The sequence below is a fragment of the Pseudophryne corroboree genome, chromosome 2 (assembly GCF_028390025.1).
Source record: "Pseudophryne corroboree isolate aPseCor3 chromosome 2, aPseCor3.hap2, whole genome shotgun sequence".
NCBI classification, from domain to species: domain Eukaryota; kingdom Metazoa; phylum Chordata; class Amphibia; order Anura; family Myobatrachidae; genus Pseudophryne; species Pseudophryne corroboree.
Window position 1 is genome coordinate 746,466,566 of NC_086445.1, and position 72,089 is coordinate 746,538,654.

General features: G+C 48.3%; 4 pseudogenes; 2 read left to right on the top strand and 2 right to left on the bottom strand.

Annotated features, from left to right (window-relative positions):
• Positions 1 to 25,229: 25,229 nt before the first annotated feature.
• LOC135051963 (5S ribosomal RNA) lies at positions 25,230 to 25,347 on the bottom strand (annotated as a pseudogene).
• Positions 25,348 to 25,490: 143 nt separating this feature from the next.
• On the bottom strand, positions 25,491 to 25,608 carry LOC135054305 (5S ribosomal RNA; annotated as a pseudogene).
• Positions 25,609 to 27,507: 1,899 nt separating this feature from the next.
• On the top strand, positions 27,508 to 27,625 carry LOC135054306 (5S ribosomal RNA; annotated as a pseudogene).
• Positions 27,626 to 33,845: 6,220 nt separating this feature from the next.
• Positions 33,846 to 33,963, top strand: LOC135051444 (5S ribosomal RNA; annotated as a pseudogene).
• The last annotated feature ends 38,126 nt before the right edge of the window (positions 33,964 to 72,089 follow it).

Here is a 72,089-nt window from a genome sequence, read left to right on the forward strand (position 1 = left end):
AGGCAGGATACAGGAGTGTTTCCTGCTTTTCTAGAAGTCAGGGAGAGGTCTTCAAAATTGGGGAGTCTTCTGGACATTCCCAAAGAATAGGCAAGCATGGTACATTGGACAAAAGTAGGCATAACAGAACAGAATTTGCATTGTTATAAATGAACCTTTCTGAACAGTTCAACTAGTTGAAATTGTAGCTATAAAATGTTAAAACTTTGCTCTAGCTTGCTTGGTCGGTGGGCAGATATAACATATGGTATTGTGACTACGTGCGCATAAGTAAATGCAGTTCAGGTGTGATTGGGAACTGTAGCTCAACTGGCCATAAATTTAAAACATAGATAATGTTATTGATCCTGGTTCAAAAACATTTAGCATATGGTTTAAAGGTAAAATATTATGGAATTTGGCAGATAACACCTGGCGGCTTTTGTAAAAAAAAATTATGAAAATAGAAAGTACTTTACAAAACCTGAAACAGTACAGTGATGTTTTCCAGGAACAAAACTGAAACTGTAGTTATGTATTATAGTGAAACCACATAGAAAGAATACAGATAGTAGATGCTTTATGTTCCTCTGTCCAGCTGTTTCATGGTGAAAAAAGCATCCAATAATATGAAGATCTTAAAAGGTAAGAAAGTAATCACTTTTAATTTAAAAAAAAGTATTATTATAAGGAAAACTTTAGTGTATGCATTCCCATTGTAGAAATAGGAATGTGACATTATTCAAATTAAAATGAACTACAGTTGTGAAGTAAAGTTATTTAAGAAAGGACTGGTTTGACATTGTTGGTTCATCTTTACAAAGCAATGCAAGAGCCACATCAGGTGAGGAGTGAGGAGCAGAGGTGTAGCATAGAGCAATGTCCACGCTGCGGGCTCGGTGGCACACTGCATTCACTACAGGCTCTATTCCCACTAATTAACTGCATCCCCAAAGCAGGGCAGGCTGAAGAGCAGGAGACAGCACAGGGAGGAAGAGGTAACACGCAGTAGGAGAGATCTGTCCCCATCGGCTCCTGGAGCTCACGCTCTACTCGCTCTACCCTTGGATCCATCTATTGGTGTAGAATCTACTCCATCCTCTCTTGTCACTGCTAGGGATACATCTACTCCTGTCAGCCTTGCTTCTGCTCCTACTACCTGTCTTCAGCCCTCTATCTCCAATTATATATGATCGGACATAAACATAAGAGACATATATGCAAGACAAGAAGTAGTATCAATTAGAAGAGATCGTTCTGAGCTCAAGGACACAAAGGGGGAGATGTATCATGCCTTGGAGAGATATAAAGTACCAACCAATCAGCTTCTAAATGTCATTTAACAGGCTGTGCCAGAAAAATGACAGATGTTGATTGGTTGGTACTTTGGGCGTGATTCATGGTTGTATGCAAATGCAATTGCGATTTTCTAGACTACGGAACTGCTAATATTAGCAAGTGAAACTGCCACCCAGAAATTGAGAGACGCTACTTGGAGACACTGAAAACTCATTCGCAACTGTGTATACATTCACAGCCTATATGCAAACATTAAGAACATCCATATAAAGTGTATGCCTGTGGTTATGTAAGGGTGCCGAGGTGGTGTGAAACCTGCGCCCGTGTAAGTGAACCACTGCTTACCTCCGTCTGCGCCGCACACTCCGTCCCACTCAGCCTCGACTAGGAAGGACTCCTCTTCGGACCTCCGCCCGGGACACAGTCTAGAAATCGGCGGCTAGAGGAGACAAGAAATATTCTCACTGCGTGCCCACTCCTTCCTCCGAAGGGAATAAGTGGCACACCAGGGTGGCCGCGACGTTCACCGGTTAGGCGAATGTCATCATCGGCCCGTGGGCCTCAGCCACCCAAATCGTCACCTATTTGGCACTTGCGCACCGAGGTGGGAGCGAGCCCGCTAGGCCTAGCGGGGTCTCGCGACCGGCGCTCAACACAGACAAGGACACACACTCACAGAGAATACTCACACTGGTACTCTTGTCAGCTTGCTTGACGCGAACTTCCGCTCCTGGGGAGAGAATGACAGCAGCCTCCCTACAACTAAACAACGGCTAACAACAAAACTGAGCCTAACTACTATGAACTACAACGATTTACTTGGTCGGCTACTTCACCTAATCTCCGTCAACAGGTCAAGCAAATACAGGTTCAGTGTGAGTACAATATAAATGAGGAGTACCTTTACCATCCGGTCCGACGCAGGTTCTGCTACCTCGCCCCAGTGGAGTCCAACTCCCCACGACCCTTCCCCACCTCAAGGGCGTATACGAGATGCGAGGGTCAGCCGACCCTCCGTGCCCAGCCTGCAATGGACCCCGCACGAGCGGCCGCACAGCTCACTCGCCAGAGTATCCAAGGGACGGGGCTCCGCCTGAATTAAGAACGCCTCCCTCCTAAGGGCCTCGATTCCTTCCCCCTTTTCCTAGCCGTGACACAGGCCTAATGCCTGAATGCAGCTTCGGGCCTAATGCCCGCCTAGCCGGTGCTGCTGGATGACCTGGGCCTGATGCCCAGGGTCACCTTATGGGTACCTACCCCAACTGGCTGGATACCCTAGGGCCTACTGCCCCCTTCTGTCCGCAGGCCTATTGCCCGTTATGCCCCCGGGCCTAATGCCCGCCTGACTGTGTGGCTGGGGGTGGCTTGGGCCAAACGCCCAAACCCCCCAAGTGAAGGAGTGGTCGGGTCTGGGCCTACAGGCCACGGGCCGGGTGGAGCCCCGACTGCGCGTGGCCCCCGGGCCCAGACGCGCCGACCACTGGTGCCCACGGGCCGGAAGGGCCCGACTACCTGCCCACAGGCCGGGAGGGCCTGACTATGCCCACGGGCCTAGTGCCCGAACACCCGGTGGTCCAGTGAGGATAAGAGGCTCGGCTCGAGGCCGCTTACCGGGCCGTAGGGAGAGGCCGCGGTGGGGAGCTTCGTTAGCTCTTTTGCCTCCCACACACCGCGGCACTCTCCTCCGGAACTCCCGGTGGGCTCCTCTTCCGCGGCTGTCCCGATGTCTTCTTCCCGGGCGTCGACTGGCTCTCTCCGCGGGGGCCTCTTCCGGCTTCTCCTTCCCGGCCGCTGCCGTCGCCGTCGCCGCTTCTTCTGCTCCGCCGCCGCGCCTTCTCTTCTTCCTCTTCTGGAGCTCTTCACCGCTCCGTCCACGGCGCCGACTGACTGCTCCCGCTCCGCCGCGTCTGTTATAAGACGCTGGGAGGGGGCGGCTCTATGACGCGACGAGCCCTGATTGGCTCGTCGCGGCATGTTCCTATTGGCTGACCGGGCGCGAGCCCTGATTGGCTCCCGCCCGGCGCCATCCCCGCCTCTCCGCGCCGTGATTGGAGGGGCTTGAATCCCACCGGATGCAAGCCCCTCCACGCTGGGGACCCGCCGCAACGCCGCCGCTGTCCGGGGGGAACGGAGGCGAGTGACCTCCCCCGTCCCCCCAACCCGCTGCCCTCTCACATTTTCCCCCCCTGTTTCCTTTGTAGTCCCTACAAAGATGTGAGCTGCGGCCCACTCAAAGTTTGGGTCCGCGAAGCGGGGGGACGGCACCCCCAATGTCGTTCGAGTTGAACGCCTGGGCAGGGTTGCTGAGGTGGGAACGGAAGCCTCCGGCACAGAAGCCACCGGTTCACCACCCTCGGCTGACCCTCCCGATGGCGGGGGGTCCGGTGCCTCTTCAGGCGGCGGAATCCACCAATCATCCTCCTCCGATCCAGGAGTAGCCCCTGGGACTGTCTCAATGGGGAGCAGATCCTCAAATAGACAAGGACGCAGCATGTTCCTATGCAAAGTGCGGGCACGCCCACTCCCGTCTTCCGCCTTCACTTCATAAACGGGATTGTCAGGAGACACTCGCCGCTGCACGATGTATGGCATCACCTCCCATCGTTCGCTCAATTTGTTCCCAGGACGTTTCTCTCGGACCAACACTCTTTGCCCCTCAGCGAATGGTCCTCCTAGCGACCTCCCGGGACTAGGGTGTAGGTTGGACCCGATGTTCCCCGCTGCCACTTCCTGGGCGAACGTCAGGCAGCGTTTCTGCTCCTCAATCCACCCACTGTGCGTCCACTGATCCTCCTCCACCGGTAGGGATAGATCGAGGTCCTGCAGGTCCTTCTCCGGTCGGCCAAACAACAGAAAATACGGCGAGAACCCCGTGGTCCGGTGCACTCTGTTGTTATATACCCACACCAACTCCGGAACAAAGTCGGGCCAGCGCTGCTTCTTGTCAGCCTCCAGGACCCTCAGCATTTGTAGCAACGTCCGGTTGAATCGCTCGCAGGCTCCATTCCCCTGTGGATGGTACGGGGTGGTCCTTGATTTGTTCATGCCATAGGTGCGACACAGCCGCTCCATCACCCGGCCTTGGAAACACGCACCTTGATCGGAATGGACGCGCTCCGGGCAGCCGTACCTTCGGATAAAATGCTCAACAATGGCCTTAGCCGCCGTGTCGGCAGTCTGATCCATGGTAGGGACAACCACTGTAAATTTGGTAAAGTGGTCGGTCATCACGATAGCGTACTGGTACCCACGCACCGACTCTCCTATCAAGACATAGTCCACCATGAGGAGCTCAAGGGGTCTGGTGGTCCTGATGGTCTGCACTGGTGCCCGTTGTTCGCCACTTTTGGTAACAGCACACCTCCTACAGGTCTGACATACGCCTTCCACCAGGGCCTGCAAACCCGGGAAGAAATACTGTCGGCGGACCCATTGCAGGGTCTTCTCTGTACCAAAATGGGCGCCTTCTTCGTGGGCCTCAGTCACCAGACCACGGGCCAGATCTCTGGGTAGAACAACCTGCCACACCTTCTGGAGCTCGTGCTCGAGATAAGCCTGGCGGCACAATACCCCTCCTCGTACGGCCAATCGTTCCCACTAACGTACCAGCCTCTTGCCCCACGGGCTAAGCTGCAGCCTCTCCGCCGAGGACGGCCAGTGGTCCCACTCCTTCCACCCACGCACACACTGCACCTCCTGGTCTTGCCCTTGGGCTATGGCCCAGTCCGGCAAGGCCTTCTGCAGTAGAATCCCACACGTCGCCTTGGGCCCGGTTGGGCTAAGGATCATCCTGGTAAGGTCAGGGATCTCCTGACCCTCTCTCTCTTCATCCGTGGGCCCCGTAGGTAGCCCTACCGGATAGCGGGACAGGGCATCTGTATTTGTATTCGCCTTACCCGGGCGGTATCGGATTTTAAAGGAGAACTTGGCCAAGCGTGCCACCCAACGCTGCTCCAGGGCGCCCAACTTAGCTGTATGCAGGTGCGACAGGGGGTTGTTATCCGTGACCACTTCGAAGTCGGCGGCGGTCAGGTACTCCGCAAACTTCTCGGTGACCACCCAGACGACTGCCAGTAATTCTAGCTTGAACGAGCTGTAGTTGTCAGGGTTCCGCTCCGACTCCCGGAGACTCCGACTCCCATATGCAATAACTCGTTCCTGGCCCTCTTGCAGCTGGGAGAGTACAGCCCCCAGGCCTTGGTGGCTCCCGTCGGTATACAATATGAATGGCTTGTCAAGGTCAGCATAAGCCAGTACGGGGGCCTGGGTGAGGGCTTGTTTCAGACTCGCGAAGGCAACCTCCTGCGCTTGGTCCCACGCCACTGCCCGATTCCGCACATCCGTGGCAACACCACGCAACAGTCCATGTAGGGGGCCTGCGATCTTGGCAAAGTCTCGAATGAACCGCCGATAGTAGCCCACCAATCCAAGAAATGCCCTCAACTCCGTCACGTTGCCCGGGGTCCTCCATTCTTGGACTGCGGCAATTTTGTCGGGGGTGGGCCGTACCCCTTCCTCTGAGACCACATGGCCCAGGTATTCCAAGCTGGACTTCAAGAGGTGGCACTTCCGGGGTTTCAATTTGAGGCCGTATTGTTCCAATCGTTGAAGCACTTGTTCCAACCTATGCAAGTGTTCCTCCAGGGTGGGGGCAAACACTATAATGTCGTCCAAATAGATGAGGATTGCTTCGAAGTTCAAGTCCCCGAGACAGCGCTCCATAAGGCGCTGGAACGTGGCCGGTGCATTGGAGAGCCCGAAGGGCATTCGACAGAAATCAAAAAGCCCCATGGGCGTAATGAATGCCGTCTTCGCCTGGTCCTTCTCCGCCACGGGCACCTGCCAGTACCCACTGGCCAGATCCAGCGTGGAAAAGAAGCAAGATTTTCCTAGAGCCGCCAGTGACTCTTCAATGCGGGCCAGTGGATAAGCGTCCCGGACGGTGCAGCTGTTCAACCTCCGGTAGTCCGCGCAGAATCGGATTGTCCCGTCTTTCTTCTTTACCAGCACAATGGGGGCAGCCCATGGGCTCTTACTTTCCCTGATGACGCCGTTGGCCAACATTTGTTGGATCATGGTCTTGACCTCCTGGTACAGCTTCGGGGGAATCTGCCGATAGCGCTCCCGAGCAGGCAGACTGTCACCGGTGTTGATCTCATGCTCTATCTCGGTCGTGTGGCCAAAATCTTCCTCGCTGCGGGAGAACGACTTCTGTCGTGCCCACAGCATTTGTTTTACCCGGTCTACCTCTGCTGTACTAAGGTCCTCCAGTGATACATCCATCTGGTTTAGAATCACGTCCCCGTTCCACTCCGCGGTGGGTTCTTGTTTTTCCTCGAGGGTGACGGCCAACGTCCAGGGCTCGCATGCGTCCGGCTTTAAGGTAACCCTAGGGCCTGGTTCAATACCACCCTCGGGGAAAGCCTCTAGATGGGCCAGCATCGACCTGGCCGGGATCTTAATTGGTGAGTTCCCCAGGTTGCACACCCGTAGGGGTACGGTACCATTCCGTACGACCGCTACGGTTCTGGCCAGCAGCAAACCGGCCTCCACTTGCCTGAACCAACAAGGTTCTATCACAACCTCCCTTCCTTCTAGCCGCTGCTGCGCACGGACGGGTACTTCTAGGACCACCTCCTGTCTTGCTGGGATCCTCACCTTTTGGTTATGCCGCGTCTTGATCAGGCCTAGGGGGCGCAAGGCTTCCACGGAGGCGGTCTCCTCGTTCCGCTGGACGACTCTCTGGAAAGCTTGTTGCACCGGCTTCTGCACACCCAGATACTTCCAGTACTGGGGGCCCTTATCGTGTACGAGTACTTGATCCAGACTCTGTAGGATGTTCATCCCCAGAATCACCGGCCCATGGTGAAACTCCTCGCCACTCACCACTACAAACCCTTTTTTCCCAAGGGATTGCCCATACACCTCCACTTCAATCCACACGACCCCTTTTACGGGAATGGGAAGGTTGTTTGCGGCCACTAGGGACACCCAATTTCCGACACTGGTGGTCGTAAGATGGGCATAGTCTTCCCTAAACCGTTTCTCGGACATTGTGGACACTTGCGATCCGGTATCCAAAAGGCAACGTTGATCTCTCCCTCCTAACTCTGCCACTACCGTGGGACACTCACCGAACAAGTCAGATGAGTTGACGACGTCTACTTGTGCGCCGTCTTCCCCCGCGGATTGTCCCGTTACCGCGAGGGACCTTAGTTTAAAGGTCTCCTACGCCCCTCCCGTCCGGAGCGGCGCCCCGGGCAATCCCGAGCGAAATGTCCAGGCTCCTCACATTCCCAACACACCAACTCGCGGGGTCCCCTCGGGCGCACCTCCCCTCCCCGACGTCCAGCAGTCTCCGTCTCCCTTTTCCTCCGAGGGTTTTTTTCCTCGTCGTCCCAACCCCTCCTTTCAGGGTCGGCGTCCCGGCCTTCTGCCCGTTCCACCCTCTGTCTTAACTGGGACACTTCGTCCTGGACGAGAAGGAGCGTGGTGGTTAACTCCTTGATGCATCCCTCCAAGGGACTAATCTCCGGCGTCCGGACCCTATCTATCGGTTGGGTGGGTGGTGTGGACACGGCGCTGGAACTAAGCTCCGCATTTTCTTCTTTCTTCAGTGCCATCCCCAACACCTCGAAGAAGGTGAGCTTGCCATCCCCATCGACCTTATCCTGGAGATAGTTCCGCAGGGACCTGCTCCTCAGCCCACCTATTAAAATACCTCTCAAGGTGGAATCCGGGTCCCCATTCATCAGCTCCTCATCCTCCCTCGTCTGGATCTCACTCATGTATTCCTGGATCGCGTTAGCGAACTGAGAAATCGTCTCGTCTTCCCTTTGAATCCGTGCGAACACACGCTTCTTCAGCGTGGTGGTGGTGGCCTTTTCCCCATACACGCCCTTCAGGATGGTGAAGACGCCGGCCAGGCTTCTACGAAGCCGCTCAGGGCGTACTCTCACTGTCTTCCGGGCATCGCCAGTCAGGACCTTCAATGCCAAATTCACCTGTACCCGTTTCGGAATCTGGTAGAGGTCGATCGTGGTTTCCAACTGCTCGATCCACTCCGTCAAGGGCATATTCTGCCCGTCGAACTTGTCAAGGTGGTTGAGGGCTGCTCCGATGGGTAACCTGGCCCGAGGCTGATCACTGGGCGCAGCATTCGTCTCATCGGGAGACTCGCTACTGTCGCTCTCCGGCTTGTCTACTTCCCGATCCATCTTCCCCAGGTATCCTGCCGACTACGCCAAATGTAAGGGTGCCGAGGTGGTGTGAAACCTGCGCCCGTGTAAGTGAACCACTGCTTACCTCCGTCTGCGCCGCACACTTCGTCCCACTCAGCCTCGACTAGGAAGGACTCCTCTTCGGACCTCCGCCCGGGACACAGTCTAGAAATCGGCGGCTAGAGGAGACAAGAAATATTCTCACTGCGTGCCCACTCCTTCCTCCGAAGGGAATAAGTGGCACACCAGGGTGGCCACGACGTTCACCGGTTAGGCGAATGTCATCATCGGCCCGTGGGCCTCAGCCACCCAAATCGTCACCTATTTGGCACTTGCGCACCGAGGTGGGAGCGAGCCCGCTAGGCCTAGCGGGGTCTCGCGACCGGCGCTCAACACAGACAAGGACACACACTCACAGAGAATACTCACACTGGTACTCTTGTCAGCTTGCTTGACGCGAACTTCCGCTCCTGGGGAGAGAATGACAGCAGCCTCCCTACAACTAAACAACGGCTAACAACAAAACTGAGCCTAACTACTATGAACTACAACGATTTACTTGGTCGGCTACTTCACCTAATCTCCATCAACAGGTCAAGCAAATACAGGTTCAGTGTGAGTACAATATAAATGAGGAGTACCTTTACCATCCGGTCCGACGCAGGTTCTGCTACCTCGCCCCAGTGGAGACCAACTCCCCACGACCCTTCCCCACCTCAAGGGCGTATACGAGACGCGAGGGTCAGCCGACCCTCCGTGCCCAGCCTGCAATGGACCCCGCACGAGCGGCCGCACAGCTCACTCGCCGGAGTATCCAAGGGACGGGGCTCCGCCTGAATTAAGAACGCCTCCCTCCTAAGGGCCTCGATTCTTTCCCCCTTTTCCTAGCCGTGACACAGGCCTAATGCCTGAATGCAGCTTCGGGCCTAATGCCCGCCTAGCCGGTGCTGCTGGATGACCTGGGCCTGATGCCCAGGGTCACCTTATGGGTACCTACCCCAACTGGCTGGATACCCTAGGGCCTACTGCCCCCTTCTGTCCGCAGGCCTATTGCCCGTTATGCCCCCGGGCCTAATGCCCGCCTGAATGTGTGGCTGGGGGTGGCTTGGGCCAAACGCCCAAACCCCCCAAGTGAAGGAGTGGTCGGGTCTGGGCCTACAGGCCACGGGCCGGGTGGAGCCCCGACTGCGCGTGGCCCCCGGGCCCAGACGCGCCGACCACTGGTGCCCACGGGCCGGAAGGGCCCGACTACCTGCCCACAGGCCGGGAGGGCCTGACTATGCCCACAGGCCTAGTGCCCGAACACCCGGTGGTCCAGTGAGGATAAGAGGCTCGGCTCGAGGCCGCTTACCGGGCCGTAGGGAGAGGCCGCGGTGGGGAGCTTCGTTAGCTCTTTTGCCTCCCACACACCGCGGCACTCTCCTCCGGAACTCCCGGTGGGCTCCTCTTCCGCGGCTGTCCCGATGTCTTCTTCCCGGGCGTCGACTGGCTCTCTCCGCGGGGGCCTCTTCCGGCTTCTCCTTCCCGGCCGCTGCCGTCGCCGCTTCTTCTGCTCCGCCGCCGCGCCTTCTCTTCTTCCTCTTCTGGAGCTCTTCACCGCTCCGTCCCTGGCGCCGACTGACTGCTCCCGCTCCGCCGCGTCTGTTATAAGACGCTGGGAGGGGGCGGCGCTATGATGCGACGAGCCCTGATTGGCTCGTCGCGGCATGTTCCTATTGGCTGACCGGGCGCGAGCCCTGATTGGCTCACGCCCGGCGCCATCGCCGCCTCTCCGCGCCGTGATTGGAGGGGCTTGAATCCCACCGGATGCAAGCCCCTCCACGCTGGGGACCCGCCGCAACGCCGCCGCTGTCCCGGGGGGGACATCTCCAAAGTCTCAGTATGGGAAGCACATAAATGTGTTATCAGGGGGGTCTGTGTTCAAATAGGATCCTTTCGCAAAAAGCAGAGGGAGAAACTCAGAGAGGATTTACTGTCTAAAATACAATCTCTAGAACTTCTACATAAAAAATCCCAAACCCCACAACACTACGCCGATCTCGAAACTGCTAGGGCGGCTCTGAATAAGTTACTCTCAGATAGAGTCAAGTTATCTTATCGGAAGTGCCATAGCAGATACTATCAATGGGGCAACAAGCCTGGAAAATTATTGGCCAAAGCACTTAGAGAACAACGTGCTCTTACTTTCATTCATACAATTAAAGACAATCATGGCCAACCCCAACACCAGACATCTCACATAGCCAGGGCCTTCAAGACATATTACTCTACCCTGTATAACCTCTCCGGCCCAACCGGCAGATTTGACAGGTCGTCCCATCAAAAAGCCATAGCTGACTATTTAAAGACCTTACATTTCCCCACACTGACCGCAACAGAAATAGAAGAGCTGGACGCCCCTTTTTCTACTGAGGAGGTCCAGAGAGTTATTGAATCCTCTCCTAATGGCAAGAGTCCCGGCCCTGACGGATATACTATTGCATATTACAAAGCTTTTAAAGAGAAATTAATCCCCATACTTACAAGAGCCTTTAATACTATATCTGACCAATCGCCCTTCTCCCCACAATCTCTCGAAGCCCATATTGCAGTTCTACCCAAAGAGGGTAAAGACCCCAGTCTTTGCTCCAGCTACCGCCCAATCTCCCTATTAAATATTGATATAAAGCTTTTCGCTAAATTGATTGCAAACCGCCTTAAACTACTATTGCCTGGCTTGATACACGGAGATCAAGCTGGGTTTGTTTTAGGCCGAGAAGCCAGGGACAATACCACCAAAGTGCTCAGCATGATTCACTATGCAGGTCAGCTCTCATCCCCATCTATCCTACTGTCAACCGATGCAGAAAAAGCTTTTGACAGAGTGGACTGGGATTTTATGACCGGAATATTGAGACATCTGGAACTTGGTAACATCTGTCTCCACAGAATCCTATCCCTCTATACCTCCCCATCCGCCAAAATTAAGATTAATGGCACCCTTTCTGACCCCTTTCCAATTTTCAACGGTACGCGACAGGGATGCCCGCTATCCCCATTGCTCTTTGTCCTCTGCATGGAAGCACTAGCCCGAAGCATTAGGGCTAACCCAAATATTTTGGGCTTGTTAGTGAGGGGAACCGAATACAAACTGGCATTATATGCCGATGATCTACTCGCAATAATCACGAATCCGGTCACCTCTCTGCCAAACTTAATGGTGGAGTTTGAGAGGTTTGGAGTCCTCTCTAACTTCAAAATAAATTATTCCAAATCTATTGCCATGACCTTAACTGCACCTCCTGCTACAGTAGAAAGCCTGAAACAAGCCTTCCCCTTCACCTGGCATGATCATAAATTAAAATATTTGGGGGTGTTACTGACCAATGACTTATCCAAAGTGTTCTCCCTAAATTTTAAAACCTTACTGTCTAGGCTTCGTTTAGACTTCCTGTTGTGGAAAAAGCTGAGACTGTCCTGGTTCGGAAGGATCAACGTAGTTAAAATGAATGCCCTCCCCAGGATTTTATTCTTTCTCCAGACCCTTCCGATACACATCCCTCTACTATGGCTTCGAGATGTCCAGAGGCTTATCCGTACATTCGTATGGGGTGGTAATACACCTAGATTTAAACATGATATTTTGTTCAGGAGAAAACATCAAGGGGGGCAACAACTCCCACATATCCCTAACTATTACCACGCAGTACACCTGAATAGGATACTGGAATGGACACGTGCCAAGGATCGCAAACAATGGGTCCTCCTAGAGGAGGGCTGTCTCCCATATTATATAGAGATTGCACCTTGGCTCCCTACCCTCCCGAAGGTGTCACATCCCACGGTCTCTCCCACGCTCAGATTATGGGCCAAGTTGAGATCCCAGAGTTATATATCCTCCAAACGGTCCCCCTTAACCTCTTTTCTCTATAACTCCGAATTTGCCCCTGGCCTTCAAGGGACTGCTTTCGCCCCATGGGCGGAAGCTGGGATCTTTAGAGTCGGTCAGCTGGTGAGCTCGGGTAGGGCACGCTCTTTTTCAGATGTTCAGTCCTCTTGGAACCTACACAGTGCTGAGTTTTGGAGGTTCCTGCAGGTCCACCATTTTATATCATCTCCCAAGAACTTCTCTGACGTAACTAGGGACCTCACTGGATTTGAGAGACTATGTATCTCCCCCAGTTCACCCACACATACTATTTCTCAAATTTATACGTTGATTATGGAAAATTTCTTCCCACAACCTCCTACCTTCTTGGCTTCCTGGGAAAGGGAATTGTCGGGGCTACCTACTCAAATAAACTGGGAATCCGTGTTTAAGAACGCTCAGGCGAGTTCTTTATGCATTTCGACACTAGATACCCTTTATAAACTTATATATAGGTGGTATAGGACCCCTCGTGCTCTCAATAGAATGTTTCCTTCTCTTTCAAATATGTGTTGGAGATGCAAAAATGCCCCAGGGAGTTTTATACACATTTGGTGGGATTGCCCTCTTATAACTCCATTCTGGGCAGAAGTATTTAAATGCACCGAACAGATAGTAGGTGACGAAATCCAGAGAGACCCAGATTTCTGGCTCCTTAATCACACCCCCGCAGGATCACACTCCTACAAACATTCCCTGTTAAGACACCTTTGCAACGCTGCTAAAGCGGTTATCCCAATTCTTTGGAGATCTACCTCTCCACCCTCAATTAAAATGTGGTTCACAAAGATTGATCACTTTTTGGACATGGAAGACTTGGTTTCCTTCTCATCTGGGAAAACAGTTAACTTCATAGCTATTTGGTTTCCCTGGTACGACTTTAAAGACACATCGCAGTATAGGTCCTATATTGCGACATAACCCCCCTCATATTGGTATACGGGCCCATATTCATATCTGCACCATTATTTATACCCATACCCATACTCCGACAGTGTTGTTCCTGTACTGTGGCCCAGACTCAGGATTGGTGGAGATCACCCATACACTCCCCAAATAGTCTACCCGCACCATGCAGACCGTCACACCTGACCCTGCCCACTCTAATCTTCCCTTGCTTATCCTCTTTTCCTCTTCTCTCTTTTCTTCCTCTTTCCCATTCATTGATGCTGTTTTGATATTATGCTCTTCACTTATAAGTTTTAATGATGACAGAAATGCAGACAGATATACTTCAGCTAAGGGCGCTTGATGTGGGGGGTACTGATGGATATATGCTACGCGATATTTCTGTATGCCCTCCTTTTGTCTTTTGTCTTTTGTTTTTTGAAAATGTTTCTGTAATGTTTTTGAATACTGCTTTGACTAATAAAAACAGTTTACACAAAAAAAGAATATTGGATCTGCTTGTCCCTCAGCTTACGTTTGACCTGAAGAAATTGGGATCTGGATTTCTGTACATCCATAGCAAAGTCAGGGAAGACCGACACAGAGTGGGTCTCAAACTGGATTGGGCCATGCAGTCTAGCTAAACGTAGGATGGCATCTCGATCCTTAAAGTGTAACATGCGGGCAATGAAGGTGCGAGCTGGGGCACCAGGAGGAGGAGCTTGAAAGGGTAAACGGTGTGCGCGCTCCACAGCGAATTGCGCACTGAAATCATCTTTCTTGAATATACTGAGTAGCCAGGTCTCCAAGAATTTTTCTGGGTGCGAGCCCTCAGCCCGCTCAGGAATGCCCACAAATCAAATGTTATTTCTTCACAAGCGGCCCTCCATATCCGACAGCTTGGTTTTTATAGCAGCCATCTGTGAAGAGAGGTCAGCGACACTATCTTTGAGTGGTGCGGTGGCATCCTCAATGTCAGAAACAGGTTGTTCCACACCACCCACCCGCTCACGCAGCCTCTGCATGTCGTGGCGAATAATGGAGATGTCAGCCTGAACTTGACCAATTGTCCGTCACCCTCGCTTCGGGCGTAGTGATGGCCTGCAGAATTTTTTGAGTAGATTGCATAACATCAGAGACGGAGGGTTCCTCCGAAGCTGGTCGAGGCGACGGTGGTGATGCAGCCTGAGTAGGCGGAGGGTTTCTAGCAAATTTTTCCAAATGGGCAGCAGCAGCATTGCCGGTCTTCCCCATAATAATGCCGGTAAAAGTAATCAATCCAGGAGGAGAGTAATAAGCAAGCACCGGGAGAGATGGAAAGCTATAAACAGAGTGACTCGCAGTATAGCAGATGTCCCGGATAAATAATGCCACAGATACCACAAATAACACCCCTGATTACGGTCATGCAGGATCCAGGACACCCAGGATATGGCCAGTAGTATAGAGGTAGTGCAGCATAAAAGAATGGAGAGTCAGGCAGGATCTGGGAGGCGCAGGCAGCTATCCCAATACAGGACCCAAATACATATAGTGCAGCTGCAATAATGCTGAAAGAATAAATGCAATAAATGCAATCCGGAATGACCAGCAGGCACTGAGAGGGGGATGAGAGCCCTGTAGATGCAGAGAGGGGAGGCCATGTACCTGCAGGCAGAGAGGACTCGCTCAGGGCGGGAGATGAGGCAGCAGGCAGGACGGACCCCTCCAATATGGCGCCGGCGGGAGCCGTTCAGCGCGGCCAGCCACAGGCAGAGTCCCGCTATCAGCAGCCGCCCGCGATCCCCATGAGTGCGGCTGCGAGTCCTGGAGGCAGCGGGGTCAGGAGCCAGGGAGTGTCAGCGGCAGTGTTTCGCCGCAGCTCCACGCGACCGAGGGGAGGAGGGGGATCTGGAGCAGGGACGCGCTACACAGAGCTCCGTGGCCGGGTGTCAGCAGGCGGAAGGCGCATATCAGTGCCAGACAGCTCAGGGGGTTGCAGAAGGGAGTTAAGGAACTGCAGGAGCGGGCACAGTGCAGAAAAAAATGGGGGTACAGGATTATAGAGGATATTCATTGGGAGCTACAGCAACTTGCTGTCTACTCCATGCCGAGCCAAGCCATGCCCCCACACAGTCTACTGTTAACCACATAACTACCTGCCAATCCCAGATAGTCCATGTTCCATGAACCGCAAATTATCTATTAGCTACAGCAGGGGTTCTCGACTCCAGTCCTCAAGTACAACCAACAGGTCATGTTTTGCGGATTACTTTAATCATGCACAGATGAAGTAATCTAATTTGTTGGGTTAGTAATTATTCCACCTGCTTCCACAGACAGAAATCCTCAAAACATGACCTGTTATGAAAACTAGAGGATTGAGAACGACTGAGCTACATTCACCACATTGAGGAAGGACCATAAAGCCTGGAAGGAAATGACAATAAACTGTTATGCTTAAAGAAGAGGTGCAGAAAACATTCAGTACTGTAGGCTAGGTTCCCACAATTGGCAAACACCCCTGATAATGATAGTGTTCGAAGAGCTTAAGTTACATTTGAAAAATCTATGTCAAGCTGAGGTCCCTGCTTCCCCCAGTTATAGAATGGACACAATAAAAATCTACAAGTTACTACCAGAATCTCTTATGTATCATGGAACCATACACTGGCATTATTGAGGTTTTGAACCAAGCATCACAAACTGTTGTGTCATATTTTGTGAATGCTTGGCCCTAAATACAGAAACATAAATCAATTACTCTAATTGGAAATCAGATGATATAGATAATGGATTGAGGTTATGATCATCATGCAGCAATTATATGTAGACAAATAAGCAATAGGCTGGAAGAAATGGAACAGAGTAATGGCACTACAGACATATAATGAAAATTGCTAAAAGTCGGATATATACTGTAGTCAAAAGGTTAACATTAACAGACATTGTTAAAATGCTGACATGCAATGTGTGGACACACACACTGAACCCTGATCTGGAAATGCCAGTCACATGACCGCTATGAAAAGGAGGATGCCGCTAGAGCTACCAGGAGCAGGTAAGTCACTACTTGGCCACCAGGACAAAATGTTGCCATTCTAATATGTCAACATTTTATTACTGTCATCATGATGAATGCTGACATTATGACTTTGGACATTTCGTACCCAACCTGATAAAAGTAAAGGTAAACAAAAACTCCTTTTAAGCAATATAAGTGCCAAGTACAATACATTAGAAAGTGGAAAAGAGGCTCCCCAGGTGGAGATGTGTGTTTTTTGGTGGGAGACCAGTGTGTTACCAATTTCAAAGCCCTCTCTGACAGACTAGGCAATATCAGATAGGATAGATTATATGATTACTGACCTGGACAGTTAACGTAGAGGGTTATACGCTGTTCAGAAGAGACAGATTAAATAAAAGGGGTGGATGGGGTATGTCTTTATGTAAAGCCTTTTTTTAAACCTGATATAAAGGAAGACATTCACAATGGGACCGTAAATACTGTGGATACTTTATGGGTAGAAATTGCATGCAGGGGAAAGGGACCAAAAAAGATACTTATAGGGATATGCTACAAGCCTAATATTAATGTGTTTCATGAGGAATTGTTACTGAAGCAAATCGAAAAAACAGCAGAATTTGGAGACATAACAGTGTTGGGAGATTTTAACTATCCAGAGATTAATTGGACAAATGATACATTTGATACCTCTAGGGGTAAAAGGTTTTTAAACACACTAAATGATCACTACTTATTTCAACTAATCGAGGAACCAACTAGGTACAATGCAATCTTAGATCTGGTATTGGGGATTTGATATCAAATATTATAGTAGGGGAGCCAATGGGAAACAGCGACCACAATATATTCAATTTCAATGTAAGTTTTCAAAAGCAGCCCATATAGGCCCAACGAAGACTCTAAACTTTAGCAAAGCCCACTCTGACATGATGAGAGAAGCTTTAAGTGACATTGACTGGGAAATTTTGTTTCAAGGCAAGGATATTATAGAGAAATGGGATGTATTAAAAACGTTGCTCGCTAGTTATAATCGTAAATTAATTCCCATGGGCAGCATACAAAGGAGTAATAATTCAAAACCAATGTGGATTAACAAAAAGATTAAGGCACTAATGGCCAAAAAGAGGTTAGCTTTCAAAAAGTATAAATCTGACGGGAATTCCAGTACTATAATTGTAATAACATATGCAAAAATAAAAATAAAAATTCAGAGCGTTTAAAATAGAAACGGAAACCTAATAGCAAAGAAAAGTAAATCAAACCCCGAAAAGTGTTTTAAATACATCAACAGCAAAAGATTAAAGAAAGAGCGTATAGGCCCTTTAAAAGGCAATTTGGGCGTCCTAATCAAAGCTAACAATGACATACAGTAGTGGAAAAATTAAACAAGTTTTTCTCATCTGTATTCACAAGAGAGGACCAGGTGGCGGGATTGACGCATAACATCAGCAATGATAATGTCCCACTGCTTAATGCTTACTTAAGTGAGGAAGTAGTCAGTGACCGATTAAAAAAAATAGAATTTTAATTACCTACCAGTAAATCCTTTTCTCATAGTCCGTAGAGGATACTGGGGTCCACATTAGTACCATGGGGTATAGATGGGTCCACTAGGAGCCTTGGGCACTTTATGAAATCAATAGTGTGCGCTGGCTCCTCCCTTTATGCCCCTCCTACCAGACTCAGTCTAGAAACTGTGCCCGGAGGATACAGACATACCTTGAGAGAAGGATTTGAAAGGACAGTGATGAGATTCGAACCAGCACACACAAAACAAGAGGAAAGCCATGCTAACCAAACTTGAACAGGAACAGCAACAGCTGAACCAGCAATAATACTTAACCAAGTAACAGTGCAGGAAAACACGAAGCACCGGGTGGGCGCCCAGTATCCTTTACGGACTACTAGAAAAGGATTTACTGATAGGTAATTAAATAACTATTTTCTCTTACGGCCTAGAGTATACTGGGGTTCCATTTAGTACCAAAGCTCCCAAACCGGGTGGGAGAGTGCGGAGGTTCCTGCAGAACTGATTGACCAAATTGAAGGTCCTCAGCGGCCAAAGTATCGAACTTGTAGAACTTAGCAAACGTGTTTGAACCCGACCAAGTAGCTGCTCGGCAGAGCTGTAAAGCCGAGACACCCCGGGCAGCCGCACAGGAAGAACCCACTGACCTAGAGTGGGCCTGTACAGATGATTTTGGACATGGTAAACCTGCCGTGGAATAAGCATGCTGGATAGTAAGCCTGATCCAGCATGCAATTGTCTGCTTGAAGCAGGACACCCAATTTTATTGGGATCATAAAGATCAAACAGTGAGTCCGATTTTCTGTGACGAGCTGTTCGCTTTACATACACCTTCAAAGCCCTCACAACATCAAGGGACTTTGAAGTGAAGGAGGTTTCGGTAACCACCGGATCCACGATAGATTGGTTGATATGAAACGCAGACACCACCTTAGGAAGAAATTGCTGGCAAGTTCTGAGTTCAGCTAGATCCTCATGAAAAATCAAATAGGGGCTCTTGTGAGACAATGCCCCTAGTTCCGACACCCACCTGGCTGAAGCCAGGGCCAACAGTGTAACGGTCTTCCACGTAAGAAACTTTAAGAGCTCAAACCAGTCCGATTGGAGGAACTGCAACACCATGTTGAGATCCCAAGGTGCCGTGGGAGGCACAAAGGGCGGTTGAATGTGCATAACACCTTTCAAGAACGTCTGAACCTCAGGGAGGCAAGCCAATTGTTTCTGGAAGAAAATGGACAAGTCCAAAATCTGGACTTTTATGGAGGCCCACATCCACACCTGACTGTAGAAAAACCAGAAAAAATCACAGTTGAAATTCCACCGTAGGAAATTTCCTGTGCTCACACCAAGAGATGTATTTCTTCCAAATACGGTGGTAATGCTTAGACGTTACCCCTTTTCTGGCTTGGATCAAAGTCAGAATAACCTTATCTGGGATTCCTTTCCGGGCTAGAATCTAACGCTCAACTTCCATGCCATCCAACGTAGCCATGGTAAATCTTGCTAGATGAATGGCTCTTGTTGCAGTAGATCCTCTCGAAGAGGTAGAGGCCACGGATCCTCCAGGAGCAAGTCCAGTAGATCCGCGTACCAAGACCGTCTTGGCCAGTCTGGAGCAATAAGAATTGCTTGAACCCTTTCCCTTTTTATTCTTTTGAGAATCTTTGGGATCAATGGCAGTGGCAGAAACAAATACACCACCTGGTATATCCATGGGGATGCCAGAGTGTCCACCGCCACTGCCTGTGGGTCCCTCGACCTGGAACAATACCGCTGGAGCTTCATGTTGAGACGAGAGGCCATCATGTCGATTTGTGGGACGCCCCACCGATGTGTGAAGCACCCGAACACCTCTGAGTGGAGGCCCCGCTCTCCTGCGTGGAGGTCATGTCTGCTGAGGAAGTCTGAAATCGTTCCGCCCTGTCAGTTTATGTACGTTACTGCCGTCACATTGTCCGACTGAACTTGAATGGCTTGATCTTGAAGAAGACGTGATGCCTGTAGAAGGGCATTGTATATGGCCCTTAGTTCCAGAAAGTTGATTGGAAGAATGGCTTCCTCACTTGGAACTGTGTACCCGGGTGACTGCTCCCCTAACCACTGAGGCTTGCATCTGTGGTTAGCAGAATCCAATTTTGAATCCCGAACCTTTTGCCCTCGGTCAGTTGAGAAGTCTGAAGCCACCATAGAAGAGAAACCCTGGCTTTTAGCGACAGACGTATCCTCTGGTGCATGTGATCCGGACCATTGGTCCAACAGATGCAGCTGGAAGGGCCTTGCGTGAAACCTTCCATATTGTAACGCCTCGTAGGTGGCTACCATCTTTCCTAGAAGGCAAATGCAGAGATGCACCGATACCTGGTGAGGTTTCAAGACATCCCGCACCATCAACTGGAATACCACTGCCTTTTCCAATGGAAGGAATACCTTTTGAGCCTCCGTATCCAACAAATTTAAGGTAATGCAATTTGGTAGCAAGAACAGAAATACTACCGACATACTAAATGGGGAGAAACTAGGGGATTCTGTACTGGAAAAAGATTTAGGTGTATCCAGTATCATCCCCAGGAACGAAAGCCTCCGTTTTGGTTCCAGGTGAGATTTTGTCCAACAGCCTCTCCCTGGATGGAGCCTTGATAAGCAGGTCATCCAGGTACGGAATTATCTACACTCCCTTTTGTGTAGGAGAAACATCATCTCTGCCATTACCTTGGTGAACACCCTCGGTGCCGTGGAGAGGCCAAATGGCAATGCCTGGAACTGGTAGTGACAGTCCTGTAATGCAAACCTTAGATAAGCCTGATGAGGAGGCCAGATTAGAATATGAAGGTACGCATCCTTGATATCCAGAGACACCAAGAATTCCCCTTCCTCCAGACCGGAGATCACCGCTCTCAGAACCTCCATCTTGAATTTGAACACCCACAAATATGGGTTCAAAGACTTGAGGTTTAAAATGGGTCTCACTGAATCGTCCGGTTTTGGTACCACAAACAGGTTGGAATAATAACCTTTGTTCTTCAGCTGAGGTGGAACTGGAACAATTACCTGAGTCTGTACCAGTTTTTGGTTTGCATCTTGTAAAATTATACCTGCCTCTGGAGAAGCTGGTAAGCCTGATTTGAAGAATCTGTGAGGTGGGAGTTCCTGAAATTCTAGTCTGTAACCCTGGGTGATAAGCTCTATGACCCAGGGATCCTGGCATTATGTTGCCCAGATGTGACTGAAATCTCTTAAATGGGCTCCCACCTGCCTGTCTTCCAGGCAGTGCAGTCCACCGTCATGCTGAAGGCTTAGAGGAAGCAGAACCCGAGTGCTGTTCCTGTGAACCTGTAGTCGCTGGTTTCTTGGGTTTACTTCTATAACCTTTGAAGGTTGTAGAAGAACCTTTGGTCTTATTTTTAAATGTCGCTGTCCGAAAGGACTGCAGAGTAGGAGCCGAGTAGGTCTTCCTAGGAGGAGGAGCTGTGGAAGGAAGGTATGTAGACTTACCCGCCGTACCCTTAGATATCCACGTATCCAGTTAATCTCCGAACAGGGCTTTACCTGTGAACCCAAAATTAGTGAGACCAGGTGGCGCAACCTTAACACATCAAGAGCTATGTGGTCAAAATGGCTTACACAGATAATACAGCAGAATGATTCCAGCTCCAAATCGATTAACAATGTACTAAAAAGATAACAGAAAAATGCAACACAGTGTAATCCGCTTGAATAGAAGTGTGATTTTATTAATCAATGGTCCCACTCACATAGCACAGCTGATTAATTTCGCATGTAGTTAGCAGAATCTCATTCTGGCTGGCTCTACTTCATAGACGTGTTAGCCATATCGTTTCCATATGGAGCTTGAACAGAGAATAATAATAGTGCAATACCGTCTATGTATTTGAAAAATTGATTTAATTCAAGACACACTCACAAAGAAAGGTTAAAAAACAGCAAGTAGTAAAAGGCATCCAGGACAATCAGGAAACCGCAGCGGACAGTGTAGAGATATAGTCACTTAAAGTCCCGGTTACTAAAGGTGTCCCCAAACTGCCAAGTACGTCCTCCGGATCCTCCGTTGATGCCACACAGGTGAGTCCCCCAGGCTTAAGCGCTTTCGGATTGTCTATCCTTCTTCAGAAGCGTGCTTTACCTGTGAATGGTAGGCTTTCCACACCCTTTCTGAAATCTGCATCCGCAGTCTACTGACATAGCCATAAGCCCCTGTGTGCAGACACTGTCATGGCTGTGGTGCGTGCATTTAGCAAGCCTATCTATTTTATGGCCTCAACCATAAAACTTGCAGAGTCATGTATATAGTGCAAGAGTAAAAGAATCTCCCCCTTGGGTAAGGAATTTAACCCCTCCAGTAGGTTACCTGACCATTTTATAATGGCTCTTCTGATCCAAGCACAAGCTATAGTAGGTCTCTTGACTACTCCCGCAGCTGTGTATATAGATTTGAGAGTGGTCTCAATCTTGTGGTCAGCCGCATCTTTAAGGAGGCTGCCCTGGGACAGGCAATACTATCTTGCACGACAATCTAGACATTGATGCATCAACAATTGGTGGGTTTTCCCATTTTTTCCTATCATCCTGAGGAAAAGGGAAGGATGTAAGTAACCTTTTAGGGATCTGAAACTTCTTGTCAGGATTAACCCAGGTTTCTTCAAAGAGGGAATTTAATTCCTGAGATGCAGGGAAAGTAACAGAGGATTTTTTTCACATTAAAATAAGATTCCTCATCCTCTCCTGTCACTGTGTCATCCTTGATGTGCAGGACCTCCATAATAGCCTCTATCAGGGCCTGTATTCCTTGCGACAGGGCTGCATCCCCCCCACCCAAGTCCACCTCACCCTCCTCTGGGTCTGATACATCATCGTCATCGGTATCAGCCTGCATGATTTGGGCCACAGTACGCTTCTGTGGACAAATAGTAGGGTTCTGAGATGCTGCAATGACCACTGAATCTCTGTTCATCAGGTCATAAACAGATTGCCTTAAGTATTCTGTCTTCTTCTCATTTTGGGAAAATGTATTCAAAATATTTGAAATCATCCCTTTTAATGAATCTAACCATACTGGTTCAGATCCACTAGCCTGAGAACGTGTACTATCCTGAGTACACGGCAGTGATCCCCCAGATTGAGAAAAACACTCTGCTGTGCATGATACATACTCCTTTGACATGGTAAACATAAAAGAATACACACACACACAGGAAAATAGGGTAAAACACAGTTAACCCACACAGAGCCTTCTAGGGAGACACAGAGTATAATGGAGCCAGCCACACAGCACCCCTATAGCTAAAGTACAATTTTAGCTGGGTCACAAACTAAGTACCCTTAATAGGGTTTAGTACACCAATTATTGCCCCCCCCCCCCCCCCCTTACTATGACCCCCTGGTACCGCTGATGTGCTCTGGAGTCCTTGTGGAGAAGCTGCGCTTCCCTGCCAGTCTGCCTGTGTATAGCTGCTGAGGGAAAATAGCGCTGGTGAGCTGCTGGATCCGCTCACACTGAAGCCCCGCCCCCTTAATGGCGCGCGGTCTTCCCATTTTTTTATACTGGCTGAGGTAATTTCTGTTCTACAGCGGGTTACAACCCCTGTAGAAGTGCTGCCAGTGTGGGTATTTTGTTGTGGCTTCTGCTCTCCTCTCACAGCGGAACACATAGCACCCTGTATGCCTCTGAAGCCTGGAGCCACAGCCTGCTTCTCAGCACTGCGCTCCTACCCTGGTGCCGCCATTACAGCCAGCGACCCGCTAACTGGGACCCCTGATATCTACTCACCACTCTTCTTACTTCTGGCTCTGTTAGGGGAGGCGGTATGCTGCGGTATGCCATGGTGGGGCTTGCGAATAGGACCCTCAGGAGCTCAGTGTCCTATCAGCGGGGAACGGGACCATTAACCCTAGGGAGGTTTGGACCACTGTTGTTTAACATTTTCATAAATGATCTAGAAGTAGGTCTAGAGAGTACAGTGTCCATTTTTGCAGACAATACCAAACTATGTAAGGTTATAAATTCAGAGAGGGATGCTAAGTCTCTACAGAATGACTTATTTAGATTGGAAACATGGGCAGCAAAATGGAGAATGTGGTTCAACATAGACAAATTTAAGGTAATGCAATTTGGTAGCAAGAACAGAAATACTACCGACATACTAAATGGGGAGAAACTAGGGGATTCTGTACAGGAAAAATATTTAGGTGTATCCAATATCATCCCTAGGAACGAAAGCCTCCGTTTTGGTTCCAGGTGAGATTTTGGTAGTTTCAGAATCCACCCGTGATGCCAGAGTAGTCGAGTTGAGAGGGTCATTTTGCCCAACAGCCTCTCCCTGGATGGAGCCTTGATAAGCAGGTCATCCAGGTACGGAATTATGTTCACTCCCTTTTGTGTAGGAGAAACATCATCTCTGCCATTACCTTGGTGAACACCCTCGGTGCCGTGGAGAGGCCAAATGGCAATGCCTGGAACTGGTAGTGACAGTCCTGTAATGCAAACCTTAGATAAGCCTGATGAGGAGGCCAGATTAGAATATGAAGGTACGCATCCTTGATATCCAGAGACACCAAGAATTCCCCTTCCTCCAGACCGGAGATCACCGCTCTCAGAGGCTCCATCTTGAATTTTAACACCCACAAATATGGGTTCAAAGACTTGAGGTTTAAAATGGGTCTCACCGAATCGTCCGGTTTTGGTACCACAAACAGGTTGGAATAATAACCTTTGTTCTGCAGCTGAGGTGGAACTGGAACAATTACCTGAGTCTGTACCAGTTTTTGGTTTGCATCTTGTAAAATTATACCTGCGGAAAATGTTGTGTGTGGAGCCGCACTAGTCAAATAATTTTCTTAGAGCACCACATTAAATATTACAATGAAAATACCAATATACATACAGTTATCAAGTGAATCTTAAACTGCTAATTATTGGCGGTGCTCCCAGGAATTTTGTAGGTTATACTACAATTGGAAAAAACAAGAGAAAAAGACAAAAAACCCTTTTTTGGGAGCACTCATTTGTTATGATAGAAATAATGTATATAATATTAAAACATAACCTTTAATTAAACCTTGAATAAAAAAACTTTTGGACAAAGAATTGGGACTCGTGTGTGGTGTTATCTGTTAGTGTAAATCTTATTTAACCTTTATAACAAATGAGGTATAAGATAGTTAAGAAGGTGAAAATATCAGAGGGATGGTGAAGGATACCAAATGGTTTCTTAGGATCCAGGGTATCCAGAAAAATCACTGTACATGCCTGAATTAAGGGATATCTAGGTTAGAACAATGTAGGCTTTGTCAGAATAGAGCTCAAGAGGTATGTAAGAAGGATGGAGCAAGGAATGCAATGAGGCTTCCCTTAGTGAGAAGGGGGGCGGGGGGATTTTGGACAGAGGCCCACTACACCTGGTATTCTCAGGAGGTTTCCCGTCCTAGTACTGACCAGGCCATGCCTGCTTAGCTTCCGAGATCGGACAGGATCGGGCGTATTCAGGGTAGTATGGTAGTGGGCCGATGATGGTGGGAAAAAGAAGGAAGAAACACTTCTATTTTCTGTACTCTAATAAAACGATACCATGATGGTCTGAAATGGTTTTTCCAGATAAGAGAGTGTGTGGAGATTTGTGGGATGAGGGCAGGTTTTTCCTTAAAAATGGCCCACTGCACCTGGTATTCTCAGGAGGTTCCCCTTCCTAATACTGACCAGGCCATACCTGCTTAGCTTCCGAGATCGGACAAGATCGGGCGTATTCAGGGTAGTATGGCCGTGGGCCTTTCATAAAGGAGAAGGAGAGGTCACACTCTGCTTACTGTACTTTACATAAATCAGGACTAAAATGGTCCGAAATGGTATTTCCAGAAAGGAGTGTGTGTGGAGAAATGAAGGAGTATAGACAGAAAAAGGGAAGGGGGGGGAGAAAGAATTAATGCAAAGGAGAGGTGTTGATTGTATAAGTCTCCAAATTGGAGATCTAATAATAATGAATAAATAATCATGGGAAAAATACCCCCCAAAAAATACACAGACTCGCTGTGTGTTGTTGTGGGAGATATACTGACAAAAGTTATAAAGTGTGATCACTGAAAAAAATATATAAAGTTAGATGGCTGAAATGTGCTCTTCAAATGCAGAGTTGCTTGCTTACTGGGGGAGACCCACAGGGTGGGTATAGAGCTCAAGGCTGGCTCATAAAAATTTGTTAGAACACACAAATGTATACTGTTACTTGTTCCATAGAAACAGAAAATGATTAATGAATGAAAAAAGATATAAGTTTAGAGCTCAGGGCTGGCTCACAACAGATACATTAAGCCTTATTTCATCCTCTTGAGGACTGCCATAACATTGGAAAATAATAAATAATTTGCACTCAAATGCTGCTGATAATACAAGACATGCAAATATAGATATACATTAGTGTAAGGGAAAAATAACATAACCGTGATTGATATCCATTTGGTGCATGAGCGGGGAGGTAATGAAATATGGACTGTAAATAGTCCTATACCACAAATAGTGCTTCCATTGCTATGCAATAATGCCACAGGAGCAATTGGTTTAGGGGGGAGAGAGTGGATAATCAAGTCCTGGTGGTTAAGTGTGTTACCGCAGCCGTAATATGTGCGGTCAGTGTTGTCCAGGAATCCCCCGGCGTTCGCCCGCTAGCAGTGATGAGCGTGACCAAGCCTATCTAGGTGAAACGTACGTCGAGAGACGTCCTTCGGTGACGTCATCGCGGCCACGCCCAGTCTGGAAGCGGGCGGCAGCGCTAATCACTGCTAGCGGGCGAACGCCGGGGGATTCCTGGACAACACTGACCGCACATATTGCGGCTGCGGTAACACACTTAACCACCAGGACTTGATTATCCACTCTCTCCCCCCTAAACCAATTGCTCCTGTGGCATTATTGCATAGCAACAGAAGCACTATTTGTGGTATAGGACTATTTACAGTCCATATTTCATTACCTCCCCGCTCATGCCCCAAATGGATATCAATCACGGTTATGTTATTTTTCCCTTACACTAATGTATATCTAGATTTGCATGTCTTGTATTATCAGCAGCATTTGAGTGAAAATTATTTATTATTTTCCAATGTTATGGCAGTCCTCAAGAGGATGAAATAAGGCTTAATGTATCTGTTGTGAGCCAGCCCTGAGCTCTAAACTTATATCTTTTTTCATTCATTAATCATTTTCTGTTTCTATGGAACAAGTAACAGTATACATTTGTGTGTTCTAACAAATTTTTATGAGCCAGCCTTGAGCTCTATATCCACCCTGTGGGTCTCCCCCAGTAAGCAAGCAACTCTGCATTTGAAGAGCACATTTCAGCCATCTAACTTTATATATTTTTTTCAGTGATCACACTTTATAACTTTTGTCAGTATATCTCCCACAACATCACACAGCGGGTCTGTGTATTTTTTGGATGGTACTTTTCCCATGATTATTTATTCATTATTATTAGATCTCCAATTTGGAGACTTATACAATCAACACCTCTCCTTTGCATTAATTCTTTCTCCCCCCTTCCCTTTTTCTGTCTATACTCCTTCATTTCTCCACACACACTCCTTTCTGGAAATACCATTTCGGACCATTTTAGTCCTGATTTATGTAAAGTACAGTAAGCAGAGTGTGACCTCTCCTTCTCCTTTATGAAAGGCCCACGGCCATACTACCCTGAATACGCCCGATCTTGTCCGATCTCGGAAGCTAAGCAGGTATGGCCTGGTCAGTATTAGGAAGGGGAACCTCCTGAGAATACCAGGTGCAGTGGGCCATTTTTAAGGAAAAACCTGCCCTCATCCCACAAATCTCCACACACTCTCTTATCTGGAAAAACCATTTCAGACCATCATGGTATCATTTTATTAGAGTACAGAAAATAGAAGTGTTTCTTCCTTCTTTTTCCCACCATCATCGGCCCACTACCTGTTAGGGTCTCCTGCGCTGTGCTGCCACATCGTCATGGCAACCGGGAGACAAGTGCTAGCGGAGTAACCTGAGCGCAGCTGATACTCCGGTTCGGGTCTTTTGCTGTGCAGTGGTTATAGGCTCTGTGCACGGCAGGGGATCCGGTGCTGGTTTTTGTGCTCACAGTCTGTGAGGTCTGAGTGGGGCGTGGACAGCACCTGCTTTATAAGGCCTCTTCTCAGGGTAAGCAGATGCTGCTGAATCTTTGTTGGTTAGTCAGTTCCTGAAAGTTAACCAGTACTGTGTAGCTTTGTATTTGTTTGTTGCTTACTGCAAATAGGCCTGGGGATTTGGTATTACACTCTGCCAATCCAGACCTAGCAGTAAGACTGGAGTCAGTCGTTTAACTTGCTGGGGTTCTGTTACTACTCTGTGAACTTAGCAAGTTTGCGGCTGTATTCTAAGACTTGCCTGTCTAATCCTGTCTCACTGTGCTAGGTGTCAGGGGTCAGTTTAGTGGCAGTAAGCTGAACCTGTGCACTGCAAGTGAGAATTAGGATTGTGGAGGCTCTCCTTGTGTCTATCATTCCATCTCTGACCAAGGAGTTTACTGCCACACCCGTTGGTAACCCTTTAGGGTTTTGCTGTTGCCCTTAGCAACAGCATTTCGGGTTCTCTACGTATTAAAACACAACATCTTGCTTTTCCCATCTGAGCAGTTCTAATACAAGGGAGATACCCAGTTCCTTAGCCTCTGGGCTTCTCTGTTCACCTTGTGTGTATTTTGTTACCCTATCACCTTCTGTGTACGTTATGTCATATTCCCCAGTCTGTCTGTGAGTCCATTTGTTTTGCATAACAGTTCAAACACCAGTACATTCCTGCAGGCACTGGAGTGCATAACAGTTCTGACACCAGTACTTTCCTGCAGGCACTGGTGTGCATAACATATTCAGCAGCCTAATACTCCTGTTGAAATTTTGTGGGAATATGGAGCATACCCCTCAAAATACGTTGCAACAGGTGGTCGATCAGGTGCAGGTCCTGACTCGACAATTTAATGATTTGTCCATTAAAATGCACACCTCCCAGGCTGCTGGCGGAGCTCCCGCAGCAGCAGCACCTGCAGGGGTTAAGGAGCCGAAAGTAAATCTCCCGGATCGTTTTTCTGGAGATCGCTCGCAGTTCTTTTGTTTCAAGGAGAGCTGCAAGCTATACTTCCGGCTTAGGCCTCAGTCTTCTGGGTCGGAGATTCAGCGGGTGGGCATAGTGATTTCCTTGCTACAAGGAGACCCACAGGTCTGGGCATATGGGTTGCAGCCTGACTGTCCGTCGCTTAAAAGTGTTGATGCTTTTTTTACGGCACTGGGCATGTTGTATGATGACCCTGACAAGACGGCCTCAGCCGAGGCTCAGATTTCGATCCTTAAGGAAGGGCGAAGGCCAGTTGAGGTTTACTGTACGGAGTTTCGGAGGTTGGCCCATGATACCCAGTGGAATGACCCAGCCCTGAGACACCAGTACCGAAGAGGTCTTTCTAACCAGATAAAGGACCAACTGGTACAATATCCCTTGCCTGATAGCTTGGATCAGCTCATGCAGTTATCCATCCGGGTGGATAGACGGCTGAGAGAGCGTAGGCTTGAAAGGGAGACTGAGATTTCCTTCCTTCCCAAGGGAACCTCAGACTCTGAGGAATTTTCCGAGGAGCCTATGCAGATTGGGGCTACCCGCCTCTCCTCGCGTGAGAAGACGCGGAGGAGACAGCAGGGGTTGTGTTTGTACTGTGGGAATAAAGGTCATGTGGTAGTATCATGCCCAGAAAAGCCGGAAAACTTCAGGGCCTGAGGGTGATGGGAAATATCCTGTCAGGCCAGAAGTCAGAATTTCCCAAGAAGACTTTTATCATTCCGGTGACCTTGAAGATCCTCGGTCAAACTGTCAAGACTGAGGCCTTTGTGGACAGTGGGGCCGACGGGGTTTTTATGGACCGCCAATTCGCCCTGAAACACTCTGTTCCCTTAGTACCCTTGGCATCGGAAATTGAGATTTGTGGGTTAAACGGGGAACCATTATCCCAAGGTAAAATTACCTCTTGCACTAGCCAGATTTCTTTATTTATTGGAGCCACACACTCTGAAAAATTGTCCTTTTATGTGACTGTCTGTACTTTTGCCCCATTGGTGTTGGGGTTACCCTGGTTAAGGGCCCACAATCCTCAATTTGACTGGGTCTCTGGGGAGATTCTTAGTTGGGGTACTGATTGTTTCAGGAGTTGCTTGAGCCTTCCAGTCAGGCTCTCGCAGCTAAGTTTGCCAGGATTGCCATAACACTAAAGGGTGTTATGCAGATTTTGCGGACGTGTTCTCCAAAAAAGTTGCAGAGGTACTACCTCCCCATCGCCCCTATGACTGTGCCATTGATTTGTTGCCGAATGCTAAGCTTCCCAAGAGCAGGTTGTACTCCCTGTCACATCCTGAGACTCAGGCTATGGCAGAGTACATTCAGGAGAACTTGGCTAAAGGATTTATCAGACCTTCACAGTCTCCAGTTGGGTCGGGGTTCTTCTTCGTGGGTAAAAAGGACGGTTCATTGCGACCCTGCATCGACTTCAGGGAATTGAACCGTATCACGATTAAAAACTCATACCCACTGCCTCTCATTTCGGTCTTGTTTGACCAGCTTCGTACTGCCACCATTTTTTCTAAGATTGACCTACGCGGTGCGTACAATCTAATCCGAATAAGAGAGGGGGATGAATGGAAGACTGCCTTTAATACCCACTCATGGCATTATGAATATTTGGTGATGCCTTTTGGGCTCTGTAATGCCCCGGCAGTCTTCCAGGATTTCATGAACGATGTGCTCAGGGAATATTTGGATAGATTCTTAGTTGTATACTTAGATGACATCCTAATCTTCTCCCATTCCCTGGAGGAACATCGGAAGCATGTACGCTTAGTCCTCCAGAAACTCAGAGACCACCGGCTTGGGGCGAAGCTGGAGAAGTGCGAATTTGAAGTTCAGCAAATCGCATTTCTAGGATATATTATCTCCCCAGAAGGTTTCCAAATGGAGGGTTCCAAGGTACAGGCAGTCCTGGATTGGGTGCAGCCCACTAGTTTGAAGGCGCTTCAGCGTTTCCTGGGCTTTGCGAATTTTTATAGACGATTTATCGCTGGATTTTCGTCTATAGTGGCGCCCTTGGTGGCACTCACTAAGAAAGGGGCGGATGTTGCTCACTGGTCTTGTGAGGCTAAAGCGGCTTTTGCCCGTCTCAAAAGGGCATTTGTTTTGGCCAAGGTGCTGCGACACCCAGATCCAGAGCGTCCTTTTGTGGTGGAGGTGGATGCCTCTGAGATGGGTATTGGGGCAGTGCTTTCTCAGATGGGAGTGTCTGATAATCGCCTTCATCCCTGTGCTTACTTTTCCCATAAATTTTCGCCTGCCGAGATGAATTATGACGTGGGTAACCGGGAATTGTTGGCTATTAAGGATGCACTTGAGGAGTGGAGACACTGGCTTGAGGGGGCTAAGTTTGTGGTCTCAATTCTCACTGACCATAAGAATCTGGCATATTTAGAGTCAGCAAAGCGTCTCAATGCCAGGCAGGCACGATGGGCTTTGTTTTTTGCTCGCTTTAATTTTTTGATAACATATCGCCCTGGGTCAAAAAACATCAAGGCTGATGCGCTCTGGCGGAGTTTTGCTCCAATCCAGGAGACCACCGAGGAGCCGTTGCCCATTGTTTCCCCATCATGTATTAAAGTGGGCATTACCCAGGACCTCTTATCATTAGTCCTTAGAGCACAGGAGCAGGCTCCTCCAGACCTTCCGGTAGGTCTTTTGTTTGTGCCTCCTAGGTTAAGACAGCGAGTGTTCCTGGAATTCCATGCCAAGAAGTCGGCAGGTCACCCGGGTATTGCCAGAACTCGGGAGTTGCTATCTAGGGCGGTGTGGTGGCCCTCGGTGGCTAAGGATGTGGATCAGTGGGTTCGGGCATGTGACATCTGTGCCCGAAATAAGACTCCTAGAGGGGTTCCTGTTGGCCCATTACATCCACTCTCTATCCCATCTAAGCCATGGACCCACATTTCAATGGATTTTGTGGTGGACTTGCCCAAATCCTCGGGGATGACAGCCATCTGGGTTGTCGTTGACAGGTTTTCGAAGATGGCGCACTTCGTTCCACTGGTTGGGCTGCCATCGGCCAGACGCCTGTCTGAATTATTTATGCTGCATGTTGTGCGTCTCCACGGGTTGCCACTTGATGTGGTCTCTGACCGCGGATCCCAGTTTGTGGCCAAATTCTGGAGGGCATTTTGTTCCGATCTCCAGATTTCTGTCAGCTTGTCGTCAGGCTACCATCCACAGTCTAATGGGCAGACTGAAAGGGTGAACCAGTCCTTGGAGCAGTTCCTCAGGTGTTATGTCTCCAAGTGTCAGACTGACTGGGTTGCTCATCTGTCCATGGCGGAGTTTGCCTATAACAACGCGGCTCACTCTGCTACAGGGATCTCTCCCTTCCTTTGTGTGTATGGGCATCATCCTAAGGCCAATTCTTTTGACCCCCTGGACTCCACGCCTGGTGGTTCCTCTGTGGTTTCGGTCCTTAGAGGTATTTGGCGGAAAGTGAAGAAAGCCCTTGTGTCTGTGTCATTAGTGACCAAAAGGGTTTTTGATAAGCGGAAAAGACCCTGCAGCTTCAAATTAGGAGACTTCGTCTGGTTGTCTACCAAGAATTTGAAGTTGAGACAGCCATCTCATAAGTTAGGCCCCCGGTTCATCGGCCCTTATAAGATCACCAGGGTTATCAATCCGGTGGCATTTCAGTTAGATCTGCCCCGTTCTTTGGGTATCAATAAAACATTTCATTGTTCCCTTTTAAAACGGGCGATTAGTAATCCTTCTTCCAGTGGAAGACCTTCCCCTCTTCTGATACGTGGCCAGAGGGAGTTTGTTGTTGAAAGGATTCTTGACTCCAAGGTGGTTCGGGTCGGCTGTCATTTTTGGTGCACTGGAAGGGGTATGGCCCGGAGGAGCGGTCGTGGGTGCGCAGTTGTGATCTTCATGCCCCCAGACTGATACGCTCTTTCTTCTCGCAGTTCCCCGATAAACCCGGTGGTAGGGGTTCTTTGACCCCTCGTCAGAGGGGGGGTACTGTTAGGGTCTCCTGCCCTGTGCTGCCACGTCGTCATGGCAACCGGGAGACAAGTGCTAGCGGAGTAACCTGAGCGCAGCTGATACTCCGGTTCGGGTCTTTTGCTGTGCAGTGGTTATAGGCTCTGTGCACGGCAGGGGATCCGGTGCTGGTTTTTGTGCTCACAGTCTGTGAGGTCTGAGTGGGGCGTGGACAGCACCTGCTTTATAAGGCCTCTTCTCAGGGTAAGCAGATGCTGCTGAATCTTTGTTGGTTAGTCAGTTCCTGAAAGTTAACCAGTACTGTGTAGCTTTGTATTTGTTTGTTGCTTACTGCAAATAGGCCTGGGGATTTGGTATTACACTCTGCCAATCCAGACCTAGCAGTAAGACTGGAGTCAGTCGTTTAACTTGCTGGGGTTCTGTTACTACTCTGTGAACTTAGCAAGTTTGCGGCTGTATTCTAAGACTTGCCTGTCTAATCCTGTCTCACTGTGCTAGGTGTCAGGGGTCAGTTTAGTGGCAGTAAGCTGAACCTGTGCACTGCAAGTGAGAATTAGGATTGTGGAGGCTCTCCTTGTGTCTATCATTCCATCTCTGACCAAGGAGTTTACTGCCACACCCGTTGGTAACCCTTTAGGGTTTTGCTGTTGCCCTTAGCAACAGCATTTCGGGTTCTCTACGTATTAAAACACAACATCTTGCTTTTCCCATCTGAGCAGTTCTAATACAAGGGAGATACCCAGTTTCTTAGCCTCTGGGCTTCTCTGTTCACCTTGTGTGTATTTTGTTACCCTATCACCTTCTGTGTACGTTATGTCATATTTCCCAGTCTGTCTGTGAGTCCATTTGTTTTGCATAACAGTTCAAACACCAGTACATTCCTGCAGGCACTGGAGTGCATAACAGTTCTGACACCAGTACTTTCCTGCAGGCACTGGTGTGCATAACACTACCATACTACCCTGAATACGCCCGATCCTGTCCGATCTCGGAAGCTAAGCAGGCATGGCCTGGTCAGTACTAGGACGGGAAACCTCCTGAGAATACCAGGTGTAGTGGGCCTCTGTCCAAAATCCCCCCGCCCCCCTTCTCACTAAGGGAAGCCTCATTGCATTCCTTGCTCCATCCTTCTTACATACCTCTTGAGCTCTATTCTGACAAAGCCTACATTGTTCTAACCTAGATATCCCTTAATTCAGGCATGTACAGTGATTTTTCTGGATACCCTGGATTCTAAGAAACCATTTGGTATCCTTCACCATCCCTCTGATATTTTCACCTTCTTAACTATCTTATACCTCATTTGTTATAAAGGTTAAATAAGATTTACACTAACAGATAACACCACACATGAGTCCCAATTCTTTGTCCAAAAGTTTTTTTATTCAAGGTTTAATTAAAGGTTATGTTTTAATATTATATACATTATTTCTATCATAACAAATGAGTGCTCCCAAAAAAGGTTTTTTTGTCTTTTTCTCTTGTTTTTTCCAAAATTATACCTGCCTCTGGAGAAGCTGGTAAGCCTGATTTGAAGAATCTGTGAGGTGGGAGTTCCTGAAATTCTAGTCTGTAACCCTGGGTGATAAGCTCTATGACCCAGGGATCATGGCATTATGTTGCCCAGATGTGACTGAAATCTCTTAAACGGGCTCCCACCTGCCCGTCTTCCAGGCAGTGCAGTCCACCGTCATGCTGAAGGCTTAGAGGAAGCAGAACCCGAGTGCTGTTCCTGTGAACCTGTAGTCGCTGGTTTCTTGGGTTTACTTCTATAACCTTTGAAGGTTGTAGAAGAACCTTTGGTCTTATTTTTAAATGTCGCTGTCCGAAAGGACTGCAGAGTAGGAGCCGAGTAGGTCTTCCTAGGAGGAGGAGCTGTGGAAGGAAGGTATGTAGACTTACCCGCCGCACCCTTAGATATCCACGTATCCAGTTAATCTCTGAACAGGGCTTTACCTGTAAATGGTAGGCTTTCCACACCCTTTCTGAAATCTGCATCCGCAGTCTACTGACATAGCCATAAGCCCCTGTGTGCAGACACTGTCATGGCTGTGGTGCGTGCATTTAGCAAGCCTATCTATTTTATGGCCTCAACCATAAAACTTGCAGAGTCATGTATATAGGCCCTCATTCCGAGTTGATCGGTCGCAAGGCGAATTTAGCAGAGTTACACACGCTAAGCCGCCGCCTACTGGGAGTGAATCTTAGCTTCTTAAAATTGCGACCGATGTATTCGCAATATTGCGATTACTAACTACTTAGCAGTTTCAGAGTAGCTCCAGACTTACTCTGCCTGTGCGATCAGTTCAGTGCTTGTCGTTCCTGGTTGACGTCACAAACACACCCAGCGTTCGCCCAGGCACTCCCACCGTTTCTCCGGCCACTCCTGCGTTTTTTCCGGAAACGGTAGCGTTTTCAGCCACACGCCCCTGAAACGCCGTGTTTCCGCCCAGTAACACCCATTTCCTGTCAATCACATTACGATCGCCGGAGCGAAGAAAAAGCCGTGAGTAAAAATACTTTCTTCATAGTAAAGTTACTTGGCGCAGTCGCAGTGCGAACATTGCGCTTGCGTACTAAGCGGATTTTCACTGCGATGCGATGAAAAATACCGAGCGAACAACTCGGAATGAGGGCCATAGTGCAAGAGTAAAAGAATCTCCCCCTTGGGCAAGGAATTTAACCCCTCCAGTAGGTTACCTGACCATTTTATAATGGCTCTTCTGATCCAAGCACAAGCTATAGTAGGTCTCTTGACTACTCCCGCAGCTGTGTATATAGATTTGAGAGTGGTCTTAATCTTGTGGTCAGCCGCATCTTTTAAGGAGGCTGCCCTGGGACAGGCAAGACTATCTTGCGCGACAATCTAGATACCGATGCATCAACAATCGGTGGGTTTTCCCATTTTTTCCTATCATCCTGAGGAAAAGGGAAGGATGTAAGTAACCTTTTAGGGATCTGAAACTTCTTGTCAGGATTAACCCAGGTTTCTTCAAAGAGGGAATTTAATTCCTGAGATGCAGGGAAAGTAACAGAGGATTTTTTTCACATTAAAATAAGATTCCTCATCCTCTCCTGTCACTGTGTCATCCTTGATGTGCAGGACCTCCATAATAGCCTCTATCAGGGCCTGTATTCCTTGCGACAGGACTGCATCCCCCCCACCCAAGTCCACCTCACCCTCCTCTGGGTCTGATACATCATCGTCATCGGTATCAGCCTGCATGATTTGGGCCAGAGTACACTTCTGTGGACAAATAGTAGGGTTCTGAGATACTGCAATGACCACTGAATCTGTGTTCATCAGGTCATAAACAGATTGCCTTAAGTATTGCGTCTCCTTCTCATTTTGGGAAAATGTATTCAAAATATTTGAAATTATCCCTTTTAATGAATCTAACCATACTGGTTCAGATCCACTAGCCTGAGAACGTGTACTATCCTGAGTACACGGCAGTGATCCCCCAGATTGAGAAAAACACTCTGCTGTGCATGATACACACTCCTTTGACATGGTAAACATGAAAGAATACACACACACACACACACACACACACACGGGAAAATAGGGTAAAACACAGTTAACCCACACAGAGCCTTATAGGGAGTATAATGGAGCCAGCCAACGCATGTTTTTCTGCCCAGAGGATGATTCTTGTTACCTCTGACACTGAAGCACTGCTCTTCGTTCCGCCCTTTCGGTTTATGTAAGCTACTGTCGTTACATTGTCCGACTGCACTTGAATGGCCCGATTTCGCAGAAGATGGGCTGCTTGGAGAAGACTGTTGTAGATGGCTCTTAGTTCCAGAATGTTTATTGGTAGGCCGGCTTCCAGACTTGACTACCTTCCTTGGAGTGACTGCGCCCCAGCCCAGGAGACTTACATCCGTGGTTAGAATGATCCAGTCCTGAATCCCGAACCTGCGGCCCTCCAGAAGGTGAGGCAATTGTAGCCACCAGAGGAGTGAAATCCTGGCCTTTGGTGACAGACGTATTCTCTGGTGCATGTGTAGATGAGATCCCGACCACTTGTCCAGGAGATCAAGTTGGAAGGGCCGAGCATGAAACCTCCCATACTGCAGAGCCTCGTAAAAGGCCACCATCTTCCCCAGAAGGTGAATGCACTGATGAACCGACACCCAGGCTGGCTTCAGGACACCCAGGCTCGCTTCAGGACATCCCGGACCATTGTTTGTATCACCACCACTTTCTCCTCCGGAAGAAACACCCTCTGCACTTTCATGTCGAGGATCATTCCCAGAAAGGACAACCTCCTGGTCGGCTCCAAATGTGATTTTGGAAGATTCAGGATCCAACCGTGTTCCATGAGTAGATGGGTCGTGAGAACAATGGACTGTAACAGCTTCTCCTTGGACGATGCCTTTTTCAGCAGATTGTCCAAATATTAAATTATGTTCACCCCCTGTCTGTGGAGGAGAGCCATCATCTCTGCCATCACCTTGGTGAATACCCTCGGTGCTGTGGAGAGGCCGAATAGTAGAGCCTGGAACTGAAAATGACTGTCTAACAGTGCGAATCAGAGAAAAGCTTGATGCGGCGGCCAAATCGGAATGTGGAGGTACGCATCCTTGATATCCAAGGATACCAGGAATTCCCCCTCTTCCAGACCTGATATCACTGCCCTCAGAGACTCCATTTTGAACTTGAACTCCCTCAGAATGCGGTTTAGCAATTTTAAGTTCAAACTGGACCTGACCGAACCATCCGGTTTCGATACCACAAAAGATTTGAATAGTAACCTTTGTTTTGCAAATGGGGTGGAACTGGTACAATGACCTGTGACTCCACCAACTTCTGGATGGCTTCCTGTAGGATAGCCCTTTCCACCAGCAAAGCTGGCAATCCTGATTTGAAGAATCGGTTAGGAGGGAGATCTTGAAACTCCAGCCTGTACCCCTGGGACACAATATCTTGCACCCAGGGATTCAGGCCGGACGACACCCAGACGTGACTGAAATGCCTGAGTCTCACCCCCACCGGCCCCACCTCCAGGCCACGCGGTCCACTGTCATGCTGAGGACTTTGGCGTACCTGAAGCAGGCTTCTGTTCCTGGGAACCCGCAGCAGCAGGTTTCTTGGATTTTGGCCGACCTCCTCTAAAGAAGGTGTTGGAAGGCTTGGCCTTTCTTGTTTTAGCAGCCCGAAAGGACTGTGATGCAGCTGAAGAAAAAAGTTTCTTCATAGCAGGTGCACCTGAGGGAAGAAAAGGTGACTTATCTGCTGTAGCTGTGGAAATCCACGCATCCAATGCTTCCCCAAAGAGAGCCTGACCTGTGTAGGGTAGGGTCTCCGCACCTCTCCTGGACTCCACGTCGGCAGACCACTGGCGCAGCCAAAGTCCTCTACGGGCTGAGACAGACATGGAAGATATCCCTGCAGCCATGGAACCCAGGTCTTTCATGGATTCCACCATAAATCCTGCAGAATCCCGAATGTTACATAAAAACAATTCAACGCCACTTTTATCCATTGTATCCAAATCCTCAAGTAACATGCCTGACCAATTTACTATAGCTTTGGAAATCCATGCACAGGCAATAGTAGGACGTAGTATTGCCCCTGAAGCCGTGTATATGGATTCGAGCGTAGTGTCAATCTTGCGATCAGCCGGTTCTTTTAACGTGGTAGATCCTGGAACAGGTAAAACCCCCTTTTTTGAGAGTCTGGATACAGATGCGTCAAGTATGGATGTGTTTTCCCATTTTTTCCTATCCTCCCCAGGGAAAGGGAAAGCAACCAGAACCTTCTTAGGGATCTGAAATTTTTTCTCCGGGTTTTCTCAGGCTTTCTTAAATATAGCATTTAATTCCTTAGATGCAGGGAAGGTTAGCAAGGCTTTCTTATTGTCAGTGAAGTAAGCCTCCTCAACCTGCTCTGGTGTTGTATCAGCAATATTCAACACATCTCTAATGGCCTCTATCATCAACTGCACCCCTTTTGCAAGAGATGCCGCCCCCCGCAGTACATCCCCATCACCATCTGCCGAGTCAGAATCGGTATCCGTGTCACTTTGCACTTCTGCGGGGGGGAAGGGGGGCACTGACATGCAGGGCGGGATAGCCCTGTGCTGGGCATCCCCCCGCATGTTAGTGTGAATGATCGTAGCTGTGCTAAATTTAGCACAGCTACAATCATCTCGGAATAACCCCATAGTACACTGCAGGCTCTAATACTAAAGAAAACTTGCCTGAATTTGGAGGAACCTCAGGAGTGCCAACATATGCCAATCTGTACTATAAGGTGGTGGTGGGAAGGGGATAATGTGTTTGCCTACAAAATATAGCCAGAGTACCGACCGCGGCATCCCGATCTTGAGAATCCCGACAGGGGGAAGGTAAGTCAAAGATTTCTTACCTTCTTAGACCTAAGACAGATGTAACAGATGAGGGCAAAACACAACAGAAATGCTTCAGGAAAGTACAACACTGAATAGTGTTCTTCATTATGAGAGCTCCCAATTAAAAGCAACTTTGAACACAGTCCCTAGAGGAGATTTCTTGCGAACATATAGGAACTGTTCCACAAAGGAGACACTTGAATTGAGAGCTAGTGAATTGAAAACTAGGCTAAAGCAGAAGGGATCTATGCAAAATATGATCAAAAAGGTATATAAGACAGCAATCAGGGATAGAAAATCCCTTATCCTCCCAAAAGAATGGAAAAAGCTATAAAGGAGGATGGAGGGCTGCAGGGTCTGTATAGTCTGAGGTAGTCCAGGGTGTTGTGGTCTCTTGGCAGCCGAGGTCTACTGTACGTGGTACTGGCGACTGGCACACATAAATGGTCATATCAGTTTGCTGGTATACCATCTTAGTGTACATTTGGACACCGCCGGTATCTTAGTCCCACATAGCATAATATGTATACCTTACGCTAGCCTCTGCCAATTACATCATCCCTATTTTTACAACACTCAGTCCTAGGTCCCATGCTTTGTTATTCCAACAAGCTCCTGGTTTCTCTAGTGCTTTGTTATGTCCTACGTCTAATTCTAGAATGCCTTGCTCAGTCTTCCCTGTACTGACTTTACCCTGAGTCTTGACCTGCTTATTGGATTTCACTTGAACTATGTCTTGCTTCATCTCAGCCTGATCACATACAGACTTCTGCCTGGGTTTTGACCTGTTCCTGGATTTCCCTTGAAACGTACGTTGTCCTTTGTTAGTCTCCTTGTGTACTAACTCCTGCTTGTGGGCTCTGTTTGAGGGTTCTATTCATTATCATGAGAAAAGATACTTAAAACTTTCTTGTGAAAGAATTGTGACAGTAATCTTCTGCAACCAATGGTGAAAAGTACAAATGATACTGCAAAAACACTGAGATAGCTATATCATGGATACAGATTGGGCTGATATGCTTGATGACCATACAAACATGAGTTGGAGGCAGTTATACACAAATGTGGTGTAGTGGAAATGAGAGTATGTGGTAGTGGATGTGCTGTATGTTTGTGTGTTACATCTGTGTCTGTGAGCAGGTAGTGTCTTTTGTCGGTCTTGTTTTCTTTAAATGTGTGCATTGTAATGAATTCTGTACTTTCCTATAGTATTGTGGCAAGGACAACGTAATTACTAGAGATGAGCGGGTTCGGTTCCCTGAAAAACTAACCTCCCAGAACGTCACTACCCGAGCCCGGATCCGAGTCAGGCTCGGGTTTTCCCGCTTGACTCGGAAGCCAGAACGAGGCAAAACGTCATCATCCCACTGTCGGATTCTCGCGGGGGTTTGGATTCCATATAAGGAGCCGCACGTCGCCGCCATCTTCACTCCGGCATTGGAGAGTGTAGCGAGAGGACGTGTCTCCGTCCTCAGTGTTCTGCATCAGTACAGTGGTAGTGTCTTGTACTGCATCAGTCCAGTCACAGTGGTGGTGTCCTCTGCTGCCATATGTCCATTGCTGCTGTATAAGTCCGTCCAGTGGTGCTGTGTTGTGCTGCATCAGTTCAGTGGTGGTGTATTGTGCTGCATCAGTTTAGTCACAGTGGTGGTTTCCTCTGCTGCCATATGTCCAGTGTTGCTATATAAGTCCAGTCCAGTGGTGCTGTGTGGTGCTGCATCAGTTCAGTGGTGGTGTATTGTGCTGCATCAGTCCAGTCACAGTGGTGGTGTCCTCTGCTGCCATATGTCCTGTGCTGCTGTGTAAGTCCAGTCCATTGCAGTGGTGCTGTGTTGTCCTGCATCAGTCCAGTCGTGGTGTCCCTCTGCTGCTGTATATGTCCAGTGGTACTTCCGTATATGTCCAGTGATACTGCCGTGTATGTCCAGTGGTACTGCCGTATAAATCCAGTGATACTGCTTTATATGTCCAGTGGTACTGCCATATAATTCCAGTGACATGTCTTACTTGCTTGAGGAAGAATATTGGTAAGACAATACCAACGGAGCCATCCCATATCCCTCCTACAGACGGACCTTTCAAGGTAATATAAATCGACTTCATACAGCTACTACCCTGTAGGAATTTAAAGTATGTTTTGGTATGCACTGATGTCTTCTCGAACTGGGTAGAGGCATTCCCCGCCGCCACAAATACTGCCGTATTCACTGCTAAGAAAATTGTACAAGAATTTGTGTGTTGATATGGTATCCCTAAAATGATTGAAAGTGATAGGGGTACCCATTTTACAGGTGAAGTCTTTCAAGTCATATGCAAACTTATGGGTATTAATAGTAAGCTACATACTCCCTACCGGCCACAGGCCAGTGCGAAGGTGGAGAAAATGAATAGCACTATTAAGAACAAGCTCAGCAAAGTGATGGCTGAAACTGGACTGTTGTGGCCGGAAGCACTGCCACTAGTGTTGTACAGCTTCAAAACCACTCCCAGGTCACCGCTTAACCTATCGCCCTTTGAAATTATTTTTGGACGACAGCCCCATGTAATGATAGACCCCCAGGATGATCTGAAGTGCAATAATGAAATGACTATGCAATATTTGGTTAGGATGAGCCAGCAACTGAGAAACCAGCAAAGGAATCTGAAACTGGCGATTCCTGACCAACCAAACAGTAATTGTCATGAAATTGAACCTGGGGACTATGTGATGATTTGAAATTTTCTACGTTCAGGTTGCCTCATAGACAGGTGGGAAGAACCGTATCAAGTTTTGTTGACCAGCACGACAGCACTGAAGGTTTCTGAGAGACTTGGGTCCACTCGTCCCACTGCAAGAAGGTCGCTGACCTGGAGAAAACTCGTGAGGAGAAAAGTGAAGAGAACCTCATATCACTAGAGAATCTGTTCCGGGAAGGCTGAAAGGCAGGACTGTTGAATGGCACCTGAGCGTGGTGAAAAGCAAAATCAAGGACGGTTGTCTTAAATTTTTTTCTCTCCAAACTACCCCCCCTTTTTTTTTTCTTCCCTCCTTTTTTTCCTTACCGAAATGGATCCACATCAAGAGACTGTATTCTGGACTTTTCTTGTGATTCTATTTTTGATCAGGACAATTTGTTTTTGTGAGGGCCCCCGAGAAGTCGAGCAAGGATCTAGAATGGGTTCTGATGGAGAGGATGAATTAGTAAGACCCCAGGATCAGTCCATCACTTTGGTCAAAGCTGGCATAAGTAAGAGATCTGGTAGTCACGGAGCTCGGAGGCAATGCGAAGGGTTATTGTCTGATAAAAACTGCATATGTGAGTACTGCGATAACATAGTCGAAGATGGGTGCATCCAGAGATGTCAGTCAAACAATAATATCAATATTGACAGACATCCCTTGAGTGACTATCACTCATTAGTGGGTACGGTCTTTAACCAGATGGAATGCTGGGTGTGTTCACAACACATGTACCTCAAGGGCAGAGTAAATCGGGATTAGTGCCATACCCCTTAACAGTAAATGAGGTACTCGAATTGCATAGGGGGAGACCGGTGGACAGAAAATTCAATATATCTAGGCCCCCTAGCTTGAAGCTCCACCAGTACCACGTAGATAGGTCACTACTGTGTTTTAACGTAACCAATTTCTGGAAACCAGGAAATTGGGAAGTGACATGGAACAATCACACAATGACCTTCTCACACAGAGCTGATAAAGAACCCATCAACTCTGAGCTTGTACGTAGGATAACCACAAGTGCGAGGTACTTCCGATACAGGTGTACACGTGGGATCAAAACCATTTGGGCTGGAAAGGTGTCACACGGATATTGTGCACACATCATCCAGCCAGATACGTGTATCAAACAAATGGAAGAGCTGGGGACGGGTTTCTTCGTGAAAGTTATTTGTGACATGATCTTGATACATTTTGTCCCCTATGTTCTCCCAGATGATGCCTATTTCATATGTGGAAGGAAGGTGTACAAGTGGCTTACTCCGAGCTCTGAAGGGTTGTGTTACATAGGCCGAGTACTACCAGAGGTCATGACCATCGCACATGATAAAATGAAAGACATTCACCGCAGCACTCCACATCCTTATACTCACACCCACTACGAACACATTTTCAAGAGACACCTCATAGACAGGGGAGAGCTCGCAGCCTCTAATTTGATCCATGAATCTACCGGGATTCAGATTCTTCTTGCATTAGATATCACCCATACTGCCAGAGGAATTATATATTATAGGTACATCCATGCGCTAGCGAACTTGATAATATCACTGAGATGTATGATGACACCTTCAGGTATACAGGTAGGGAACTACAGGCCTACAAGACGAAACGGGTCCAACACAGGATGGTCTTGAATCATGTCACGGCCATGACAGGTGGGTGTTGTGTTAGTAACATAGTAACATAGTATCTGAGGTTGAAAAAAGACAATTGTCCATCGAGTTCAACCTATTTGTGGTCTCCTATGCATGATGATTTGACTAAAATTTCTGACTGATGCTGCTGTCAGCCGTTACATTTTATCCCTATTTATAGTAATTATAATGCATGACTATGCACCATACCCCTGGATATCCTTATCCATTAGGAATTTATCTAACCCATTCTTAAAGGTGTTGACAGATTCCGCCATTACAACTCCCTCGGGCAGGGAATTCCAAACATGTATTGTCCTTACCGTGAAAAAGCCTTTACGCCGTATTGTGCGGAATCTCCTCTCCTCTAACCTGAGCGAGTGTCCACGAGTCCTCTGTGTTGATCTAACCAAAAACAGGTCCCGCGCAAGCTCTGTGTATTGTCCCCTTATATATTTGTAGATGTTGATCATATCCCCTCTTAGTCTCCGCTTTTCCAATGTAAACATGCCTAGTCTTTCAAGCCTTTCCTTGTATTCCATCGTCTCCATGCCCTTAATTAGTTTGGTCGCCCTCCTCTGTACCTTTTCAAGCTCCAGGATATCCTTTTTGTAGTACGGTGCCCAGAATTGTACACAGAATTCAAGGTGTGGCCTTGCTAGTGATTTATATAACGGGAGTATAATACTCTCGTCCCTAGCATCAATACCCCGTTTTATGCATGCTAATATCTTATTAGCCTTCTTTGCTGCAGTCCTACTTTGGGTACTACTGCTTAGCTTGCTATCTATGAGGACACCTAAGTCCTTTTCCAGTACAGAAACCCCTAATTTTACCCCATTTAGTAGGTAGGTGTAATTTATGTTCTTGTTACCACAGTGCATTACCTTACACTTGTCTGTGTTGAAGCGCATTCTCCATTTGGCTGCCCATGCTTCTAATTTAACTAAGTCGTTCTGAAGAGACTCGGCATCCTCCTCTGTATTTATAGCCTTACACAATTTAGTATCATCTGCAAAAATTGACACCATGCTCTCTAGACCTTCTGTTAGGTCGTTAATGAAAATATTGAACAATAGCGGTCCTAATACTGAGCCTTGCGGCACACCACTTAGCACTTCAGTCCAAGTTGAAAAAGATCCATTAACCACAACGCGCTGCTTCCTATTATCTAACCAGTTTTTGACCCAAGTGCATATTGTGCTTCCTAGCCCTGATTCTTGTAGCTTGTAGATAAGTCTCATGTGTGGTACAGTATCGAACGCTTTGGCAAAGTCTAAAAAGATTACATCCACGTCTTTACCCTGATCTAGGTTTGCGCTTACTGTTTCATAAAAGCCAAGTAAGTTGGTTTGACAGGATCTGTCCTTCATAAACCCATGTTGATTCCTTTTAATGACCTTATTGGTTTCAAGGAACTTCTGAATACTATCTCTTAGAATACCTTCCAATACTTTCCCCACTATAGATGTAAGACTAACTGGTCTATAATTACCTGGTTCAGCTTTACTTCCCTTTTTGAATATAGGCACTACTTCCGCTATACGCCAGTCTTTGGGAACCATACCCGATATAACTGAATCCTTAAAGATCAAAGATAGCGGTTTTGCCAGTTCAGAGTGAAGCTCCATTAGAACCCTTGGATGAATACCATCGGGCCCTGGTGATTTATTAATCTTTATATGTTTTAATCGGTCACAGACTACTTCCTCGCTTAAATAAGTACCTATCAGTGGGATATTCTCATTATTGAGATTGTGCGTTAGTCCCTGAATTGGGTCCTCACGAGTGAATACTGTTGAAAAAAACTCATTTAGTGTGTCCGCTATGTCATTATCATTTTTGCTTAAGACTCCCAACTTGTCTTTTAAAGGGCCTATACTCTCCTTCTTTAATCTCTTGCTATTAATGTATTTAAAGAATTTTTTGGGATTCGTTTTGCTTTCCTTTGCTACTAGTTTTTCAGTTTCTACTTTAGCCGCTCTTATTTCCTTTTTGCAAATTTTGTTACATTCCTTATAGTGCTGAAATAACTCTGCTTCCCCGTCAGATTTGTATTTTTTAAATGCTCGCCTTTTCTTGCCCATAAGTTCCTTAATCTTTTTGTTAAGCCACATCGGTTTATGATTTTTATTCCCTTTTTTGCTACTCATAGGAATACATTTGAGTGTATTTAAAGCTAGCAGGAATTTTAGTACCTCCCATTTCTCCGTAGTATTTTTTTCTAAAAACAAACCTTCCCATTCAATATCCCTGAAAAATACCCTCATCTTTTCAAAATTTGCTTTGCTAAAGTTTAAAGTCCTAGTTGAGCCAGTATAGGGCTGTTTATAGAAACTGATATTGAATGTGACCATATTGTGGTCGCTATTTCCTATGGGTTCCCCTACTATAATACCTGATACCAAATCCCCATTGTTTGTTAATACCAGGTCTAAGATTGCATTGTACCTAGTTGGTTCCTCAATTAGTTGGACTAAGTAGTTATCATTAAGTGTGTTTAAGAACATATTGCCCCTAGCAGTATCACATGAATCGTTTTTCCAGTTTATCTCTGGATAGTTAAAATCTCCCATCACTACTATGTCTCCTACTCCTGCTGCTCTTTCAATTTGCTTTAGTAACAATTCATCATCAGATGCGTTGATACCAGGCGGCCTATAGCATACACCCAATACTAACTTTTTTATTCCTTTTTCCCCGCATGCAATTTCTACCCATAATGTCTCGACAGTGTCTACAGTCCCCTCCTGAATATCTTCCCATATATTAGGTTTTAAAAACGGCTTTACGTAAAGACACACCCCTCCACCCTTTTTATTTAGTCTGTCTCTCCTAAACAGTGTATAGCCCTCTAGATTGACTGTCCAATCATGAGATTCATCCCACCAAGTTTCAGTAATGCCTATAATATCATACTGTTTGCTTGCTGCAAGTATTTCTAGTTCACCCTTTTTACCAGTAATGCTTCTGGCGTTTACATACATACAACTAAGATAAGTATTTTCCCTTGCGTTAGGGACATCTTTCACCTTATGTAGCAAGGATGACCTGTAATCGTCATTGGTTAGTGCTTTGGTAAAATCCCTTTTAGTACCCATGTTAGTAACCTTACCGCCTGCTCTTACCCTCCCCCCAACTTCTCCCCCATTTCGTTTACTACCGCCATCCCCACTATTCTCACTGCATGACCCGTAGTTTCTAGCTAAACCCTCCCCCCAGGCTCCTAGTTTAAAATCTCCTCTGGCGACTAAATATGGTGTGAAGTGTTGCACGTATATTACAAACAGTACTGAGGACCCAACGGCGATCATCGATCAAAAGATGGATGAGATCTTGCAGCTGAAGTGGGAGTTCAGAAGGAAACACAATCTCACTTTAGCGGCTGTGGGTAATGAATTGACTGGATGGGCCTCATGGTTGAACCCACTCAAATGGTTCTCTGGGTTAGGAGAGTGGGCACAAAGTGTGATTGCAAGTGTAGGAAAGTTCCTCTTCTGTATCCTGGGTGTCGTCATAATTATCGGCCTGATATTTAAATGTATTCGGATTTTGGCGCAGCAAAAAAGGCATAATACAAATTACAAAATGAGTCTGAGGAGAGGGTGCATTGTCAATGTGGCAGATTTGATATATGATCCAACCATAGAAACAGTGTTGTGATAAGGAGTGCAAATTAATTTCATGATCTGTTTCTTTTCACTATTTTTGTTTTCTCCTCTACCCAGAGATCTACAATCAGGAACAACATCAGTGTACCTTGATTTATGTGTATGTACCTTTCCATGTCTCCCTCTCATCTCTGCAATCTTCAGTTAGTAATACACATAGCCGATAAATTTCATCCACACATAATGGCATGCACATACATCTCCCCAAGTGTATCATCAGATAAATGTGCTCCCCATTTATTATTAAAAAGCTGAACAAGGTGAGGGTGAAAAGCCCTTATCTAGAAATGAGCTCGGTAATGTTTGTTTGCCCATGTACAGACCCTTAATACGGGATGAGGATTAAATGTATACTTCGCAGAACCTTGAAGCTTTCATAGAACTTACACGGCACGATGAAACATCCCCCTCAAACATTTACTTATACATACACGCTTTTTCCTACCCCACTAGGCCATATATTTCCCACCTATAACTCTTCCTCCTGTTCTAAGGTACATACTCGATTGTTGTGCATACTATATATGAAATATTTTCATTTTTGTTAGTAATTTATGGCAGTTATTGTTTACTGCCAAAGGGTGGACTGTCAAAGTCGAAAATATTACACCTACACCTTAGCACGTACAAACACCACACAGAGTGGCCTCTGGTGTATGCACGTGTTCTGCTGTGCGTGCGCATACCCGTACGCTGCGTACATTCGCTCACGAAGCCATGCGTATTAGCGCGCGGCATGAGTAAATATGGTAGCATATGTGTTTGCATAGAAGAGCCACAAAGACATATCCAATACTTTATCTACATAGTGTATAATTTACACATAGTCTACAAACACCACACCAGCAAGTTACATTTACTTAGGAAATAGAACAACAGAGATATCCAGCTTTACAGGATGTGAGGGGACAGAACTAGGTTAGGACTAGAGATGAGCGGATTCGGTTTTACTCGGATTTACTCGGTTCTCAAAACGGCATCTTATCGGCTCACGGATGTCACGTGTTTTGGATAGCCAATCAGATGCCGTTTTGAGAACCGAGTAAAACCGAATCCGCTCATCTCTAGTTAGGACATAGTGTTTGGTATCCAGATGTACAGTATTTCAAGGGCTACATTCCGATCGCAGTTTGCAGATTATAGCATGCTCCTGTGCACAGATATGCGTAGGAATATAATATTCATAACTTACTGTAATTACTGTACTCGTGATATTCGGCGGGAACCCAGTGGAGGACATCTGCAAGTACACCTGAAGGTCATCTTGCTAAGACTGACTGAGGACTGGATCCGGGAAGCGCTGGCGAACAAACGTATGTACGATTGGTTGTAGCTCTTCTCTTGTGATATTGTTGTATTTCTGTGTTTATCCCCTTTTAGTAAGTATTTGTTGCTGCGTTGGACCACAACATAACATATACAACTGGTGTCGCATTCCATTCTTGTTTGGGCATAGAGGTATATTCAGCCACACGTGTCGCTGTATAGTGCGCATAGCGTGTCAGCGTGTATACGCTATGTGCTTACGCATCGCAGGGGTTATTGTTTGCATTCAGCAGCCGCAGCGGCCGGAACCATAGTTTAATAAGGTACTGCTTTTTCCTGTAAGTTAAACGAACATAACAGAGTATTAAAGGGTATCAGTACCCCACATGACATTTAGCATTATATAATAACACTTCGCTAAGCTTGCCATTCTGAGAACCATCTCATTGCTCAAACCTATCTGCATATGAGCAATTATGTTTTTTATCTATATGTAATGTCTGTGTTTTTCTGTCTGTTTGTCTTTTGATACACTCACCACCCTTTTTTTAATAGATCTAATAAAAGTTAATTTTTAAATATATCATACATCATGAGTGCCCCCAAAACCAGAGAGTTTCTTTTTCTTTCCTTTGCGCCATATTACCTGACTCTCCGGGGTGCACCTCCACATGAGATATATCATAGAATAAACACAGCCACTTGATTAAAATAAGATTTTACTTACCGGTAAATCTATTTCTCGTAGTCCGTAGTGGATGCTGGGGACTCCGTAAGGACCATGGGGATAGACGGGCTCCGCAGGAGACATGGGCACTTTAAGAAATAATTTAGGTTCTGGTGTGCTCTGGCTCCTCCCTCTATGCCCCTCCTCCAGACCTCAGTTAGAGAAACTGTGCCCAGAAGAGCTGACAGTACAAGGAAAGGATTTTGGTAATCCAGGGCAAGATTCATACCAGCCACACCAATCACACCGTATAACTTGTGATAAACTTACCCAGTTAACAGTATGAACAACAACAGAGCATCAGGTCAACCCTGATGCAACCATAACATAACCCTTATTGAAGCAATAACTATCTACAAGTATTGCAGAAGAATTCCGCACTTGGGACGGGCGCCCAGCATCCACTACGGACTACGAGAAATAGATTTACCGGTAAGTAAAATCTTATTTTCTCTAACGTCATAGTGGATGCTGGGGACTCCGTGAGGACCATGGGGATTATACCAAAGCTCCCAAACGGGCGGGAGAGTGCGGATGACTCTGCAGCACCGATTGAGCAAACACAAGGTCCTCCTCAGCCAGGGTATCAAACTTGTAGAACTTTGCAAAAGTGTTTGAACCTGACCAAGTAGCAAAGCCGTAATGCCGAGACCCCTCGGGCAGCCGCCCAAGAAGAGCCCACCTTCCTAGTGGAATGGGCCTTAACTGATTTTTGGCAGCGGCAATCCAGCCGCAGAATGAGCCTGCTGAATCGTGTTACAGATCCAGAGAGCAATAGTTTGCTTTGAAGCAGGAGCACCAAGCTTGTTGGAAGCATACAGGATAAACAAAGACTCTGTTTTCCTGACCCTAGCCGTTCTGGCTACATAAACCTTCAATGCCCTGACCACATCAAGCAACTCGGAATCCTCCAAGTCAGTAGTAGCCACAGGCACCACAATAGGTTGGTTTATATGAAAGGATGAAACCACTATCGGCAGAAATTGTGAACGGGTCCGCAATTCTGCTCTATCCGCATGGAAAACCAGATAGGGGCTTTTATGTGACAAAGCCGCAAACTCTGACACACGCCTAGCCGAAGCCAAGGCTAATAGCATGACCACCTTCCACGTGAGATATTTCAACTCCACCGTTTTGAGTGGTTCAAACCAGTGGGATTTCAGGAAACTCAACACCACGTTAAGATCCCAAGGTGCCACTGGAGGCACAAAAGGGGGCTGAATATGCAGCACTCCCTTTACAAACGTCTGAACTTCAGGTAGAGAAGCCAACTCCTTTTGAAAGAAAATGGATAGGGCCGAAATCTGGACCTTAATGGAACCCAATTTTAGGCCCAAATTCACTCCGGACTGTAGGAAGTGAAGGAAACGGCCCAGCTGGAACTCCTCCGTAGGAGCGTTCCTGGCCTCACACCAAGCAACATATTTTCGCCATATACGGTGATAATGTTAAACTGTCACGTCCTTCCTAGCCTGTATCAGCGTAGGAATGACCTCATCCGGAATGCCTTTCTCTGCTAGGATCCGGCATTCAACTGCCATGCCGTCAAATGCAGCCGCGGTAAGTCTTGGAACAGACAGGGCCCTTGTTGCAACAAGTCCTGTCTTAGAGGAAGAGGCCACGGGTCCTCTGTGAGCAGTTCTTGCAGATCTGGATACCAAGTCCTACGTGGCCAATCTGAAACAATGAGTATTGTTCTCACTCCTCTTTTTCTTATTATCCTCAGCACCTTGGGTATGAGAGGAAGAGGAGGAAATACATAGACCGACTGGAACACCCACGGTGTCACCAGGGCGACTACAGCTATCGCCTGAGGGTCTCTTGACCTGGCGCAAGACCTCTGTAGCTTTTTGTTGAGTCGGGATGCCATCATGTCCACCTGTGGCAGTTCCCACCGACTTGTAATCTGCGCGAAGACTTCCTGATGAAGTCCCCACTCTCCCGGGTGGAGGTCGTGTCTGCTGAGGAAGTCTGCTTCCCAGTTGTCCACTCCCGGGCTGAACACTGCTGACAGTGCTCTTACGTGATTCTCCACCCAGCGAAGAATTCTGGCGGCTTTCCGCCATCGCCACTCTGCTCCTTGTGCCGCCTTGGCGGTTTACATGAGCCACTGCGGTGATGTTGTCTGACTGAATCAGAACCGGTTGGTCGCGAAGCATGGTCTCTGCTTGACGTAGGGCGTTGTATATGGCCCTTAGTTCCAGGATGTTGATGTGAAGGCAAGTCTCTTGACTTGACCACAGACCTTGGAAATTTCTTCCCTGTGTGACTGCACCCCAACCTCGGAGGCTTGCGTCCGTGGTCACCAGGACCCAGTCCTGAATGTCGGATCTGCGGCCCTCGAGAAGGTGAGCGCTCTGCAGCCACCACAGGAGTGACACCCTGGCCCTGGGGGATAGGGTGATTAACCGATGCATCTGAAGATGTGATCCGGACCACTTGTCCAGTAAGTCCCATTGAAAGGTCCTCGCATGGAACCTGCCGAAGGGAATGGCCTCGTATGATGCCACCATCTTTCCCAGGACACGAGTGCAGTGATGCACTGACACCTGTTTTGGTTTTAATAGGTTCCTGACCAGTGTCATGTGTTCCTGAGCTTTCTCCATCGGGAGATAAACCTTTTTCTGGTCTGTATCTAGAATCATGCCCAGGAAAGGCAGACGAGTCGTAGGAACCAACTGCGACTTTGGAATATTTAGAATCCAGCCATGTTGCCGTAACACTTCCAGAGAAAGTGCTACACTGATCAGCAACTATGCTACACTGATCAGCAACTACTCTCTTGATCTCGCTTTTATGAGGAGATCGTTCAAGTATGGGATAATTGTGACTCCTTGCTTCCGCAGGAGTACCATCATTTCCGCCATTACCTTGGTAAATATTCTCGGTGCCGTGGAGAGACCAAACGGCAACGTCTGAAATTGGTAATGACAATCCTGTACCACAAATCTGAGGTACGCCTGATGAGGTGGATAAATGGGGACATGAAGGTATGCATCCTTTATGTCCAGAGACACCATAAAATCCCCCCCTTCCAGGCTTGCGATGACCGCTCTCAGCGATTCCATCTTGAACTTGAACCTTTTCAGGTATAAATTCAGTATGGGTATGACCGAACCGTCCGGTTTCGGGACTACAAACATGGTCGAATAATAACCCCTTCCCTGCTGAAGGAGGGGAACCTTGACCACCACCTGTTGAAGATACAATTTGTGAATTGAAGTTAACACTATTTCCCTCTCGTGGGGGGAAGCTGGCAGGGCCGATTTGAGGTATCGGTGAGGGGGCATCTCCTCGAATTCCAGCTTGTATCCCTGAGACACAATCTCTATTGCCCAGGGATCCAACTGGGAGTGAACCCACTTGTGGCTGAAATTTCGAAGACGTGCCCCCACCGGGCCTAGCTCTGCCTGTGGAGCCCCAGCGTCATGCGGTGGATTTTGTAGAGGCCGGGGAGGACTTCTGTTCCTGGGAACTAGCTGTGTTGTGCAGCTTCTTTCCTCTGCCCCTGGCAAGAAAGGACGCACCTCGGACTTTCTTGTTTTTCTGTGATCGAAAGGACTGCATTTGATAATACGGTGCTCTCTTAGGCTGTGAGGAAACATATGGCAAAAAATTTGACTTCCCAGCAGTAGCTGTGGAGACCAGGTCCGAGAGACCCTCCCCAAACAATTCCTCACCCTTGTAAGGTAAAACCTCCATATGCCTTTTTGAGTCGGCATCACCTGTCCATTGCCGAGTCCACAGGACCCTTCTGGCAGAAATTGACATAGCATTTATTCTAGAACCCAGCAGACTAATGTCTCTTTGAGCATCTCTCATATAAAGGACAGCGTCTTTAATATGCCCCAAGGTCAACAATACAGTATCCTTGTCTAAGGTCTCAATTTACTCAGATAAGGTATCCGTCCATGCTGCTACAGCACTACACACCCAGGCCGACGCGATCGCCGGCCTCAGCAAGGTACCCGAATGTGTATAAATGGACTTCAGGGTAACCTCCTGTTTGCGATCCGCAGCATCTTTGAGGGTAGCCGTATCCTGTGACGGCAGGGCTACCTGCTTGGATAAGCGTGTTAAAGCTTTGTCCACCTTAGGGGAGGATTCCCAGCGTAACCTGTCCGTTGGCGGGAAAGGATACGCCATAATAATCCTTTTGGAAATCTGCAGTTTTTTATCTGGAGATTCCCAAGCCTTTTCACATAACTCATTTAGCTCGTGTGAGGGGGGAAAGGTTACCTCCGGTTTCTTTTCCCCATACATATGCACCCTCTTGTCAGGGACTGGGGTTTCCTCTGTGATGTGCAACACATCCTTAATTGCTATAATCATATAACGGATGGATTTAGCCAATTTAGGCTGTAACTTTGCATCATCGTAATCGACACTGGAGTCAGAATCCATGTCAGTATCTGTGTCAACAATTTGGGATAGTGGGCGCTTCTGAGACCCTGCTGGCCTCTGCGACATAGGATCAGGCACGGGTTGAGACCCTGACTGTCCTGAGGCTTCAGCTTTTTCTAACCTTTTATGCAAGGAATTAACATTATCATTTAAAACCTTCCACATATCCATCCAATCAGGTGTCGCGGCGGAGACACCACATTCATTTGCTCCCGCTCTGCTTCCACATAGCCTTCCTCGTCAAACATGTCGACACAAGCGTACCGACACACCACACACACAGGGAATGCCCTTTTTTAAGACAGTTCCCCCACAAGGCCCTTTGGAGAGACAGAGATAGAGTATGCCAGCACACACCCCAGCGCTATAAACCCAGGAATAACACAGTAACTTAATGTTAACCCAGTAGCTGCTGTTTATATTGATTTTTGCGCCTAATTATGTGCCCCCCCTCTCTTTTTACCCTCTTCTACCGTGTATCTGCAGGGGAGAGCCTGGGGAGCTTCCTCTCAGTGGAGCTGTGGAGAAAAAATGGCGCTGGTGAGTGCTGAGGAAGAAGCCCCGCCCCCTCAGCGCCGGGCTTCTGTCCCGCTTAAATGTACAATTTTTGGCGGGGGCTCATACATATATACAGTGCCCAACTGTATATATGCTAAACTTTTGCCAAAGAGGTCCCAATTGCTGCCCAGGGCGCCCCCACCCTGCGCCCTGCACCCTTACAGTGACCGGAGTATGTGAGGTGTGTGGGAGCAATGGCGCACAGCTGCAGTGCTGTGCGTTACCTCAGTGAAGAACGGAGTCTTCTGCCGCCGATTTGAAGTCTTCTTTGCTTCTCATACTAACCCGGCTTCTGTCTTCCGGCTCTGCGAATGGGACGGCGGCGCGGCTCTGGGATCGGACAGCGAGGGTGAGATCCTGCGTACGATCCCTCTGGAGCTAATGGTGTCCAGTAGCCTAAGAAGCAGGACCTAGCTTCAGAGAGTAGGGCTGCTTCTCTCCCCTCTGTCCCTCGATGCAGGGAGTCTGTTGCCAGCAGAGCTCCCTGAAAATAAAAAACCTAACAAAATACTTTCTCTCAGCAAACTCAGGAGAGCTCACTAAAAAGCACCCAGCTCGTCTGGGCACAGTATCAAACTGAGGTCTGGAGGAGGGGCATAGGGGGAGGAGCCAGAGCACACCAGAACCTAAATTCTTTCTTAAAGTGCCCATGTCTCCTGCAGAGCCCGTCTATCCCCATGGTCCTTACGGAGTCCCCAGCATCCACTAGGACGTTAGAGAAATTATTGTGGATCACATCACAAATTCCTACCCTGTTAGGGAATAATCATTACCTGTGCTTGGTTTCTCCCAATCTCCCCTTTCCCTCAAAAGCATGTGTAATTCCAGTGATAATGCCGTATAATTCCAGTGGTACTGGCGTATAAGTCAAGTGATCCTGCCATATAAATCCAGTCCAATAATACTGCCATATAATTCCAGTGATACTGCCGTATAATTCCAGTGATACTGCTGTATAATTCCACGGATACTGCCGTATAATTCCAGTGGTACTGGTGTATAGATCCAGTGATACTGCCGTATAAATCTAGTCCAGTGGTACTGCCGTATAAATCCAGTGGTAGTGCCGTATAATTCCTGTGATACTGTTGTATAATTCCAGTGATATTGCCGTTTAATTCCAGTGGTACTGCCATATAATTCCAGTGATACTGCCGTATAATTCCAGTGGTACTGACTTATAAATCCAGTGATACTGCCGTATAAATCCAGTCCAGTGGTACTGCCTTATAATTCCAGTGATACTGCCGTATAAATCCAGTACAGTGGTGCTCCCATATAAGTTCAGTGGTGCTGTCCTGTGCTGTATATTATTTACTCCAAATAAAGGGGTTAATATTTAATCCAAATAATTTTCACAGGGTTTGCCCTGTATGTAGAGGTACGCTCTCCTGTACCACATATTGTTATATAAGCTGCTGCCACTAGTCATGACGTAGATGATGAAAAGTCATCAATGTCGTCTGCCAAGGCCAATGCCCAATGTGATAGTAGAGGGCATGTAAAATCCAAAAAGCCAAAGGGGGTAATTCCAAGTTGATCGCAGCAGGAATTCTGTTAGCAATTGGGCAAAACCATGTGCACTGCAGGGGAGGCAGATATAACATGTGCAGAGAGAGTTAGATTTGGGTGTGGTGTGTTCAATCTGCAATCTAATTTGCAGTGTAAAAATAAAGCAGCCAGTATTTACCCTGCACAGAAATAAAATAACCCACCCAAATCTAACTCTCTCTGCAAATGTTATATCTACCACACCTGCAGTGCACATGGTTTTGCCCAACTGCTAAAAAAATTCCTGCTGCGATCAACTTGGAATTACCCCCAAAGTTCAGTAAAAAGACCCCCAAAAATAAATTTAAATGGTCTGAGGAGAAATGTAAACTTGTCAATATGCCATTTACGACACGGAGTGGCAAGGAACGGCTAAGGCCCTGGTGTCACAACTGAGGGCTGGTGTTGACATGAAACAGCCTCAGTTGTAGGGGCTGGTGTAAATGTAAATCTGAGCGGTAGAATAGGACTCCTAGATATACAGATGACTTGTACCACCAGTGCCCAAAGGTGTAACCATGACAACAAGGATAAAATGAATGTTTGTTTGTTTATTGAACACAGTTCTGATGGTACATCGGCAGTTGCAGAGAAATAATGTGAGAAATGATTAAAAACAGTACACAGTTCCACAAGAAATAGCAAAAGTTAGTATTCCCTTAGGTGTGGTATCCGCACAAGGCTAGCTTGGGAGATTAGGAGATGGAGAGTCCTTTAACCATCACCTAAGTGCTGTATGGTAGATAAAAGCTGGAACTGGTCAGCAGATGTTGTACAGAGGCTGAACGTGCTGTAGAGTGAGACTGCCGGTTTTCCTGGATGGAACCGGTAACAAAGAACTGTGGATGAAGTGCTGATGAACCAGTGTTAGCAGAGGAGTTGAATAACACTGGTGACGCTAGAGATCGATGAATCTGAAGAACAAATGACTTGAGCACTGAAGATATTAGAGAAACCGATGGCGGAGCACCGATGACATCAGGAAGCTGAACACCGCTGGGAGCCAAATGCTGGAAGCCGGTGTTTTAGAGCACTGCCAATAGCAGAAGGCAATGAGGATACTATGGAGTCAGGCAGGCACCGCAGGATGGTGATTGGTGCGGGTCTCTGAAGAACTGAAGACACAGGAGCTGGAATACCTGGAACACAGTAATTACAGAGAGCAGAGACAGGATACACTGGTAATGACAACCAAAGCACTGACAACTTCCTGGTTCAGGATCAGTCCTTTTATACCCTCAGCAGTGCAGGGATTGGATCAGCAATCAGGCAGAACTCAGCGATGCTGTAGATTGGAGGAAGTAGCGTCATGTGATCAGAAGCAACATGGCTGCGCCCATACTGGTCTTTGGAGGGAAACTTGGTTTGTAATCCCATATGGAGATTTTGCAGTAATGGCAGTGGCGGCTGCAGGGTCAGTAGACGCCAAGCTGCACAGCAAACCCACAGAGCCGGCGGCAGAGGCCACAGCTGACAGGGGACGCCACACAGATCCATCCAAGTGCTGAGAGTGCAGTAATGGCGGCGGAGGCCGCGATGGGCTAGAAACGTAAGAGTTCCTTGTGACAGCGTCTGCGGACTGGCAGAGAGGAAATATGAAGTAAGGATGCTTAGCAGCACGATTGAGACCTGGCCCTGGAACGCTGAGCCAGCCTCAGGAGACACCTAAAAGGTAAATAATGGTGTCTTGTAACCCGGATCGTGACACCTGGTTACGACTAGTGGTTCAGCTTCACATGACGATGGAAGCCCTCATCCTCCCGCTAGAAAAATGATAAGAGTTAAGCTGGCAAAAGCACAGCAAAGAACTGTGTTTTCTAAGATGGTATCACAAATCCCCAAGGAGAGTCCAAATGTGTCAGAGGTTGCAATGCCTGACCTTCCCAACACTGGACGGGAAGAGGTGGCTCCTTCCACCATTTGCACGCCCTCTGCAAGAGCTGGTTGTAGCACCCACAGTCCAGTTTCTGATATTCAAATTGAAGATGTCACTGTTGAAGTACACCAGGATGAGGATATGGGTGTTGCTGGCACTGAGGAGGAAGTGAACGATGAGGAATCTGATGGTGATGTGGCCGTGTGTTGACTCTGTCAATCTATAATAAGTAGGAGTAAGGACATTAACCACCTAGGAACATCCTCCCTTATACGTCACCTGCTGCGCATGCATCAGAAGTCAGTGTCAAGTTGTGAAACTTTGGGTAAGAGCGTAAGCAGTCCACTGACACCTAAATCGCTTCTTCCTCTTGTACCCAAGCTCCTGTAAGCCACACCGCCAACTCCCTCAACGCCAACTAGGCAGGCTACGTTATGTATCAACGCTTTCCGTAAGAGGCACACCGCTGACAACCTCTTATGGAAACTGAGGGACATCATCGCACAATGGATTACCCCATTTACACTCTCTTGGGGATTTGTGATATCGGACAACGCCACCAATATTGTGCGTCCATTACATCTGGGCAAATTCCAGCACGTCCCATATTTTGCACATACAATTAATTTGGTGGTGCAGAATTTTTAGAAAAATGACAGGGGCATGCAGGAGATGCTGTCGGGCCACTTTCGACCTTCAGCCACCGTGTGCCGAAGACTGGAGTACCAGCAAACACTCCTGAACCTGCCATCACCTGAAGCAAGAGGTGGTAACGAGGATGGAGGAGCAGCAAAGGCCATTCAAGCCTATACATCTGCCTACGATATAGGCAAAGGAGGGGGAATGCACCTGACTCAAGCGCAGTGGAGAATGATTTCGGTCTTGTGCAAGGTTCTCCAACCCTTCGAACTTGCCACACGTGAAGTCAGTTCAGACACTGCCAGCTTGAGTCAGGTCATTCCCATCATCAGGCTTTTGCAGAAGCACCTGGAGAAATTGAAGGAGGAGCTAAGACGCAGCGATTCCACAAAGTATGTGGAACTTGTGGATGGAGCCCTTCATTCGCTTTGCCAGGATTCAAGGGTGGTCAATCTGTTGAAATCAGAGCACTACATTTTGGCCACCGTGCTCGATCCTAGGTTTAAAGCCTACGTTGTATCTCTCTTTCCAGCAGACACAAGTCTGCAGAGGTTCAAAGACCTGCTGGTGAGAAAATTGTCAACTCAAGTGGAACGTGACCCATCAACAGCTCCTCCTTCATTTTCTCTCGCAACTGGGGCTGCCATTACCTTGGTAAATATTCTCATGCTGTGGAGAGACCAAATGGCAACGTCTGAAATTGGTAATGACAATCCTGTACCACAAATCTGAGGTACGCCTGATGAGGTGGATAAATGGGAACATGAAGGTAGGCATCCTTTATGTCCAGAGACACCATAAAATCCCCCCCCTTCCAGGCTTGCGATGACCGCTCTCAGCGATTCCATCTTGAACTTGAACCTTTTCAGGTATATGTTCAGGGATTTTAAATTCAGTATGTGTCTGACCGAACCGTCCGGTTTCGGGACTACAAACATGGTCGAATAATAACCCCTTCCCTGCTGAAGGAGGGGAACCTTGACCACCACCTGTTGAAGATACAATTTGTGAATTGAAGTTAACACTATTTCCCTCTCGTGGGGGGAAGCTGGCAGGGCCGATTTGAGGTATCGGTGAGGGGGGCATCTCCTCGAATTCAAGCTTGTATTCCTGAGACACAATCTCTATTGCCCAGGGATCCAACTGGGAGTGAACCCACTTATGGCTGAAATTTCGAAGACGTGCCCCCACCGGGCCTAGCTCTGCCTGTGGAGCCCCAGCGTCATGCGGTGGATTTTGTAGAGGCCGGGGAGGACTTCTGTTCCTGGGAACTAGCTGTGTTGTGCAGCTTCTTTCCTCTGCCCCTGCCTCTGGCAAGAAAGGACGCACCTCGGACTTTCTTGTTTTTCTGTGATCGAAAGGACTACATTTGATAATACGGTGCTCTCTTAGGCTGTGAGGAAACATATGGCAAAAAATTTGACTTCCCAGCAGTAGCTGTGGAGACCAGGTCCGAGAGACCCTCCCCAAACAATTCCTCCCCCTTGTAAGGTAAAACCTCCATATGCCTTTTTGAGTCGGCATCACCTGTCCATTGCCGAGTCCACAGGACCCTTCTGGCAGAAATTGACATAGCATTTATTCTAGAACTCAGCAGACTAATGTCTCTTTGAGCATCTCTCATATAAAGGACAGCGTCTTTAATATGCCCCAAGGTCAACAATACAGTATCCTTGTCTAAGGTTTCAATTTACTCAGATAAGGTATCCGTCCATGCTGCTACAGCACTACACACCCAGGCCGACGCGATCGCCGGCCTCAGCAAGGTACCCGAATGTGTATAAATGGACTTCAGGGTAACCTCCTGTTTGCGATCCGCAGCATCTTTGAGGGTAGCCGTATCCTGTGACGGCAGGGCTACCTTCTTGGATAAGCGTGTTAAAGCTTTGTCCACCTTAGGGGAGGATTCCCAGCATAACCTGTCCGTTGGCGGGAAAGGATACGACATAATAATCCTTTTGGAAATCTGCAGTTTTTTATCTGGAGATTCCCAAGCCTTTTCACATAACTCATTTAGCTCGTGTGAGGGGGGAAAGGTTACCTCCGGTTTCTTTTCCCCATACATATGCACCCTCTTGTCAGGGACTGGGGTTTCCTCTGTGATGTGCAACACATCCTTAATTGCTATAATCATATAACGGATGGATTTAGCCAATTTAGGCTGTAACTTTGCATCATCGTAATCGACACTGGAGTCAGAATCCATGTCGATATCTGTGTCAACAATTTGGGATAGTGGGTGCTTCTGAGACCCTACCGGCCTCTGCGACATAGGATCAGGCACGGGTTGAGACCCTGACTGTCCTGAGGCTTCAGCTTTTTCTAACCTTTTATGCAAGGAATTAACATTATCATTTAAAACCTTCCACATATCCATCCAATCAGGTGTCGGCGCCGTCGGCGGAGACACCACATTCATTTGCTCCCGCTCTGCTTCCACATAGCCTTCCTCGTCAAACATGTCGACACAAGCGTACCGACACACCACACACACAGGGAATGCCCTTTTTGAAGACAGTTCCCCCACAATGCCCTTTGGAGAGACAGAGAGAGAGTATGCCAGCACACACCCCAGCGCTATAAACCCAGGAATAACACAGTAACTTAATGTTAACCTAGTAGCTGCTGTTTATATTGATTTTTGCGCCTAATTATGTGCCCCCCCTCTCTTTTTACCCTCTTCTACCGTGTATCTGCAGGGGAGAGCCTGGGGAGCTTCTGTCACAATCCTGACTGTAGGTTTTATATTTGGTGACTTACCCCTGTCATCTGTCCTGGATCCTGTGTCTTTTCACTCACGGAGTTAAACAGCTTGTCAGCACTGAGTTTTCCTGAGTTCTCTGCCTGAGAGGTAATAGTTAATTAGCTCCACCTGTGGTGATCTCCTGTGTGAGACTGAATTCAGTAATCAGAACTTTAGGTCTAAAAGCCAGCATCCTGTGTTTTGCAGAAGTCCAGGCTTCAGTGTTCTCTCGGCCTGCTAGGCCTCATTCTACATCACAGCCTTGGCTAGAGTAGTCACATGACAGTGACTGTTCACCTGACCCAGAGTTGTTCAATCCTCTGCCAGCCTGAGACTCTCTGCATCACCTAATCCTGCTCACCAATCACCAAGGACCAGGAAGTATAAATCAGGAGGCTGAGTTAGAAACGGGGCCAGTTCCTTGTGTCACACACAGCTATGTGTGAGCATTCTAGCTGAGCTCCCTAAGGTTGTGATCTCCAGAGCTCCCGTATCCCAGTACCTCCATGCCTCAGTACCTCCGTGCCTCAGCACCTCCGTGCCTCAGCATCTCCGTGCTTTCAGCACCTCCGTGCTTCCAGCACCTCCGTGCCTCAGTACCTTCGTGCTTCCAGCACCTCCGTGCCTCTGCACCTCCGTGCCTCAGCACATCCGTGCTTCCAGCACCTCCGTGCCTCAGTACCTCCGTGCTTCCAGCACCTCCGTGCCTCAGCACCTCCGTGCTTCCAGCACCTCCGTGCCTCAGCACCTCCGTGCTTCCAGCACCTCCGTGCCTCCGTGCTTCCAGCACCTCCGTGCCTCTGCACCTCCGTGCCTCAGCACCTCCGTGCTTTCAGCACCTCCGTGCCTCAGTACCTCCGTGCTTCCAGCACCTCTGTGCCTCAGCACCTCCGTGCCTCAGCATCTCCGTGCTTCCAGCACCTCCGTGCCTCAGCACCCCAGTGTCTCTACGCACCCCAGTGTCTCTACGCACCCCAGTGTCTCCACGCACCTCAGTGCCTCCAATCACCTCAGTGCCTCCATGCACCTCAGTGCCTCTACGCACCTCAGTGTCTCTACGCACCCCAGTGTCTCTACGCACCTCAGTGTCTCTACGCACCCCAGTGTCTCTACGCACCTCAGTGTCTCTACGCACCTCAGTGCCTCTACGCACCTCAGTGCCTCTACGCACCTCAGTGCCTCTACGCACCTCAGTGTCTCCAAGTACCTCAGTGTCTCCAAGCACCTCAGTGTCTCCAAGCACCTCAGTGTCTCCAAGCACCCCAGTGTCTCTACGCACCCGTGTCTCCACGCACCTCAGTGCCTCCAATCACCTCAGTGCCTCCACGCACCTCAGTGCCTCTACGCACCTTGGTGTCCCCAAGCACCCCGTGCCCTTTAGCACAGTTGTACCTGTTATTCTTCACTGATTCATCAGCGCCTTTCCAGTTCTGTCTTTCAGGAGACCTTCAGCGCCCACACGTGCTTCCTGTCTGCCGACCTCATCCTGCATGAGGAGAACCTGGATTCGGCCATCTCTGCCGCGGTTCCTCTTCCCAGTCACCGGAAGAGACCCCGAGTCCACAACACTTCCAAACCAGGTCAGTGGTGGTATTCGTGTAGTCCTCCAGTCGCCCGCGCAGACTTCGCTAGCACCGGGTTCACAAAACCTTAGTCATGACAGTAGGAACTGGCCACATGGACCCGGCCGAAAGTGTTTGTCTGACGCAGGACCTCCTAAGCAATATTGCAGGACGCTTGGAAGGTCTGGAGTCGACTCAGCATCAATTGGCACAGTGTCTGCAGCAGAATTCTTTCTCCAGAGATCCTCTGACCTTCTGCTCTAAGACTCCTGACCAACTGCAGATTTTCTACCAGATGTTACTACAGCTACAAGAACTTTTGCCTAGTATTCTCTCTGTGATGCCTGATCTCCTCAGGAATACTACCAACGTTGTTGATCCTGTTTTGTCCCATCCAGTTAATAGAGTCTCTTCCTCTGCGCAAGGGAAAGTTTTTCATCAGAGCTATCCACGGCCCAAGCTCTCTGAAGCTGAACGTCAGCGGCGTAAGGAGCTACATCTCTGTCTTTACTGTGGAAATTCTGGTCATTTTGTTAAAGACTGCATTCTTCGCAAGCCAGGTAATAGTGACAAATCTCAGTATCATAGTGCTCATGTCTACAAGTCATCCACAGTATCCGATCCTTCTGCTGCTGACGGGGGTATCAAGAAGGCTACTCTTCTGAGAGAGACTCAAATTTATGACTGGGGTCCGGTGGTTAAAAGACCTTATCCCAAGTTGGGTGTCCAGAGAAGAATGTTCAAGCCATTTACAGTCACAGAGGAGTCCGTGTCCACAGCCCCAGGAGGGGCGTCTTCAGAGCCTCCAGCCCCAGGAGGGGCGTCTTCAGAGCCTCCAGCCCCAGGAGGGGCGTCTTCAGAGCATCCAGCCCCAGGAGGGGCGTCTTCAGAGCGTCCAGCCCCAGGAGGGGCGTCTTCAGAGCGTCCAGCCCCAGTGAGGGGTTCAGAGCGTCCAGCCCCAGAGAGTCTTCAGAGTGCTGCCCAGCCAGAGAGAGTCTACAGAGTGCTGCCCAGCCAGAGAGTCTACAGAGTGCTGCCCAGCCAGAGATTCTACAGAGTGCTGCCCAGCCAGAGATTCTACAGAGTGCTGCCCATCCCCGTGAAGAGGGGGCTCTTGCCTCAGCCCAGCCCCGTGAAGTGGGGGCTCTTGCCTCAGCCCAGCCCCGTGAAGAGGGGGCTCCTGCCTTAGTTCAGCCCCGTGAAGAAAGGGCTCAGTCCATCCCGGTTCCAGCCGGTCCAGCCATACTCCAGGCCCAGCCTGGTCAGTCCGTCCCGGTTCCAGCCGGTCCAGCCATACTCCAGGCCCAGCCTGGTCAGTCCGTCCCGGTTCCAGCCGGTCCAGCAATACTCCAGGCCCAGACTGGTCAGTCCGTCCCGGTTCCAGCCGGTCCAGCAATACTCCAGGCCCTGCCTGGTCAGTCCGTCCCGGTTCCAGCCGGTCCAGCAATACTCCAGGCCCTGCCTGGTCAGTCCGTCCCGGTTCCAGCCGGTCCAGCAATACTCCAGGCCCTGCCTGGTCAGTCCGTCACGGTTCCAGCCGGTCCAGCAATACTCCAGGCTCCGCCTGGTCAGTCCGTCCCGGTTCCAGCCGGTCCAGCAATACTCCAGGACCAGCCTGGTCAGTCTCCTTTGGCTCCAGCCAATTCAAGTATCCTCGGATCCAATCCAGTCCTACTCGTCCAGCCAAAGCTTTCTTCAGTTTCATCCTCTAAGCTTTCGTCTGATGGTTTTCCACCTATTTACTTTGATGGAGATTTATTGCAATATGCCGCTCTGGTTGAACAATTTCTCTCTCGGATGGAGTCTGATCCTTCAGGTGCAGTAACTCCTTCCAACATTACTCGATATCTGTTCCTGGCATTCAGAGGAAGAGCTTTGGAGTGGGCCAACATGCTCTTTGAGAGTAATGATCCTGTGTTCCATGACTTACAGACTTTTAGTAACGCTGTAGTTAAAGAATTTAGTCCTAAACCTTTGGAATCTGCATCAACGAAGGTCCTAAATTCTTCTGTATGAATTTCTCAAGTTCCTCTAAGATTCAAGATGGGTGTCCGGAGTCCACCCTTGAAGAGGGGGATACTGTCACAATCCTGACTGTAGGTTTTATATTTGGTGACTTACCCCTGCCATCTGTCCTGGATCCTGTGTCTTTTCACTCACGGAGTTAAACAGCTTGTCAGCACTGAGTTTTCCTGAGTTCTCTGCCTGAGAGGTAATAGTTAATTAGCTCCACCTGTGGTGATCTCCTGTGTGAGGCTGAATTCAGTAATCTGAACTTTAGGTCTAAAAGCCAGCATCCTGTGTTTTGCAGAAGTCCAGGCTTCAGTGTTCTCTCGGCCTGCTAGGCCTCATTCTACATCACAGCCTTGGCTAGAGTAGTCACATGACAGCGACTGTTCACCTGACCCAGAGTTGTTCAATCCTCTGCCAGCCTGAGACTCTCTGCATCACCTAATCCTGCTCACCAATCACCAAGGACCAGGAAGTATAAATCAGGAGGCTGAGTTAGAAACGGGGCCAGTTCCTTGTGTCACACACAGCTATGTGTGAGCATTCTAGCTGAGCTCCCTAAGGTTGTGATCTCCAGAGCTCCCGTATCCCAGTACCTCAGTACCTCCGTGCCTCAGTACCTCCGTGCCTCAGTACCTCCGTGCCTCAGCACCTCCGTGCCTCAGCATCTCCGTGCTTTCAGCACCTCCGTGCCTCAGCACCTCCGTGCCTCAGCACCTCCGTGCCTCAGTACCTCCGTGCTTCCAGCACCTCCGTGCCTCTGCACCTCCGTGCCTCAGCACCTCCGTGCTTCCAGCACCTCCGTGCCTCAGCACCTCCGTGCCTCCGTGCCTCAGCACCTCTGTGCTTCCAGCACCTCCGTGCCTCAGCACCTCCGTGCTTCCAGCACCTCCATGCCTCCGTGCCTCAGTACCTCCGTGCTTCCAGCACCTCCGTGCCTCCGTGCCTCTGCACCTCCGTGCCTCAGCACCTCCGTGCTTTTAGCACCTCTGTGCCTCAGTACCCCCGTGCTTCCAGCACCTCTGTGCCTCAGCACCTCCGTGCCTCAGCATCTCCGTGCTTCCAGCACCTCCGTGCCTCAGCACCCCAGTGTCTCTACGCACCCCAGTGTCTCTACGCACCCGTGTCTCCACGCACCTCAGTGCCTCCAATCACCTCAGTGCCTCTACGCACCTCAGTGTCTCTACGCACCTCAGTGTCTCTACGCACCTCAGTGCCTCTACGCACCTCAGTGCCTCTACGCACCTCAGTGTCTCCAAGTACCTCAGTGTCTCCAAGTACCTCAGTGTCTCCAAGCACCTCAGTGTCTCCAAGCACCCCAGTGTCTCTACGCACCCCAGTGTCTCCACGCACCTCAGTGCCTCCAATCACCTCAGTGCCTCCACGCACCTCAGTGCCTCTACGCACCTCGGTGTCCCCAAGCACCCCGTGCCCTTTAACACAGTTGTACCTGTTATTCTTCACTGATTCATCAGCGCCTTTCCAGTTCTGTCTTTCAGGAGACCTTCAGCGCCCACACGTGCTTCCTGTCTGCCGACCTCATCCTGCATGAGGAGAACCTGGATTCGGCCATCTCTGCCGCGGTTCCTCTTCCCAGTCACCGGAAGAGACCCCGAGTCCACAACACTTCCAAACCAGGTCAGTGGTGGTATTCGTGTAGTCCTCCAGTCGCCCGCACAGACTTCGCTAGCACCGGGTTCACAAAACTTTAGTCATGACAGCTTCCTCTCAGCGGAGCTGTGGAGAAAAAATGGCGCAGGTGAGTGCTGAGGAAGAAGCCCCGCCCCCTCAGCGCCGGGCTTCTGTCCCGCTTAAATGTACAATTATTGGCGGGGGCTCATACATATATACAGTGCCCAACTGTATATATGCTAAACTTTTGCCAAAGAGGTCCCAATTGCTGCCCAGGGCGCCCCCACCCTGCGCCCTGCACCCTTACAGTGACCGGAGTATGTGAGGTGTGTGGGAGCAATGGCGCACAGCTGCAGTGCTGTGCGTTACCTCAGTGAAGAACGGAGTCTTCTGCCGCCGATTTGAAGTCTTCTTTGCTTCTCATACTCACCCGGCTTCTGTCTTCCGGCTCTGCGAGGGGGACGGCGGCGCGGCTCTGGGATCGGACGGCGAGGGTGAGATCCTGCGTACGATCCCTCTGGAGCTAATGGTGTCCAGTAGCCTAAGAAGCAGGACCTAGCTTCAGAGAGTAGGGCTGCTTCTCTCCCCTCTGTCCCTCGATGCAGGGAGTCTGTTGCCAACAGAGCTCCCTGAAAATAAAAAACCTAACAAAATACTTTCTCTCAGCAAACTCAGGAGAGCTCACTGAAAAGCACCCAGCTCGTCTGGGCACAGTATCAAACTGAGGTCTGGAGGAGGGGCATAGAGGGAGGAGCCAGAGCACACCAGAACCTAAATTCTTTCTTAAAGTGCCCATTTCTCCTGCCTAGCCAGTCTATCCCCATGATCCTTACGGAGTCCCCAGCATCCACTAGGACGTTAGAGAAATTATTGTGGATCACATCACAAATTCCTACCCTGTTAGGGAATAATCATTACCTGTGCTTGGTTTCTCCCAATCTCCCCTTTCCCTCAAAAGCATGTGTAATTCCAGTGATAATGCCATATAATTCCAGTGGTACTGGCGTATAAGTCAAGTGATCCTGCCATATAAATCCAGTCCAGTAATACTGCCATATAATTTCAGTGATACTGCCGTATAATTCCAGTGATACTGCTGTATAATTCCACGGATACTGCCGTATAATTCCAGTGGTACTGGTGTATAGATCCAGTGATACTGCCGTATAAATCTAGTCCAGTGGTACTGCCGTATAATTCCTGTGATACTGTTGTATAATTCCAGTGATATTGCCTTTTAATTCCAGTGGTACTGGCGTATAAGTCCAGTGATACTGCTGTATAAATACAGTCCAGTGGTACTGCCATATAATTCCAGTGATACTGCCGTATAATTCCAGTGGTACTGACTTATAAATCCAGTGATACTGCCGTATAAATCCAGTCCTGTGGTAATGCCTTAGAATTCCAGTGATACTGCCGTATAAATCCAGTACAGTGGTGCTCCCATATAAGTTCAGTGGTGCTGTCCTGTGCTGTATATTATTTACTCCAAATAAAGGGGTTAATATTTAATCCAAATAATTTTCACAGGGTTTGCCCTGTGTGTAGAGGTACGCTCTCCTGTACCACATATTGTTATATAAGCTGCTGCCACTAGTCATGACGTAGATGATGAAAAGTCATCAATGTCGTCTGCCAAGGCCAATGCCCAATGTGATAGTAGAGGGCATGTAAAATCCAAAAAGCCAAAGGGGGTAATTCCAAGTTGATCGCAGCAGGAATTCTGTTAGCAACTGGGCAAAACCATGTGCACTGCAGGGGAGGCAGATATAACATGTGCAGAGAGAGTTAGATTTGGGTGGGGTGTGTTCAATCTGCAATCTAATTTGCAGTGTAAAAATAAAGCAGCCAGTATTTACCCTGCACAGAAATAAAATAACCCACCCATATCTAACTCTCTGCAAATGTTATATCTACCACACCTGCAGTGCACATGGTTTTGCCCAACTGCTAAAAAAATTCCTGCTGCGATCAACTTGGAATTACCCCCAAAGTTCAGTAAAAAGACCCCCAAAAATAAATTTAAATGGTCTGAGGAGAAATGTAAACTTGTCAATATGCCATTTACGACACGGAGTGGCAAGGAACGGCTAAGGCCCTGGTGTCACAACTGAGGGCTGGTGTTGACATGAAACAGCCTCAGTTGTAGGGGCTGGTGTAAATGTAAATCTGGGCGGTAGAATAGGGCTCCTAGATATACAGATGACTTGTACCACCAGTGCCCAAAGGTGTGACCATGACAACAAGGATAAAATGAATGTTTGTTTATTGAACACAGTTCTGATGGTACATCGGCAGTTGCAGAGAAATGATGTGAGAAATTATTAAAAACAGTACACAGTTCCACAAGAAATAGCAAAAGTTAGTATTCCCTTAGGTGTGGTATCCGCACAAGGCTAGCTTGGGAGATTAGGAGATGGAGAGTCCTTTAACCATCACCTAGGTGCTGTATGGTAGATAAAAGCTGGAACTGGTCAGCAGATGTTGTGTAGAGTGAGACTGCCGGTTTTCCTGGATGGAACCGGTAACAAAGAACTGTGGATGAAGTGCTGATGAACCAGTGTTAGCAGAGGAGTTGAATAACACTGGTGACGCTAGAGATCGATGGATTTGAAGAACAAATGACTTGAGCACTGAAGATATTAGAGAAACCGATGGCGGAGCACCGATGACATCAGGAAGCTGAACACCGCTGGGAGCCAAATGCTGGAAGCCGGTGTTTTAGAGCACTGCCAATAGCAGAAGGCAATGAGGATACTATGGAGTCAGGCAGGCACCGCAGGATGGTGATTGGTGCGGGTCTCTGAAGAACTGAAGACACAGGAGCTGGAATACCTGGAACACAGTAATCACAGAAAGCACAGACAGGATACACTGGTAATGACAACCAAAGCACTGACAACTTCCTGGTTCAGGATCAGTCCTTTTATACCCTCAGCAGTGCAGGGATTGGATCAGCAATCAGGCAGAACTCAGCGATGCCGTAGATTGGAGGAAATAGCGTCATGTGATCAGAAGCAACATGGCTGCGCCCATACTGGTCTTTGGAGGGAAACTTGGTTTGCAATCTCATATGGAGATTTTGCAGTAATGGCAGCGGCGGCTGCATGGGACAGTGGACGCCAAGCTGCACAGCAAACCCACAGAGCCGGCGGCAGAGGCCACAGCTGACAGGGGATGCCACACAGATCCATCCAAGTGCTGGGAGTGCAGTAATGGCGGCGGAGGGCGCGATGGGCTAGAAACGTAAGAGTTCCTTGTGACAGCGTCTGCGGACTGGCAGAGAGGAAATATGAAGTAAGGATGTTTAGCAGCACGATTGAGACCTGGCCCTGGAACGCTGAGCCAGCCTCAGGAGACACCTAAAAGGTAAATAATGGTGTCTTGTAACCCGGATCGTGACACCTGGTTACGACTAGTGGTTCAGCTTCACATGACGATGGAAGCCCTCATCCTCCCGCTAGAAAAATGATAAGAGTTAAGCTGGCAAAAGCACAGCAAAGAACTGTGTTTTCTAAGATGGTATCACAAATCCCCAAGTAGAGTCCAAATGTGTCAGAGGTTGCAATGCCTGACCTTCCCAACACTGGACGGGAAGAGGTGGCTCCTTCCACCATTTGCACGCCCTCTGTAAGTGCTGGAAGTAGCACCCACAGTCCAGTTTCTGATATTCAAATTGAAGATGTCACTGTTGAAGTACACCAGGATGAGGATATGGGTGTTGCTGGCACTGAGGAGGAAGTGAACGATGAGGAATCTGATGGTGATGTGGCCGTGTGTTGACTCTGTCAATCTATAATAAGTAGGAGTAAGGACGTTAACCACCTAGGAACATCCTCCCTTATACGTCACCTGCTGCGCATGCATCAGTAGTCAGTGTCAAGTTGTGAAACTTTGGGTAAGAGCGTAAGCAGTCCACTGACACCTAAATCGCTTCTTCCTCTTGTACCCAAGCTCCTGTAAGCCACACCGCCAACTCCCTCAACGTCAACTAGGCAGGCTACGTTATGTATCAACGCTTTCCGTAAGAGGCACACCGCTGACAACCTCTTATGGAAACTGAGGGACATCATCGCACAATGGATTACCCCATTAACGCTCTCTTGGGGATTTGTGATATCGGACAACGCCACCAATATTGTGCGTCCATTACATCTGGGCAAATTCCAGCACGTCCCATATTTTGCACATACAATTAATTTGGTGGTGCAGAATTTTTAGAAAAATGACAGGGGCATGCAGGAGATGCTGTCGGGCCACTTTCGACCTTCAGCCACCGCGTGCCGAAGACTGGAGCACCAGCAAACACTCCTGAACCTGCCATCACCTGAAGCAAGAGGTGGTAACGAGGATGGAGGCGCAGCAAAAGGCCATTCAAGCCTATACATCTGCCTACGATATAGGCAAAGGAGGGGGAATGCACATGACTCACGCGCAGTGGAGAATGATTTCGGTCTTGTGCAAGGTTCTCCAACCCTTCGAACTTGCCACACGTGAAGTCAGTTCAGACACTGCCAGCTTGAGTCAGGTCATTCCCCTCATCAGGCTTTTGCAGAAGCACCTGGAGAAATTGAAGGAGGAGCTAAGACGGAGAGATTCCACAAAGTATGTGGAACTTGTGGATTGAGCCCTTCATTCGCTTTGTCAGGATTCAAGGGTGGTCAATCTGTTGAAATCAGAGCACTACATTTTGGCCACCGTGCTCGATCCTAGGTTTAAAGCCTACATTGTATCTCTCTTTCCAGCAGACACAAGTCTGCAGAGGTTCAAAGACCCGCTGGTGAGAAAATTGTCAACTCAAGATGGAACGTACCCATCAACAGCTCCTCCTTCATTTTCTCTCGCAACTGGGGCTGCGAGGAAAAGGATAAGATTTCCTAGCCCGCCCTCTGGCGGTGATGCAGGGCAGTCAGGAGCGAGTGCTGACATTTGGTCCAGACTGAAGGACCTGCCAACGATTACTGACATGTCTACTGTCACTGCATATGATTCTGTCACCATTGAAAGAATGGACGATTATATGAGTGACAGCATCCAAGTAGGCATGTCACAGTCTGTACATATACTGGCAGGAAAAAGAGGCAATTTGGATGCCCTTGCACAAACTGGCTTTATTTTACCTAAGTTGATCCCCCTCCAGTGTGTACTCCGAAAGAGTGTTTAGTGCAGCCGGTAACCTTGTCAGCGATCGGCGTAGGAGGTTACGTCCACAAAATGTGGAGAAGATGATGTTCATCAAAATGAATGATAAATTCCTCCGGGAAGACCATTACCAGCAATTGTCTCCAGAAAGTACACAGGGACCTGTGATGGTGGATTCCAGTGGGGACGAATTAATACTCTGTGAGGAGGATGTACACACTGAAAGGGGTGAGGAATTGGAGGACGAGGTCGACATCTTGCCTCTATAGAGCCAGTTTGTGCAAGGAGAAATTGATTGCTTCTTTTTTGGTGGGGGCCCAAACAAACCAGTCATTTCAGCCACAGTCATGTTGCAGACCCTGTCGCTGAAATAATTGGTTTGTTAAAGTGTGCATGTCCTGTTTATACAATATAAGGGTGGGTGGGAGGGCCCAAGGACAATTCCACCTTGCACCTCATTTTCTTCTTTGCATCATGTGCTGTTTGGGGACTCGTTTTTTAAAGTGCCACCCTGTCTGACACTGCCGCACAACTCCAAGGGTACTGCCGTATAAGTCCAGGGGTACTGCCGTATAGGTCCAGTCCAGTGGTGCTGTCTTGTGCTGCATCAGTCCAGTGGTGGTGTCTTGTGCTGCCATAAGTCCAGTGGTGGTGTCCTGTATATTATTTACTCCAAATAATAAGAATTT